Source organism: Saccostrea echinata, unplaced genomic scaffold (genome assembly GCF_033153115.1).
Source record: "Saccostrea echinata isolate AGI-Se365-2 ecotype Australia unplaced genomic scaffold, CSIRO_AGI_Sech_v1 ptg000009l, whole genome shotgun sequence".
Classification (NCBI taxonomy): Eukaryota; Metazoa; Mollusca; class Bivalvia; order Ostreida; family Ostreidae; genus Saccostrea; species Saccostrea echinata.
Window position 1 is genome coordinate 47,999,261 of NW_026889758.1, and position 60,477 is coordinate 48,059,737.

Below are 60,477 nucleotides of genomic sequence, written 5' to 3' on the forward strand. Positions count from 1 at the left end.
TGTGTATAATTTAAAAAATAAATAAATAATCAGGAGACATAAATTATAATTTTATGTTTATGATAGATGTATTGATGTACGTCTCCGTTAATAACTATTCCCCGCATTCCTTCATGGGATATGTTAATGTACTTCATGACTGTGTCGTTACGATTCAATACACTTTTGGTGCATGTTTAAGGATATACGCAACGTAGTTTTGAATTTTATTTATTTTTTTTAAATTTTCTGTAATTGAAAAGTTCCAATAAATATGCGACTCTTCTGATGCTGTACACCTCCTCTAAAACAAATTTTGAGAAAATGTCAGCAAAAAATATATATTTAGTTGTTTTTGTACATTTTAACCAAGAATTTTTATCATTTGAAATCTCTTCAAAACCCTGGTAATGTAAGCTTAATTCTTTTTTTTTTTGTTTTGTTTTGTTTTGTTTTGTTTTTTTTTTGTCCAAGAACATCTGATGGTATTTGAATATTATATCCTGAAAAATAACCGAAAGATTACGATGTTACCGGCACGTAGCCCCCCCCCCCCCTCTCTATCCAACAAACATATCTTTTACTGTTGAAAATGTTCATTGAAAGGCTGGTTGCCCCCCACCCCCACTTTTCAATAATACCGGATTTTTTTTTAAAGCACAAATGAGATAATGTGGGCGGATAAGCTGGAAAATTTCAATTACTTGTTGAATATTATATTAACTTTCAAACTACATGAACAAAGAATTCATTACGATTTAGAAGCCTCCTACTAAAGCAATAGCTTTGCTTACAATCAAATTTGAAATAAAATGAATTAAAATGAAAATTTTGGATCTAGTATTCAACGTAGTTCAAGTTCCTTGACCTGCTCACATTTTGTTCTATAAATTAAAACATTACAAATAGTTTCTTCACGCTTTGCCTTTATCATGTTTATATCATGCCAAGAAATCCCGTCCATTTTTCCACAGCGATGGAGTCAATAAAAGTGCAATTGATGCAAATCATCCATATTCCCCTAACGCTGGCGAGACAATTTACGGCAGCAGATTTGAGGGGGTGGATTCTAAGTTTTCCGTTTTCTTAGTAAAATAAAAATAAACTTCTACCCCAGGAAGTGGCATCCTATGCCCTGAAAAAAGTAGTTCCTGTCAAAAACCTTTATTTATTTACAAAATATGTAAAATGCACTAGACACAGGTACCAAAATTGTAAAAATAGATTGGAAGGAAATAAAAAAAAAATTCAAAAGAAAAAAAAATAATAATTTTAATAATATAATAATAATTTATATGTATGGAACTACAATTGAATAAGTTCATATTCATTGGTCAATTACCGGTATAATACTTTAATAAGGCGCGTGACTTCCACAACAACCAAGTTCATCGTGCCCGATGTTAATTTATACTAGGAAAAAAAATATTTTGATATGGAAACACTGAAAAATTTGAAAGGCGTCTAATTTTTACTGAACAATTAATTAGTTTACTATAATTTATTTCACTTTCTTCTATTTTACTTTTTTAACCGCATATGATTTGCATGGACCCCCCCCCCTCCAAAAACAAAAAAAAAAAAAAAAACAACAAACAAAAACAACAAACAAACAAAAAAACGGGAAAATAGGTGCAAAGGCTTCTGAATAATAAGTATTCTAGCTTTAATTTAAAACCAGTAAAACTTAGGATCCTTCCCTCAAAACTGCTGACATTAATTGCCTTGCGCACATCTCCCTCGGGAAAAATCACAGATTAACGCTAATTCCGCTGTTATTGAGTTTGCTCTGAAACTAGAATGCGTACTTTTTCTTGGCATGAAAACATACTTGGTCAATATTTATTATTTGGCAAAAGAGTGGGGGAAAAATATAAACTTTCGTGTTTGACTAATGTGTGAATATTTTGAGACTCAAACAAAGCGCCGAAGGACTTAAGAACAATCAAAGACGCTTTACAATACTGCTCAGCAATACTTGTTTAGTGAGATAAGCTCACACTAGATCCTTTACACAAGCGGCATTACCGTTATTTACTCTGACTTTAATACATGGTCACTTGTGAATGTCTCTCTAACCTCTTATATATAGTATACAAGCCTGTTATTCGTTAGCATTGCTTAAACATTTACATAATATAAAGCGGAAAGCAAAGATCGTTTTGTCTACGTTGTTCAAAGGGACATAATTTGAGTTATCGAACTTTGTAACAAAACTTATATTATGCAAATTTCCAAATAAACATTCAATCACAAGGAAAAATTGTATATAAAAGCTGTCTTTGGAGGGTGGATGGTGGGGGAATATTTCTAATACATTGACAAGTAAAATGATTGTGCTTATTTAAATACAAGTAGAATTGCACCATACTGCACCATACTGCACTCTGCTGCAATACAATGCGACACATTGTGATGCCTGTCAAAGAGTCCAATCAAGATAAAACTGCACCATACTGCACTCTGCTGCAATACAATGCGACACATTGTGATGCCTGTCAAAGAGTCCAATCAAGATAAAACTTAGTCAATTTTTTTTATTAATTGAATTTTTAAAAAAAATGATTGAATGCACACTTTTTTCATTTTATGTTTTGAAAAAAAATTTACAGACTAGAGAGCATTTCTTTTATTCTCATATTCTTAAATATTTGTTCTCTTTAATATGAATCAAAAATTAACAATCAGTAATTAAATCGAAGGGCTTTCTTAAAGTTACGTGTTGCTGTTTTTTTTTTTTTTTTTTTTTTTTTTGAAATCGAATAACTAGTTTTTGTATGCGCGAAACATCCAGAAGAAATGAACACTCCTTTTTGACTAATGAGTGGATTTTTTTGTTTGCAAGAGAAGTTATACTGTTTACCATTATAATAATTTAACTGCATTTTATTGCACTGCACTACAATGCAATGTCAATCAATGATTTGTTACATGATGTTATTGAAAATAAGGTTGAAATTAAAGTATTTTCTAATACAGTTTTCATTTTAAAAACGTTTTGAAAAACAGACTGGATGGAATATTTTCATTCACATTTTCTTATATGGTTATTCTCTTTCTTCTGAATCTAAATTATCAATGCAGTAATAATGTCGAAGGATTTTTCGACAAATTTCTTCATTGCTGAATATTTTTTTTATCAAACGGCTAGTTTGGGTATATGAAAGATTGAAAAACAGAAAAATCTCGTGTTTGACTGATAAGTGTAAATTTTGAGAGTGATGCAGATAAGCACCAGGAAGGATAAACGGAATTTATTCTGATAATAGTAGTTAGAGCTGAGTTCTCATCAAAGAACAGTTACTTTTGCTGATTTTTTTTTTTTATCGAAAGACTGATTTAGATATATGCGAAACATCCCGAGGAAAATTTGAGTGTCGAGTGAAGTTTAATTTATTTCATTTTTGTGATCGATGGTTTTGTTATTTGTTTCATGACTTTTTCTGTAATGTTTAACCTGTTTGAATATTTTTTTCCATAGGGTCATACCCTTTTGATTAAATTTCACTTTCTCTCCCCCCTCCAACTCCCCAATCCGCTAGCGAATATGGTGGTTTTTATCATATTATTCAAAACATCACAAGTCTACGTATCAAATTTTTACCTTACACATTATGCATTATGTTTAAGGAAATGTTTATCATGCCAAATGAGTGGTTCCGGAAAAAATACTGCACCCGTAAACCATCTCTAGTTGGTGTGTTTCGTGGCCACTTCGTATTTCCTGTATGAAAAAGTAAAGGAGAAAAATGTCAACATCCAGCTGTTCGTGTAACACTTGAGCCAGTAATTAAAATACAGGTTTGGAAAACAAATAATGTTAAGTTTTTAGCTTTATTTAGCTACTTCAGGTAGCTTAATTTAGCTATTTCAACGCAACTTTTCACAATTTTGCTTTTTATTTAAAGAAGAGAAAAAGTCGCAAGTAAATGTCTATACTAATATTTATATTAGGGATTATCTTAAAAAAAAACAATCCAAAGTAGAGATAGTTTAAATATTGCTGCATTTGAACACTTTTAAGCAAAAGATGTATTTCTATTGTTTGAGTAACTGTCCATCACCTTGTGTGCGGTGAGGCATGGATAAGTATGATAACTTCACATTGTGCTGAATAGTTACCAATCTATTATCATGTTAACCAAAACTGGTCTTCTTTGTTATTCCATTCAAGAAGTAACTGTTTGCTCACAAATTAATTGTTGTGTATAGCCCCAAAACCTTTAGAACTTTGACTGCAATTGCGCAGAAAAAGACATATTTTCAAGAGTGATTTTTTCATGAATTGTTTCGAGTTTTAAGCTGAAAATGCTCACTGCATTAAAGTGTTCTTTTCTGCATATCCCAAGAAAAATGCTTATTTAAGAAATAAGTTTGATTTGGTAGCTAAATAAAGCTACTTTAGGTAGGTAAATAAAGCTATATAGGTAATTCAAGCTACGTAGCAAAATCTAGTGATTGTACCAGACCTGGTGACAGCTGACAGAAGTACAAAATTGAAAACAATTTGGAGCCTTGTTTTCATTTAAATAGACGGCTTTCATATTTACAAAAGTTATTTCCCTATGCCAGGTCAATCTGGAATCAATCGGCACAAACCACTGTTTTTCCTTTATAATGACACCAACTTGATGGGGCAGTGTCTAACAAATTGAATTTGTATGCACATGTTCATTATGTTTTCTTTCATGCCCCATAACATGGCAATAAAGGAACAGTTCAAAATATTCTTTAAGTGTTTGAAGGTTTTTAAATATTAACAGATAAATTACAAAGGATATAGCGAGAAAAATGAGCATTACACTGACAAAGAGAAATAACTCTTAAGAATGTGAAAGTCATCTATTAACGATTAAAAATAGTTTCAATACAAAAGACTGAAATTTGAAATCAGTGCAACTGTTTTTTTAAGAAGTTTATTGAGCGACTTGAAGCATCACTTGCACTGCAAGCTCTTAAAGAAACACCTGTGTGAAGAGAAAATTCGGACTATGCACATTGATCTCAATAAATTTTTTTCTGTAGTATTAAATTTTAGTTTCCACAAATGTGGTGATCCTCCATAAACTGCATATGGTTCCCCAATTTAAGCTAACAATTGTTCACAATCAAAAAAGAAATTCAACCTTAGTTTACTGGAAATTACAGATAGATAATAGATTTAAATGCTTTTGAAAATTTGTACTTTTTACACCCTGTTATGAAAATGCAACTAACATACAAATGATATGAAATCACAGTCTAGACTGAGTGAGTCGACCAATTGTCTCCTTCCAAACTTTGAAGATGTGGATCTAATTTAAAAGTACAGATAAAGGTTTCTGATGATATTCACTAATAAATAAACAACTGCACTTGGCCCAGTGGTTACACAGTCAAACATTATAAACTATCTTCACCATCCAAATCTTTGGTTGATGAACAATTTTAAAAATGAAAAAGGGTCTGCTTCAACAGAAGTTAAAAAATGTCTTATCATATGATAAATCAATCTTATAAAATACAGTTTGTAACTGATTTGATTCTGAATGAAAGAAGAAAAGATAATACATTATGGTTGAAAATTAAGTGCCAAAAAATGAAAAGTAGGAAACAATTTTTTTTTTTTGAAAAAGGAGAGAGAAGACATATGTACCTAGGTAAAAAGAACTACTGAAAATAGGCAATAAAGACTTTAAGAGAATTTTTTAATATTAAAACATATCAAAAAATTCTAGCAATATTCTTTAACCTTTAATGGATTTATTCTAATTAACAAGCATTGTCATGGATTGTAACGTTAACTTTGTTGTGAGTCATAATACTTTACGTTTCTATAGATAATAACAAGTCTCAAATAAACCACTATATGATTAAGACGTCTTTCATTTCATTCCACAACATTTTGGTGCCGTGACCGACGGAATTCTACATAGTACATACAATGGAAGGAAGACTAAAAGCTACGAGCCGGCAACAGATCAGCAGTTACAAAGCTATTTGGACGGTTTTTGGACTTGAAGGAAAATTCAGCCAGTGAAGAAATTACCGAGAAAATCAACATAATTAGAAAGTCTCTCGCGCTGAAAAGGCAGACCCTACAAGAATTGAACGACCGCATATTGGATACCCTATCTGAAGAGGACATCGAAACAGAAATCGCAAATACAGATGAGTACATGTATGAATTAGACTGTAAAATTAGGCAAACTGAAAAATTTACAGAAAAAATTCCATGTAAAACTTTGAATGCCAATGCTGAGTATTTTACACCCGCCACAGAAATTTATGATAATAACGTTAACACGTCAGCTACAATTAACTCAAGTGAAACGGCTTGTGAGAATATTTTGAACAATGTTCCTGCCTCTGATCTCAATGCACAAAGTAGCCAGGAAAATGTTTTGTCATTAACATCCCAACACGCCACGAATAATCACCGATTACCAAAGTTAGATCTTCCACATTTTTACGGAGATGTATTAGAATGGAATACATTTTGGGATTCTTACGAATCAACGATTCATTGCAATCATACTTTAACGCCAATTCAAAAGTTTAGCTATCTCAAAGCTCAATTACGCGACACAGCAGCACAAACAATAGCAGGATTTGCGCTTACAAATGCTAATTACGAAACGGCAATAGACTTGCTCAAAGAACGATTTGGTCAGCCACAGAAAATTATTAACGCTCATATGAGAGCACTCATCGAACTTCCTGCCCCCAGAAATGATGCCATTAGTTTAAGAAATTATGGAGATTTCTTGGAATCTCATGTCAGGAGCTTAGAGTGTCTAGGACAAAGACAAGAGATGTTTGGAGCATTACTTATTCCAGTCATAATCAACAAGCTACCTACTGAAATTAGGAAAAACATTGCACTTGAGTACGATGGTAACAACATTTCACTACAAAATCTTCGTAAAGCTATCAGCAAAGAAGTCAAAATCCTTGAATCAGGCCAGATTGAAAACAGCGATGGATTTCACGCAACAGCAGTGTTTTTTACCAGTGCTTCACAGAAACAACACAACGTTTGTTATTCACATAACCAGAAAACGAGAGAATCAACTCCTCATGTTGAAACAACAGAGATGAAGAGCCGCCCATGCATTTATTGTTGCACAGAGAATCATTTTCCAGGGGATTGTAAGAAAGTTACAGTCTTAAGTGCAAGATTCGACATCTTAAAACGGAAGAAATTATGTTTCAACTGCTTGGGAAACCACCGCGCCTCAGATTGTAAATCCCGCAACAGGTGTAAAAAGTGTCAGAAAAAACACCAAACAAGTATATGCGACATGAAACTAACGAGGGACAGAAACGAGCCCACCAAATCAACAAGTGTCAATATCGTAGAAACGAGTAAGAAGCCAGAAACCACAGTACTAAACTTTGAACATCGACCTACAAGTGTTTTACTGAATACAGCTAGGCCTATCGCTCCGATAAGTCGGACTCCATGCAAGAAGAACGTAACAAGCTGACTAACGAGATACAGCTACTTAAATCAGAGCCGAAGACACAGACACAAAGGAGGAACGCGTTGGAGCATGAGAATGCCACCCTGCTAGAGAAAGTGTCACAATTCGACCAACAAAGGGATTTTCAGACGACTCGTGTAGAGAATGTGATGAAGGAGATGATGGAACAGAAAAATAAACTGGCGTACGAAAACGGACATCTGCATAAGGAGATTCAGGAATTAAGGGGCCAAGTTGACATACTCAAAACCGCCACCTCTGACTTGGAGCATCTCAAGGCTAAAAACAAGTCTTCAGTCAGGATGTGATTACACTCGAAGGGAAATAAGTGATCTAAAGATCAACGTACAGAGATTGGAAAATCAGTGCAAACTTTACAGGACTCCGTAGATAGCAGGGAGAGAGATTATAGGTTCACCGTAAAGACTCGTGATGAGGAACTAAGGGAGAAAACTCAGCTGATAGAAAAACTTAAAGAGACCGAGGAGAAGGAAAAAGATAAGTCACAGAAAAAGAATCTCAGGGACATGATAGAGATAAAGAAACAAAACAACAACCTACAGACTCGGAACATGGAGCTGGAGAAAGCTAACACAGAAATACGTCACAAAGACTCGGAAACTGAGACTCTGATACAAAACCTGAAATATAAAGTGTCTGAAGAGAAGATGATCGAGTATCAAAACCAAAAGCCAAAGAAAGAATCCATGAATGGACCTCTTAATTTAATGATTATGAACTTGCTTTTTATTTCAATGGAACTGTTAATTTAATATGAGCTTTTTAAAATTTTACTATTCATTTTGGTGCCCGGAGTGTCATGGATTGTAACGTTAACTTTGTTGTGACGTCATAATACTTTATGTTTCTATAGATAATAACAAGTCTCAAATAAACCACTATACGATTAAGACGTCTTTCATTTCATTCCACAACAAGCATCATAGTTTGGTTTTTTTTTCCTAAAGATTTATAATTATCTAATGAAGTGTCTGTCTAAATGAGTGTTTTATTTGTTAAATCTATTGCTATCTGTTGATAGAATATATAGTTTCGTGATATCAATATTAATTACACTGTGTATCATCCTCATTCAAGTGATGAAAAGGGATAATTTTAGGTGGAAAATGTTAGAGTGTTTAGACCATAGCTCTGAGACCATATTCTTTTCTCTTTTTTAGTCCCCTACCAGTGAAACCGGAGGGGACTATAGGTTTCCTCTGAGTCTGTCCGTCCGTCTGTCCGTCCGTCTGTCCGTCCGTCTGTCTGTCTGTCCGTCTGTCTGTCTGTCCCTCTGTCTGTCTGTCAGTCTGTCCCACTTGGTTTTCCGCACTTTTTTCCTAAACGCTTGCAGATATTGAGCTGATTTTTGGTAGGTGAGTGTATCTTGATGAGTTACAGATCAAGTTTGCATTTCGTTCCGCTTCACTGATTTTTGACGGAATTACGGCCTTTTCAATTTTTACGGGTTTTCCGCAATTTTCTTCTAAACGCTTGTAGATATTGAGCTGATTTTTGGTATGTGGCTTTACCTTGATTAGTTATAGATCAAGTTTGCATTTCGTCCCGCTTCATTAATTTTTGACGGAATTATGGCATTTTCAATTCTTAACGGGAACGGAACCAGATTACACTTGCCGGTAGGGGACTAGTATTGCTAACGCAATACTCTCAGAATGCTTGTTGTTTTTGTTTTTGTTTTTTTTTTTGTCTTTTTTTTTAGTCCCCTACCGGTGAAACCGGAGGGGACTATAGGTTTCCTCTGAGTGTGTCTGTCTGTCTGTCTGTCTGTCCGTCTGTCCCTCTGTCTGTCTGTCAGTCTGTCCCACTTGGTTTTCCGCACTTTTATCTTAAACGCTTGCAGATATTGAGCTGATTTTTGGTATGTGAGTGTATCTTAATGAGTTACAGATCAAGTTTGCATTTCGTTCCGCTTCATTGATTTTTGACGGAATTACGGCCTTTTCAACTTTTAGGTGTTTTCCGCAATTTTCTTCTAAACGCTTGCAGATATTGAGCTGATTTTTGGCATGTGACTTAACCTTGATGAGTTATAGATCAAGTTTGCATTTCGCCCCGCTTCAATGATTTTTGACTGAATTATGGCATTTTCAATTTTTGACGGGAACCAGATTACACTTGCCGGTAGGGGACTAGTATTGCTAATGCAATACTCTCAGAATGCTTGTTTGTTTTGTTTTTGCCTTTTTGTGTGTGTGTGAGTGTAAGGGAGGGTGTGTGTGTGTGTGTGTGTTTGTTTGTTTGGGTTTTTTTTTAAATTTTTTTGTTGTTGTTTCCAAATAGGGAGCTCCATATTTTTATGTTTTTATCTAAGGAATAATAAAATGGTTGCAATTAAATTTTGCTAACAGATTGCAAAATTATTATAAATTTTCATGTTGCTATTGTAAGGAAATCTAGTGCATATCTAAGGCTGTAAGGTAGATTGTTGAGCATGGTCCTTGTACCTTTTCTATAAGTGTATATTTATCTATTATAAAAAAAACCAATACCAACAATTTTGCACGATTGAAAATGCTTTTTCACATGTGTGTGCTTGAATTTGATAACAAGATATTTTTGTAAGAATGTATAAGTAAATTCCACTTACCCTTCTCTTTTATTGTAGGGCAATGTCACTTCTACGCTGCTGCTATTGTAGGGCCAGACTTCTCTGTGCAAGACAGTTTTCAGCATCTTCCACAAGGTATGCTATTAGAATCCAAATAATTTGGGGGGGGGGGGGCAAATTTTATTTAGAAGAAGCACATGTGTATCATATGTCTCTATCTGGGTAAAGAAGAAAATTAATTTTCATTGCAAGAATCTTCATCAATCCAACATTTCATTATTCTGAAAACTGAAAAAGTATCAGACAAATAAAAGTGGAAAGTTATGATTTTTTTTTTTCACAGGCTTAGAAGGGTCAAAACATACCATGAAATACTTGGAGTACCAAAGGATTCCACAAAAGAACAGATTAAAGAAGCATTTATTGAAAAATCAAAACTGGTATGTAAAAAGTAATTTTTTTTATAAACCTTTTTTCTATCTAGCTAAGATTTCTGAGCTTGGAAGTGAACTGCTTCAGGATGTCACAGTTTCAAGCCAACAATCATGCTGGATAAATTTTGGAACTCATAACAAAATGTGAATAACATGTATAACTTTTGAAAGTCAGAGGAAAAAAAGGAATATGTTATTTATAAACTGGCTAAATGAGAATAAAAATAGGTACCCTTTGTGAGCAACAAGAGGTCTTCCCTCAGATTGACCATCCTTAAATATAATATTGTATGCATGTAGAGTTACATTTATAGTAAGTAAGTAAGCTAGTAATAAACATGAGTCTTCAAAAAAAACAAACAAAAACAAAAAAACAACAACAACAGGATTTTAAAGAATTTTAAAAATGAAAATGTGAGAATAGTGCAGAATTCAAACAACAAAAATCTAAGCTAAAATAGGTGAGAAGAAAAATTCGGATATTGTGGGGATTGAAATCTGCATGAAAATCCAACACGTTAACCACTACACCAGAGGGACCAGCCATCATCATAGAATTTTTTTTTAATCATACCACAATATGTATTACATGTACTCTTGTACAATCCCCATAACTCTTCAGTTCTTGCATACATAAAATATTTTAAAAAAAAAGATTAATAATTTGTAATGTTTACAATTAAATGTAGGCCAAACATTTTTGGCAATAAATTCAAATTTCAATAAAAAACATAGAAATAACACAAAATTTGAACAGTAAAATTTACTAGACATCATATCACAGATCATCTAGCTTCCCAAGTCAAGGGTTTCTGATCTAATCTGCTCCACATAAACCCTTGACCAAATAGACTAAGTTTGAAGGGGTTAAAAATGTGCTCTCTGATTGGCCTCATACAAGTTTGCATGAGCCAATCGAAACAGTTGTATTATTAGTCCCCTACCGGTGAAACCGGAGGGGACTATAGGTTTCCTCTGAGTCTGTCTGTCTGTCTGTCTGTCCCACTTGGTTTTCTGCACTTTTTTCCTAAACGCTTGCAGATATTGAGCTGATTTTTGGTATGTGAGTGTATCTTGATGAGTTACAGATCAAGTTTGCATTTCATTCCGCTTCATTGATTTTTGACGGAATTACGGCCTTTTCAATTTTTACGGGTTTTCCGCAATTTTCTTCAAAACGCTTGTAGATATTGAGCTGATTCTTGGTATGTGGCTTTACCTTGATTAGTTATAGATCAAGTTTGCATTTCGTCCCGCTTCATTAATTTTTGACGGAATTATGGCATTTTCAATTCTTAACAGAAACCAGATTACACTTGCTGGTAGGGGACTAGTATTGCTAATGCAATACTCTCAGAATGCTTGTTTAACCTGAATCAAGATCGTAAATAGAAAACATGCCAGTTTTAGTCCCAACGAAAACATCATTACCATTAAATAACCCAATTAAAGGCTTGTCTCAACTTTTTAGTTGAATTTATTATCAACTTCCAATATTGTCTCGCATCATTTATTAGTCCCCTACCGGTGAAACCGGAGGGGACAATAGGTTTCCTCTGAGTCTGTCCGTCCGTCTGTCTGTCTGTCCCTCTGTCTGTCTGTCAGTCTGTCCCACTTGGTTTTCCGCACTTTTTTCCTAAACGCTTGCAGATATTGAGCTGATTTTTGGTATGTGAGTGTATCTTGATGAGTTACAGACCAAGTTTGCATTTCTTTCCGCTTCATTGATTTATGACGGAATTACGGCCTTTTCAATTTTTAAGGGTTTTCCACAATTTTCTTCTGAATGCTTTCAGATATTGAGCTGATTTTTGGTATGTGACTTAACCTTGATTAGTTATAGATCAAGTTTGCATTTCACCCCGCTTCATTGATTTTTGACGGAATTATGGCATTTTCAATTCTTAACGGGAACCAGATTACACTTGGCGGTAGGGGACTAGTATTGCTAATGCAATACTCTCAGAATGCTTGTTAAAATATGTTTACACAGGGGCAGACTATTGTTCTTATTATATGATTGAATGATTCCTAGCTCTCTGATTGGCTGAAATTCAACATTCTAGAAGTCATAAAAGTTATATTTACCTGTAAGAGACCTTCTAGGTGAATACAGTTGAATGTCATCATCTGCATCTGGAACTTAGATATCTCGAATACCATGTTTATGTCCCAGCTTCTCTTTCTTTATGTATATTAACCTTGATATCTCAAATCATCAGATACCTCAAACTTTTTTTTCTCAGCCCCATTGAATCCAAGATAAAGAGGTTTGACTGTATATAACTTCATTTGACTTAAAATAGATTGGGAACTTCCAAATTGATGTGATTCGGTATGTTTATTTTTGTCATCCAATGAAATCCTTCATCCCTCATTACATTTGGCTAGAACTTCAGCAGATGTAAACAACCAAGAAAGATGGCTAGGTTTGCTTAACGAATTTGTATCATTTAATCATTGAATTATATAATAAAACAATTACCGTCTGTTTTTTATGATCAATACAATGATTTAGCAGCCCGCAAAGTACAATATTAACTGCACCTTTTGGACTTGGTGAATATTGTATTACTAAGGTTGTTAAATCATCATATTGACCTCAAAACAGAAAATTTTTAAGATTCAATTTTGTTTTGGATGTAAGGAAACTGGGCAGAGGGAGGTGGCACCAAGATTTAGCAGAGTAGTATTTTACCTCTGCATTCTTTAAAAAACTGAATTTTCTTCTATACAGCTTCACCCAGACACCAATACTGGAGATGTAGAACAGTTTCAAGAGCTAAAGACTGCATATGAACATTGCATGAGCTTCACCAAACAACCTTTTGAAATGACATATGATGAAATCCAAGCAAAGGAGAGAGAGTGAGTTCTTTACTTAAAAAATATCCACAAATAATCTTGGGTTACAAAGATTAATGATTTTGCTTTTTTACTACCCAATATTGTGAATAATTAGCAAAAATCAGCTTACTTTTTTAGAATTTAGAGAAGGAACTTACTGACTCCCTTTGAAAACCTAAAGTTTTGATGATGGAAATATTGTAGCTTCAAGTGTAGCTATGAATATGATGTACATCATTTACAGTACTTGCAATATTACAATATTTTAATAACATTATGCAGGGTTTATTCTAAACTGAGTTAACAATTTTTTTTCTGTAATTTAAGTAAAATGATTAAAAAAAATATCTGTAAGAAACTATTTCTAGCTGTTAATTGGTAAGCAAATGAATTTACTCTAAAATTACTTTGTAATTGACTAAATTATGAAATTTTAACAAAAATGATAAGATATGGATACTTGGGTGGATGTACCTTGTATCAACATGTGTATCATAACACCTTATATCCAATAAATATATCATAACATGTCAAGGCTTGAGGATAGAAAACACACAACTCGTATAAAAATCATATCCAACCACAAACCATGGAAGAAACTATGTATATCACAATAAATGCATCATAAACATCTTATATCACAATAAATGTACATGTATCATAACAGCTTAGATCACAATAAAACAAAATTTAGGTTTCAGTCCTAAAAAAAACCCACCCATCTTTAACAAGAAAATAACAGGAAAAGCATGTTGATATTAATAAATATAGTCTTAAAAACTCTGATTAATATACTGATTTCAATTCAAACACAGATTCATGCAGGGGAAAAAACCCAGTTTACTCTGTGTTTAGTAAGTGAAGTTTTGGCTTTCCTACAATTGAAAACACCTTCGTTGCTTTTTCTTACCTTTGAGAGTTATGAAGAAAAATTCCCACATAATTTTATTGTTTTATTCAGACAACTTTAACTGTAAAAAAAGTATAAATTATAAACTTTACAATTAAAACAAGAGAAGTCTTTAGGGGAGTAAATTAAAATTTTATTCATTCCCGGTGATGTTGAACTGTTCTATACTTTCCTTGGCCATTTCTCAAAAGTTTGTCTGAATATTATACTTCTCAATCATTTCCTTCGAAAGGAATAATTTCCCATTTAGATTGATTTCCAGGGAAATGGATTTAAAATTATTATTGCTTCTCTTTATTTAGATGTTAACAATCATATGATTCTATAGATTCCATACCACAGTTACATATATACTGTTAATTTATTTATTTTTTTTATTTTTTTACTCATAACCATCTGTTGTGTTTGCAGGGAATTGTTGAATACTCCAAGAAATGTGCACAGTCCTTTTATTTTGGAAAACTTTATTGAGTACACAATCATTTTGGCCATATGCATAGTGATCTCTCACTTTGTGGCAGATGGCCTGTACAAATTCCATCCGTAAGTATATTTATAATTTTTGTTGTTGTTGCAACTTCAAAGCATTTGATAATGCACACTTTGCTGAGTAGATTAAGTGTTATTTTCAAAAGTACTATGTTTACTTCTTTTAACTAGAATTTTTAATTGTTTTGTGGCCTTTGGTTCAATTATATTGAACTAGTTCATAAATACATGTACCACAAAAATATGATTGCAGTACTTCGTGATTGCACCAGAATAATACTGTAAACATGGAAATTTATGCATGGGGGTTATGCCAAATATTGCAATAAGAAAGATTTTGCATGAATACCCCCCCCCCCCTCCCCCAAATCATTTATACATGTTTAATTCAGATTTAACAATACACAATTCTGGTAAAAAAGAAATAACTCCCACATGTAATTTACAACACATGTAAATATCTACATTTACAACATGAATTATTAGTCCCCATTTTTTGCTAAATATGTGTGTATGTTAAAAAAAAAGATACCTGTAGAGTAATCTTATTGATACAACTTATAAACACTTGAAACATGAGATAATGTAGGGAATGCAGAGAGAAAATGAAATAAAATGAATAAAAAAATAAAAAATAAGTGGTAGAAATTTGAGAAATCTGACCTTCAGTGAGTCTTGTGTGTAATTTAGATTGTGTCTTACTAGTAATGTCGCCCATATAGCAAAAGGAAGGGGATTGTGCCTTGTCCTCTGTTTCTTGAGTCTTTCATTCTTGTTTTTCAGATGATATATCCTCCCTCCCCCCCCCCCCCCACAAAAAAAAAAATTATTTCATTATTTATTCCTGCATAAGAGAGTGTGAAAAATGATTTTTGAGAACTACAGGTCAAGCATCAAGGTGACAATGACAAAATTTCTCAAAATAATTTCCAGACTACATATATCTTTCCTCTCAGAAAAAAAATTTCAAACTTCTAAAATTGAATTTTGATATCTCGATCATTGATATCTCAAATATCTTGGATATGTTGAAGTGAGTTGGAAATCCTAACAACTTTTTCTTAATGTATTTTACCCTTGATATCTTGAATTCTCCGATATCTCTAAGTTTTTCTTAGTCCCATCGAGTTCGAGATAACAAGGTTGACTGCATTTATAATTCCAGAAGTTGGTTCATGTAACAAATTTTAATTTTCTGGTCACATGTCATAGTCCCAAATGCAAAATTTATTTATTTTTTGAATATCTCTTCATAGGATAGGGTCTGAAATCCATACATCACACAATAGGTGCTGATCTATAAATAAAACATTGGGGGAAAGGGGGGGCTCATTAGTAAGCAGATTTGCCTAATTTGTTGTCAAGTGGAGGTAGAAATTATTGGCAAATTTTTTAATTGTAGTGTAGTCTCTTTTTTCAACTACATGTACAACATTCAATTTTTTAAAAAAGTTACCTATATAACGAAGTATGTTTTGTATTGTTGAAGTTGTTCCTCTTTATATGATGTGCCAGCCTCTAAGCTTCTGGAGATTAGGAAATTAAGATTAGAACACAGAACTTCTTGTTTCATATTTAAATACAGCTTACTTCTCCAACAGTCTTTTATTTGAGTGCAAGATACCATGAATGCAAAATATAGTATTTGCTAAACTACATTGCTGCAATGGAATCAATGGTAAACCAAAGAACTTATTTTAGCAGGAATTCCATGACACTTTCATTTAAGATGAAACGTCCCTCTGATAAGATAGATAACTTTCCAAGGAAATTATTCCAAGCAATCCAATGAATTGTCTGCCCAAAGTTAAATAATGAGGACCATTATATAATCAATTCAATCAAACCTGAATTATGTTACAAATATTGATTTCTATTTTCTTTTGCCAATATTTTTGATAGTTATTACTTTTAATAGTTTACCTAAAACATTTGCAATCAGTTCCTTTAAACTGTTGTAATTGAGATACTTCTATCTCTTAATATACAATCTTTTAAATTGTTACAGGAATTTATCATGTATCAGATGCAGAATTTTCATAATTAATTAATAAATTAATTTTTTCTCTTAAAAAATATTTTGAAGAAAGATAACTCCTGCAGATGGAAAGATAACTTTTGTAGATGGATGCATTTTTAGCTCACCTTGATGAAGTCAAGATGAGCTAATGCTATACCCCCAGCGTCAGCGTCCCGGTTAAAGTTTTAGGAGAAAGTCCATTCCCAAGTAACTAGAAGCCCTAGCTGGACCAAATTTAAATGGATGATGCATCTAGGGATGGACACTACCACAATTGCTTCAGATGCTGGATCTGACCTAGATTTTCCAGATGAGTGACCAGGTTAAAGTTTTTGGAGCAGGTCCATTCCCAAATAACTATAAGCCCTACCTGGACTAAACTTGCATGGATGATGCATCTTGGGATGGACACTAAAACACTTGCTTCAGATGCTGGATCTGACCTAGATTTTCCAGATGAGTGACCAGGATAAAGTTTTTGGAGCAGGTACCTAACCATAAGCCCTACCTGGACCAAACTCGCATGGATGATGCATCTAGGGATGGACATTACCACACTTGCTTCGGATGCAGGATCTGACCTAGATTTTCCAGATGAGTGACCAGGTTAAAGTTTTTGGAGCAGGTCCATTTCCAAGGAACTATAAGACCTACCTAGACCAAACTTACAAGGATGATTCATCTAGGGATGGACACTACCACACTTGCTTCGGATGCTGGATCTGACCTAGATTTTCCAGATGAGTGACCAGATTAAAGTTGTTGGAGCAGGTCCATTCCCAAATAACTATAAGCCCTACCTGGACCAAACTCACATGGATGATGCATCTAGGGATGGACACTACCACACTTGCTTCGGATGCTGGATCTGACCTAGATTTTCCAGATGAGTGACCAGGTTAAAGTTTTTGGAGCTGGTCCATTCCCAAGTAACTATAAGCCTGGCCTGGACCAAACTTGCATGTTGTTGCACCAGGGATGGACACTACCACACTTGCTTCGGATGCTGGATCTGACCTAGATTTCCCAGTTGAGTTATCAGATTAAATTTTTTGGAGCAGATCCATTTCCAAGTAACTGTAAGCCCTACGTCAACCAAACTTGCATGGAAGATGCATCTAGGGATGTACACTAACCAACCTGCTTTGGATGCTGGATTCTGAATCTGACCTACATTTTCCAGATGAATGACCAGGGTAATGTTTTTGGAGTAGCTGTACAAAATTTTGGCCTGTTATAATTAAACTTGAACAGATGGTGCATCTAAGGATGAAAACTTCCAGACTTGCTTTGGATGTTGGAACTGACCAAAATTTTCTTGATTAGTAAACAGGTTGAAAGTTTTTTGAGCAGGTCTATTTCCAAGTAACTATAAGTCCTACTTAAACCAAACTTGCATAGATATTGATCTTGGGATGTACACTAACTAGAAAAAAAAATATGATGTGAGATTTGCCTTACTTATAGATAACATTCGTCGAGGTGAGCTTCGTAATCTTTGATTACCTTTGATTTTTTTACAAGCACAGAAAACAATGTGATATTCTGATTTAAAAAGCAATGCTTCATTATGTTTTCTAATATGAGTTTGATAGGTATGACAGTAAATATTTTTTTCATATATACCTCATATTTTTAATTTTATGTTGAGATAAAAATTATTGATCTTTCTCTTCACTATCTCAAATTTTCTTCATATCATGAATAGACATAATATTCATTTCTGGAAAAGTAAGCAATGCTTCATACCTCAAACTATTTTCCATTTGAATCCAATGTTATTGTTGTTGATGAAAATCAGGCGCGGATCCAGGAATTGAAGTTAGAGGGGGCGCCAAAAGTAGGCAGGGGGTCTGGGGGCCGCCTTGAGGCCCCCAGTGGGTCCAGGGGGCGAAGCCCTTAGAAGCTCCTGGATTCTAGAGATTTTTTAGGGTAAAAATGAGGTCTACCGAGTAGACATTTTTACATTTTCTCGACGAAACTATGATTTACGCTAACTTTGACAATTTTAGGGGGGGCGCACGCCAGGTGCGCCCCCCCCCCCCCCCCCCCCCTTAAATCCGCCACTGCTCATGTTGTGAATTTTAAAAAAAAAATTGGCAAAATTTAGAGCAAAGAGATATTTCACCTGAAGTGTGAAGGTTTAAAAATAGTTATGATAACAATAGTACCTCACCCCATATTTTGATGATTTCCTTGCCTGTCTGTCTGTCCTTCTATTTGTCACATCAAACTGCTCAAATACATTTTTAGCTCACCTCAACGAAGTTAGGGGAGCTTATGTAATACCCTCGGCGTTTGGCATAGGCGTCAGTGTCGGCATCCCAGGTTTAAGTTTTTGAGCAGATTTCTTTTCAAGTACTTCTATGCCCTGTATTAATCAGAGATGCATGGAGGATGCTTCTAGTGTGTTTCATTGTACCAGTCAAGGTTTCAGATGCACTGCAATTTCAGCTAAAGAATGACCAGGTTAATGTTTTTGGAACAGGTTAAAGATTTTGAAGCAGATCTCATTTCCAAGTAACTGTTAGCTCTCTGTTGACCAAACTTGCATGGATGATACTCCTAAGGATGCACACTACTGGACTTGCTTCGGATGCTGGATATGACCTACATTGTCCGGATGAGTGACCAGGTTAAAGTGTTTTAATTTGAAGCAGATTCTATTCAAAGTAATTAGGAGTCATGCGTTGACCATTGTGAATTGAGATATCAATGAGGTTTTTGGCAGATATTTAGACACTATCTAAAGACATGTGCTGAGACATAGAAATTTATTTCCATTGCCTGTACTGTTAGTGCAGGTTGATAAATATGTGTTTGGTCATTTTTTTTAATTCACCCATGTGCATTTGGAGGGAAGTGGTGGCCTTATGTATTTTATTGATATAAGAAATTATAGTGTCACTACTACTATTCATAGGATATGGATTGGAAATACAAAACTAAAATCAAAAATCACTCATCCGGGATTTCCTCGAAAAGCAGGATGTTTTCATGGGATGAATTGTAGCTTGAAAAGGAGGTGGTTGAGCCAATATCTCTTGTTGTTCAGTGGTATGTACAGACATTGGTCTGCATTTTGTGTGGTAGCGTACGGTATTAGCACAGGCCTGGGAGCTGTTGGGGATCTGTTGAAATAATGAAAATAGGCTAAATTTTCATGAAATTTTGAGATTGTCCCTGTGCCATCATTTGGGCTCAGTGTGTTAAGTTGTACATGCTTTATTCCTAAAAACTTAAAATTCCTCAATGGACTAGACCATGCTATTGTTACATGTAGAGAGAATTTAAAATTTTGCAATGCTCATTTTACAAGCAGCTCAATATTAAAGAAAACGTCAGCCAAAGGTTTTGATTGCCAAAGAAACTGTCCTCTGCCACCATACTTTCAAGGAAGCATTTCATTGACACGATTCTGGGTCCTGAAAATGTTTTATAGGAAGAAAAGTGCATTTAATAGTGGAACCAAACCATGATAACATTCCAGAAAATGTCCGATAAAATTCTTACTCGCCATGTGGTCGATAATATCCTCAAGAGTTGGTCACCTTCAGGCAAAATTACTCGCATTTGTGAGTGGGCGAGTGGTTATTTGCAACCCTGCATCAATTTAAAAATAATCTTGTGTTAATGGAAACACTGATAATTAACACTAATCCTTTATATTATGTAACATAGCCATCAGCAACTTTGGTGTGTATTTCCTTATTTTTGAAATCAGACGAGTGAGGCTCCTGATTGGTTAAACTACATGAACATTCACAAAAAAATCTGTAGAAAAAAAAAATAAATTAAATTTTTCACTTTGAAGAATCACAAGGATACAAACTGTCAAAATAAATGAAAGCATCCTAATGTAGTGTTAATTCAGATTTATTGAAATTATACCACCTCCGCTTTCCAAGTTTTCACTGTAACAATCTTTTCAATCAAAGCAGTGCCACAGTAAATCATATTGATATGCAAAATTCCTAAGCTGTGTAGATTCATTGGGGGGGGGGGGGGGGGGGGGGGAGGCTCAAGTGAGCTTTTCTTATTACACAATTCTTCTGTCCATCTATTTGTCTGTAAAATTTTCGACTTCTTCTCGAGAACCACTGGGCCAATTCTAACCAAGTTTCCTGGGTAAAGGGGATTCTAATTTGTTCAAATGAAATTTGAAAAGGGGAAATAATCAAGGAAAGGCAAAAATAGGGTGGGGTCATTAAAAAATCTTTTCAAGAACCACTGAGCCAGAAAAAGTGAAACCTGGTGGAAGCTTCCTTAGGTAGTGTAAATTCTAAATTGTTCAAATCATGGCCCCCAGGGGTACATAAGTTACATAAGAAAAATCTTTAAAATTCTTCTTCTAAAGAACCACTGGACTAGAAACAATGAAACTTAAAGCATCCTGAGGTATTGTACACTCTAAATTGCTCAAGTTATGGACCTCAGGAGTAGGGTTGGACCATAATAGGGGATCAAAGTTTTACACTGAAGATACAAGAAAAAAATTCATTTTTTAGGTCACCTGAGTCACTCAGGTGACCTATTGCTATCCGTTTTCGTCCGTCGTTGTGCGTTAACATTTGAACATTTTTAGCTTCTTCTCTAAAACCGCTAAACCAAATTCAAGCAAATTTGGCATATAGCATCTGTGGGTGAAGGGGAACAAAATTTGTGAATTTCATGGTCCCTGCCCCCCCCCCCCCCCCCTGGGGCCTGAGGGTGGGGCTAAAACCACCAAAAATAATGCAATCTTTAAAAATCTTCTTCTTTACTCCTGGACATCAAGCAGTCAAACTGTTGGCATGATTGTAATAAGCATTGAGCCCTCTACCAAAATTTTGAAATTCATGGCCCCAGGGTCAGGGGTTCTGGTGCTAGGATGGGGCTATATAGATCATATAGTGAAAGTGCATTATTTCTTTGAAAATCTTCTTCTCTGCTCCTGGGTATTAAATAAACTAACTAAGTACATAGATATGATGAGCAAGAGTGCCTCTTCCAAAATTGTGAATTTTATGGCCCCTGGGTCAAGGGTTCTGGTGTTAGGGTGGGGCTCTATTGATTATATAGTGAAAATGCATTAATTCTTTGACAATTTTCTTCTCTGCTCCTGGGTATTAAATAAACTAACTAAGTACATAGTTATGATGAGCAAGAGTGCCTCTTCCAAACTTATGAATTTCATGGCCCCTGGGTCAGGGGTTCAGGTGTTAGGGTGGGGCTCTATTGATTATATAGGGAAAATGCATAAATTCTTTCAAAATTTTCTTCTCTGCTCCTGGGTATTTTTCAAACAAAGGAAGTGCATGGTTATGATAAGGAAGAATGCCTCTTCCAAAATTGTGAAATTCATGGCCCCAGGGTCAGGGGTTCTGGTGAAGGGGGGGTGGGGGGGGGGTGGGGGGTGGCTCTATTGATTATATAGTGAAATTGCATAATTTCTTTCAAAATATTTTTTTCTACTACTGGTTATAAAGCAAAGAAACAAGTGTATAGTTATGATGAGCAAGGGTGCTTATTCTAGAATTGTGTGTTCATGGCCCCTGGCTCAGATGTTCTGGTGTAAGGATGGGGCTTTATTTATTTAATAATATAGTGAAAATGCATTTCTTTGAACATCTTCTATGCTTCTTGGCATATTCGAGGCAAACAGAGAAAAGTTTTAATATGCAAGGGTATTTTTACCAGAATTTTGAACACCTGGACCATTTAGTCAAGTGTTCTGGTCCTGGCCAGTGCTCTTTTAACTTGTATTCTGCTGAGCAAATTTATTACCCTTTGCCATTCACCTTTAATAAGAAATCACGGTAAATAATGTATTTGAATGCTTAATAGAATAAGAGAACTATGCAAGAATATTTATTGTATCATACAAAAAGTACTTTCATAGTTTTAATGATCAGGTAGACTTGGAAATAATAGGATGAATAAAATTGAGACAAAAATAACTTATCTTTTTTAATTGTTCTTCAAAGGCCAAGAGAGGCCAATGTAAAAAGTAATAAGATGGGGTTAAAAAATAGACAGTTTGTTAATAGTCTGCATGGTAATAGTGATAAATGGGGGACAGATAGATACTAGACCAAATATTTTGTTGATGCTATTCATACTATTTTTCTTGGTTTTGGGCAACAAAGCTTCATTTATCAGTTTATGGATCCTCTAAATTGTATTGTACTCAGGTGACCGTTAAGGCCCTTGGGCCTCTTTTTTTTTTTTTTTTTTTTTTGGAAATTATGGATGCCAGGTTAGAGTTGGCTAAAATCTGGATCATAGTTTTACATTATGCATGTATACAGGAAAAGAATTTTCTTCTCCATAACTGCAAGGCCATGTTACAGTTGATAGAGTAGATAATTTATATTTCAAGAATCAATTTGAGGAAAACTTTTTAATTCTGACAGCTTATGAATTTTCTATGTGACATTTGCTTTATTATTAAAATGTCACAAAACAAGAAGCCATATGAGACGTTAGTTCAAATAATCTTATGTTAATGGAAACAGTGATAATTAACACTATCCTTTATTAAGTAACATAGCAGTCATCAGCTTTGGTGTGTATGTCCTTATTTTTATACCCTCCGCAAATGAAGTTTGAGGGGGGTATATAGGAATCACCTTTTCCGTCTGTTTGCCCATCTGTGCAATCTTGTCCAGGAATGTGCAGGAAGCTCTTGGTACAGTGATTGCTGAGTTAGTTTTTTTTTTAAAATCAATTATGAATGTAATTAAACAAAATAAAATCATGTTTGATATGCCCAAACTGGTTTTTCTGTAACTAGATTTGAATAACAATATAATTTTTATTCCAATCTTTTCAAAATAAAAATATGTCCAAAAAAGGGGGGTTAAGGTAACATAAGTGGGATTATTAACGTATTATCATTTTCATATGACAGAGGGTGGACTAGTGAAATGCGTTATGGACTAGTGAAAATTAAGTCATTAGTCCATACTGACTAAGTGCTTATAAAAGTTAATGTTGAACCCTGTGGAAGCTCATACTTGGTACAAAAATTGCAAATGTCCTTCCGGTTTGTCATGACCTTGACCCAAGGTCATTCTGGCAAGTTCAAGGTCACTGGCAGAAAAGTATAAAATTCTTATCCAGGCTTTAAAGGCAGAGATTTTTTATCGGGTGGTAAATTCCAGGTGAGGGAGGAGCTTATATTGTACAGATGTGAATGCCTGAGCCAGGTTTGAGTGCTAGCAGTCTACCTGTGGTCGTTTGTCTCCTAATCCATATACACAGGAATTGAATTAATACACAATAAAATACCCAAGAAGTCAGTCGAACCACAGGCACCAAACTCGCTTGAATTTTTGACCCCCTAGTATATTATATACGAGGGGGTCAAAAATTCAAGCGAGTTTGGTGCCTGTGAGTCGAACTTTGCCTGTGTTGGGGATTTCGAGACAATTTTGAATTAGAAGTAAAAAATTTGTAAATAAAATTCATCTCAATAAGAACTACAAATGATAGTATTGTTCTCCCACCTACCTCCAAGTCAATTTTCAAAAGTTAACACATTTGAATGATTTTTTCATAATTATATAGATATTTATATGAATTTTCATAAAACATTGCTTCTTGAGGAAAACAAAGAGAGATAACTCTATAATTTTGGTAAAACTTGTGTTTTTCACTATAGAAATCAACGGAAAATGGAAAATATTTTTAAAACATCTCCCCCCCCCCCCCCCCATGAAACAAAAATTCCTTTTTACAGGTAATATGGACTGTCATTTCACAAATTCATACCAAAGCTTTTTGTGTTTCACGGGGGGGGACATATGACTACAGACTAAAAACTACAAAAATGCTTATTTTTTTCACCAATTTCAAAGGGGTTTACAATTAAAACATTGTATTTTATTGATGATATATGCTTAATTTTATATGCATAAAACATAAGAAAAGATTTAAAGAACATTTATTCATATGCAAGTATTTTAAAATGTGCTTTTGCTTTAAAGCCCGATTTCAATGGAAAATATCGTCTACCCCCCTCAATTAAAGAACTGGAATTAGGGATAATTAACTATTTAGCACTGGTATTAAAATTATCAGTCAATTACCAATGAACTGTTCTTTGCATTCAACAAAGATTTTATAGCCAAATTGCCATTAGTATTGAATTAAATGGGTTTAAAATGTAGGCAGGAATAGAGATTTAGGTGCGTAGTTCTTTATACTGATTTGTGTTTGAATTTGTGTCAAAAAGTCCCCATCTATTTAAAAAAATATTATTATTGAAAGTATTTGTTGAGCTTCGATTACGGCCATATTTAGAGAACTTACTTCCCGTTTGTATGAAAAATTGTGTGACCCTATCAATAGCATACAGCGAAAAATTCGGAAAGTTTAGACACCTTTTTATTTGCTTCCAAAGCATTGAAAATATAATAATTTAAAAAATCTGATACTATTAATTCACATATTAAAACTAAGAGTGTTTTAGATGTGAATATATGTGTTAATTTAAAAAAAAAAAAACACTCTGGACAGTTACTTGCCCCATGTAGCGAGAAATGCTGTGTAGAAAAAAAAAACCTCAATAATGTGTACAGGCAAAATAGGTACCGAATCAGACTTTATAAATACATTCATCTCCGAGATCCCATTTTTTATATGGAAATAGAACCATTAGCTGCAATTAAAAAAAAATACTCATTAGGTTTATCCTAACTTTGTCACCATGTCTAAGTTTACATGCTTAAAAAAGTATTGCTTATAAATTCTTATCCGAATTATGAAGCAAAATATCAGTGACCTATGTAATCATGATTAGAAACATTTATAAACATTTTTAAATTCAATTACATGACATTTCATGTGTAGCGTGTTAAAATTAATATGTACGTCTAAATTCAAGTATGAATACTGAATCAATTATACTGTAAATCGAAATTTACTTTGAAAAAAAAAGTTATTATACCAAAGTTTGATATATAATATCATGAAGAATATTATAATCATATCAAATACCAAAGGTATATAAAATTATGTATTTATTTATTAAGCTTAAATTTTTCCTAGTATTAAATACAGCTTCTTTATGTACCATGTGTGGTAAATATCAAATGATCAAAATTTAATTTGAAGGCTGCCACAAGTGCCAAACAAGTGTACAGGGTATACATGTTGTGCAGGGACTAGTAAGTAAATGTCAATCAAGTTCTAGCACCCAATGATGGACCTTAATGCACTTGATTGACAGGGGTACTCTGACTAGGTAATTTTGAAGGAGGTGCCTTTTGCTGCCTTTAACTTTGTAATAGAGAATCATTGGAAGCTCATACTTAGTACAGAGATTGTTTATGACCTGAGAATGTGTCACGACCTTGATAATATTCATATCAGGTTTATAGTTTTCTAATGGAGAAACATTGCATGTCCATATTTCACTGAAAGATTACTAATGATCAGAGGATGTGCCATTTTTTTAACCAAGGTCTTTTTTGGCAAGTTCAACATCACATTTACAAAATTTTAATGGGCACTTTAAAAAATTGCAGTGGGGGGATTAGTTTGTGAGCTCACAGTACCTCTAGTTGAAATCAGACTCCTGATTGCTAAAACTAAATTTTTCTTTGAAGGATCACTAGGATACAAATTGTCAAATGACAAAACTTTATTTTTCAAATCCATATATGTACTCCAATTTTTTTTTTTTTGAAAAGGTCAAGGTCATGTAAATGATAAATGAAGAATACCATTCCATACCTTTGCAGCCTCAGGTGTGAAGGACTTAATTCTTACTCTTGGTGTTGGGTTATTGCTTTAACTTATATCCTAAAGGGCAAAAACATTGTCACTTTTTGAGCAAAAAATTTTTTCCAAGCTTAAAACTTTTATGCCACTAAAGTGATTTATTTTAAATCTCACACAGAAGTCATTTTTAGTGATGTGGTTTGTTAGCATTGTTTATTTGCTTTTTATCCTTTTGAGAAATTTTCATTCATATTGGGATGCCACCAATTGCTGGTGGAAGACTGCAAATTTAGACCTGTGCTTGGCACTTACTTTCCATCTACTGCAACACAGGACCTCAATTTATACAGTCTCATCCAAAGGATGGTCTCCATGTCCCACAGTATGATGCTAGCATTGATTCAAGATATTATTGTAAAATGTAGACATTAAAACATTTTTCTTTGAAGCCAGAAAAGAGAACAATTTGATAAATGTAATTTCAAACAATAGATTTTCTTGCATAGGTGGTTTGTCATGAGTCCTGGCTTTGATTCAAATCCACAAGTCAAGGTAGCCATTGTGCCAAACATTTTTGTTGGTTAATGCAACAAGTCATAAAAGGCTGTTGTATACACATGTTCATTCTGTAAAAAATACAGTAACACATAGTTACAGGGAATACACTTATAATAAATTCATGCTTACAGCAAAATGTTTTTTATTCCCTGTCAAATTAATAAGCATTATGAGCTTATGGTATTTAACAGGTTAAGTTTATAACATCAAAATTGTTCATCCCTGTCATTTCACTATAAATGAGTTTTACTGTATACATGTATTTTCTGCTTTTGATTTGGATCAATGTCATTATACTTCAAATGGATAGAGAAAGGTATTCTTCAGCAGTCATTTGATGGCAACCGTTAGAATCTCTAGGTGGAAAATTGAGACCTGGTCACATAGTAGCAGGTGTTGAACACCCTAGCTAATCAACACTACCTAACATATGATGTCTTATCAATGCCTTGTCTTCACTTTGAGGGAAACTGAACTATCTAATGTACCAGATAAATGATATACCCTGAAAAACCATTGTAACAACCCATTAACTTCAATACATCAGTCAACATTTGCAAATGATTTGATTTCAAAGCAAAGAGTCTGGACCAATTTTTGTCAGAGAAAATGCAACAGGAACAGGCTTGCCAGCTTTAATTAAGTACCAGGACTGTATTCTTTATTTATTCTCAGGTTATCAGATGGTCTTGCATCCCTGGATTTGTCAATGGATGGAGAGGAGAAAAGGACTGAATTGAAAAAGCAGATAGGAAGACTGGAGGGTGAACAGCAGGAATGGCAGATCAAGCAAAAGATGAATAAAAGCTAACAGAATATGGACAAATTCATATGGGAGACTATAAATGTATGATAGATATTCAATTAAAGATTGCTGGCAAAGGACAGGGAACTCTAGTCTGTTTTTTAGGATGTAGAAATCATGAATGAGAAATTTAAGAGTTGTTTTTTATATTGATTTATTTCAATAAATATTTGTAAGAAATTGAAGATTTTATCTCTTCTTTCATGAAAAAAACAAACATATAAGTTACACAATGTTAACTGTCAGTTTTTACATCATATATATTTATATAAACATATGGAAGTGAGTAACACAGGTACATATGCACTGATTTATTTAATGATATCAAAAGCACATTTTTGATTCAAGGTCACTTGTGAAGCATAAAATGTAAACACACACAGCAACAAGTTTCCATAACTTTAGGACAGTGCACCTCAGCTGACATGTTTAAAATTATATTTCAAACAATATTCTTGGAAAACATTTCAATCTTCTTGTCATAAATGTCTGTCATGCAATACTTTGAGTATTTACATTACACCAATAAGAGTAAAAACTGTTACAGAGTTTGATAGAGATGTCAGAAACATGAATTTCTGGGGGGAATTCATGTTTTATACTCTTCAACAACTTGAATATATTGATAATGCAGCAATAAAAGTATCTTCTTTTTGTACATTATTGCTTAAAATTCTCTTTCTATATCTATTCCACCATGATTTTTAAGACACCCTTCAGCGACATCAAACCTGAAGGTTTATTAACTGTTGTAACAAATGTATATTATGTTCAACAACAAAAAAATCTAGTCAACAAGTATTTTCCAGTGTGGGTATGTATCAAATAGAATTTTTGACTTTCAGGTGATATTCCTTTATTCCATACTTCATGTGTTTACACAGATAGAAGTACACTTTTTTCCATGCTGCCGCTACCTCTTTCGTGTATGTGTCCTTTAACACCTGCTTCAGGCCATAATTCAGGGAGGGCCACAGAAGCTGAAAGAACATGATTATAAATTGAAAAGTATCAAAAAAATTTATAATAGATACTTTGGGGAAGGAAATAAATGTTTTATTTACCTCAAGCATCTTGGGTTTAATTTTTCGCTGCCCATGAGACTTTCCTATGTTTTCCACAATGCCATTGAAGAACTCGGAGTGATCCAAACTTTCCACAGCCGCCCCAAGACTGTGCATGACGTTTGAAGCATGACGACTCAATACCTCCATATCCATGTCAAGTTCAAGTTCGTTCGAATCGTTTATTTTGACGATTTTTGGAAAAACTTTTTTCACACTTGGTTCAGTTTCAAAGAATCTGGAAAATGTAAAATCGATTGAAAAAATAGAATTTTTTACTATTCCTTATCTATTTTATAGGCGTTACTTGTTTCAATTTTTTTTCCCGATGTGCACAAGGGCCATATCACATTTCTGCTAAATGTGTCAAAATTCAAATGCATATTATGTACATTCAGCGCAAAACAAAACAAAACAAGATGTGTGTGTGAAACACTGATGCCCCCGTATGGCAGCTTATGGCGAAGGGTAAAGTTTCTTCAAATGCAAGTCAAAATCCAGGCCAAAAGATAAAAAAAATGTTGATACCCAAAGAAAGGTCTTGTCTCGAGGAATACACCTGTGAAATTTGAAAGACCTAGCTACAACTGTTCAAAAGTTATGGCGAAGGTTAAAGTTTTTTAAATAAAAGTCAAACGTCAAGGTCAAGGTCAAAGTGGTTGGTATCCAAAGGAAGATCTTGTCACAAGGATTACACCTGTGAAGTATGAAAGCCCTAGCACCAACCATTCAGAAGTTATGGCCAAGGTTAAAGTTTTTCAAAAGTAGGTCAAACTCCTAGGTCAAGGTCAAAGGGTCAAAGTGGTTGGTATCCAAAGGAAGGTCTTGTCACAAGGATTACATATGTGAAGTATGAAAGCCCTAGCATTAACCATTCAAAAATGGCCAAGGTTAAAGTTTTTCAAAAGTAGGTCAAACTCCTAGGTCAAGGTCAAAAGGTCAAAGTGGTGGTTGGTATCCAAAGGAAGGTCTTGTCGCAAGGATTACATATGTGAAGTATGAAAGCCCTAGCTGCAACCATTCAAAAGTTATGGCCAAGGTTAAAGTTTTTCAAAAGTAGGTCAAACTCCTAGGTCAAGGTCAAAGGGTAAAAGTGGTTGATATCCAGAGGAAGGTCTTGTCACAAGGAATACACATGTGAAGTTTGAAACCCTAAGCACCAACTGTTCAAAAGTTATGGCCAAGGTTAAAGTTTTTCAAAAGTAGGTCAAACTCCAAGGTCAAGGTCAAAAGGTCAAAGTGGTTGGTATCCAAAGGAAGGCCTTGTCACAAAGAATACACATGTGAAGTTTGAAACCCCAAGCTCCAACTGTTCAGAAGTTATGGCCAAGGTTAAAGTCTCATAAAATTTTGCAAAAGTAGGTCAAACTCCAAGGTCAAGGTCAAAAGGTCAAATATGATGGTACCCAAAGAAAGGTCTTGTCACAAGGAATACACATGTGAAATATGAAAGTCATAGCTCCAACCAATCAAAAGTTATGGGCAAGGTTAAAGTTGACAACAGACAGACAGACAAACAGACAAACGGACAAACAGACAGACAGGACAAAAACAATATACTCCCGGGATCTTTCGATCCGGGGGCATAAAAATACTGCAGAGGTAATAAAACATGCTTAATCATTTTTTCCCTTTTTCATGGAACTTGAAAATAAAACAAATTGGTCGGGTTAGTAGGTCTCATTCCGGTAAGAATGAGAGTTCATCGCTTATCTGCGTGTGCGAGTGTAACTGATACAAAAACATAAATTCTGTAATTAATTGCAGGGGCATCTTAGCGGAGGAGTTAACGTATTTTTGTTTTTTTTTTTTAAGGGGAAAATCAATATTTGCTAAACACCACGCAAGATTCTGTGGAAAGCAGGTTTTTCTGGCTAATTTCCTTTTAAACCTGTAACATTTGGCAGGATGAATGAGGAAACAGTACTCCGTTGTCAACAAATGAAACCATTATCTGTCACAAACTATTTTCTTAATAAAAACTTCAGGAATTTGCAGAGAAAGGTGAAAGCAGAAAATATGTTTAAGTAGATTTTCCCCTAAAAATATATAATTTGAACAAGAGGCCCAGGGGCCTTAACGGTCACCTGTGTATAATACAACCCTGAGAAGGAAGATTTTCAAAATATTAATGGAAGTTCACCGCGATCAATAGAGCCCCGCCCTAACACCAAAACCTCTGACCAAGGTGCCAGGAATTTCACGATATTGACAATGGCGCCCTTGATCATCATAATTATACGCTTAGTTTATCTGCTTAATATCCAGAAACAGAGAAGATTTTCAAAGAATTAATGTATATGCACTATATAAATCAATAGAGACCCACTCTAACACCAGAACACCTGACCAGTGACCCAGGAATTTCCCAATTTTGGATGAAGAACCCTTGCTCATAATAACCATGCACTTAGTTTGCTTAATACCCAAGGGCTGAGGAGATTTTCAGAAAAATAATCCATTTCAACAACATGTATATTATGAATAGAGCCCCGCCCTAACAACAGAACCCCTGACCCAGGGGCCATAAATTTCATAAATTTTGAAAGGGGCATCCTTGCGCATCATAACCACGCAATTAGTTTTTCTGCCAAATATACACGAGGAGAGAAGATTTTTAAAGAATCTATGCCTTTCACTTTCTAATCAATAGAGCCCCGTCCTACCATCAGAACCTCTAAGGGACCAGGAATTTCCCAATTTTTTAAGAGGATAATTCTTGCTCATTATAACCATGGACTTGGTTTACTTGCTTACCGGGTATTATCAAAGAGTAGAGAAAAAGATTTTCAAAAGAATTATAATACTTGTCACTATATATCGGCAAATAATAGAGCCCCGCTCAAAACCACAACCCTAACCCAGCGGCCACGAAATTCATAATTTTGGAAGATGCACCCTTGTTCTTCATAATCATACACTTTGATTGCCTTATACCCAGAAGCAGAGAAGATTTTCAATGAAATAATGCATTTACACAACATAATGAATAGAGCCCCACCCTAACACCAGAGCCCCTGACCCAGGGGCCATGAAATTTCAAACTTTTAGAAGAGACCCCCTTGCTCATCATAATCATGCAAATAGTTTGTATGCTGAATGCCCAGTGACAGAAAGGATTTTTAAAGAATTTATGCATTTTCACTATATGATCAATTAGAACCCCACCTTAACACCGGAACCCCTTACCCAGTGGTCATGTAATTCACAATTTTGGAAGAGGCTCCTTTGCTTATCATAACCAAGCACTTAGTATATTTGTAATTACATACCTAGGAGTAGAGAAGAAGATTTTCAAAGAAATAATGCATTTTCACTATATAATGAATAGCGCCCCGTCCAAACAACAGAACCCCTGACCCTGGGGCCATGAGTTTCACAATTTTGAAAGAAGGACCCTTGCTCATCATAACCATGCACTTTTGTCTGCTGAATATACTGAAGCAGAGAAGAAGATTTTTCAAGAATTTATGCATTTTGACTATGTGATCAACAGAGCTCGCTCTAACACCAGAACCCCTGACCCAGGGGCCATGAATTTTAAATTCTGGAAGAGGCCCTTGTTTATAATAACCAGAACTTAATTTGTCTGCTGAAAATACAAGAAAGAGAAGCTTTTGAAAGAAATTATGCATTTTCCCTTTATGATCAATGGAGCCCCACCCAGCTCCAAAACCCTTGATCCAGGGGCCATGAATTTCACAATTTTGGTAGAGGGCTTAGTGCTTATTACAATCATGCCAACAGTTTGAATGTTTGATATCCAGGAGTAAACAAGAAGTTTTTTTAAATTTGCATTATTTTTCATGATTTTAACCCCACCCCTCAGGTCTCCCCCGGGGGGTGGGTGGGTGCAGGGGCCATTCAATTCACAAATTTTGTTTTCCTTTACCCATAGATGCTGTATGCCAAAATTGATTGAAATTGATTCAGCGGTTTTAGAGAAGAAGTTGGAAATGTTCAAATGTTTACACACGACACACTACGCACGATGAACGATGACGGACGAAAACAGATAGCAGTAGGTCACCTGAGTGACTCAGGTGACTAAAAATGACACTTTGCTGCTTTAAGACATTGGATTTAATTCAATTTGAAAAGGAGCATGTGCAAGGTTTATAAATTATAAAATACATTTCTCATTCACCACAGTATTTTTTTCTTTAATAAAAAATACGTATTAGAATGTCTCAACAGACCGAACACTCTCTACAAAAGCGACATATGATCCACCCTACAAATGTGTTCGGAACCTTTAAACGATGGGTGTTCAGCGAATTGTAATACTCGAGGAGTTCGAAGTGGTTCTAACGAGATTTACTGAGACTACAGCGAGATTGTTAATGAATCAGGTAAATTATTCACGGAAGTGGGGCTAGGAAGTGACAAGCACGTAGAGACATGGTAAACAGAAAAGTTTATTACATGTCAGTTCCCACCACTGTATAATAACTGTTAAAATGTACCTTAATCTTTCTATGTATTATGCAAATGCAAAAAAAAAAAATAATAATAATTAGGAAGAACTGTGTAAATGACCATGCAGACTCTTCCATTTAAGATTTTCAATTATATTCTTATCATCATAAAAATTTGTCTCGATCTTTTTCTTAATATTTATTTTGTTTAATAATTTAATTTATATATTTATTTACTTATGAATTTATTTTAATTGTTTTATTTTTCGCGCGCAGATTTTTTTTTATTGTCGTCACTTATTTTTCCTCAAATATCTGGATCCGCGATCATTTACCGATCACAAAACAAATGCTACTTATTTTCCTTGAACATCTATAGATTACAGTAAGATGTTAATAAACATTTGCAAAGAACCGTCCAATGATAACAAACATGGCGTCATGATCACCTGCAGACAAGTAATTTGACTGTTCTTGAGAAAGACCTACGTCTCCTTACATGCCGATTGAAAGTAGGATTCAAAGCTGCGCAGGTTCATAATCACAATCAAACGATAAGGATTTTTAGAATTTTATATTCTATTATGGAAACGTGCATATTACGCAAAATGATCATGCTCCTTCCTTAAACCCCATATCAAGTAAATTTTGAATTTAATGAGTGGAGGTAATTAGGTATCATGAAATTTTTTTCATAAAAACATGATACATCATTCTTAATTAATATTTAATATCATTGGCTTTGGTACCACCAATTAAAAAAAAAAATTGGAGACGCACTTCATAGGGCGAAAACTTTTAACAGTAATACAGATAATCTCTTAATATTTTTATTCAAAGAAAAAGAATCTTTTATAATACGATAATATGCCCAAATTCACACTTTTACCATTGCCTAGACTGATTCAAAGACAGAGCTCTAATAAAATGTATTAATTTGTTTCTTTTTGATACAGAGTTTTGCTCTTTTATCATTTCAAAACGCTTTCCTTATGCCACAGATCATAATAAAAATGTAAATAGATCTTTATAAGCACACCCACTCGTCTCAAAAGACAGCATTAAATCTAGGTATCTGTTCTACTGCGTCAACCACGTTATGTGGATGAGAGAAGTCAGATGGCCAGATCTTATGCCGTTTGTTTGAAAATACGATGATAGTTCTATTCTTTGACTCCGCAGATGTCTGTTATATTAAATGTTTTCCTCCGCTTCATTAGTAATAAACAGTGCCGAGCGGGATCGACCTTCTCTCGCGAAATCAGATGCTTCAAATTATGTCACAGTAATTACACAAAACCTTTTGATTTGGAATTCTTCAGAAGTCTATCCAGGAATTATAAAAAATAATTCATTAAGATATCACTAATGTGAATAACATTCACTTGGCCTAATTACGACCACCAACAAAATAAACATAACTCGTGTGTATGTTTGGCCACTTAGATTTTTGGATTTTAGCTCGCCTGTCTGTTATCGAGCTCAGGTGAGCGCATGCTTGATACAACTGTTATCTTCGTATTTTGACATTCAGAGCTGGCTTTCTTAAGCTAAGCTAATTATGCCGCTGGATCGAAAGATCCCGGGGGTATATTGTTTTTGTCCTGTCTGTCTGTTTGTCTGTCTGTCTGTTGTCAACTTTAACCTTGCCCATAACTTTTGATTGGATGGAGCTATGACTTTCATATTTCACATGTGTATTCCTTGTGACAAGACCTTTCTTAGGGTACCATCATATTTGACCTTTTGACCTTGACCTTGGAGTTTGACCCACTTTTGCAAAATTTTATGAGACTTTAACCTTGGCCATAACTTCTGAACAGTTGGTGCTTGGGGTTTCAAACTTCACATGTGTATTCTTTGTGACAAGGCCTTCCTTTGGATACCAACAACTTTGACCTTGACCTACTTTTGAAAAACCTTAACCTTGGCCATAACTTTTGAATGGTTGATGCTAGGGTTTTCGTACTTCACTTATGTAATCCTTGTGACATCACCTTCCTTTGGATACCAACCACTTTGACCCTTTGACCTTAACATAGGAGTTTGGCCTACTTTCGAAAAACTTTAACCTTGGCCATAACTTTTGAATGGTTGGTGCTAGGGCTTTCATCCTTCACATTGTAATCCTTGTGACAAGACCTTCCTTTGGATATCAACCACTTTGACCCTCTGGCCTTGATATAGGAGTTTGACCTACTTTCGGAGAACTTTAACCTTGGTCATAACTTTTGAATGGTTGGTGCTAGGGCTTTCATACTTCACATATGTAATCCTTGTGAAAGACCTTCCTTTGGATACCAACCACTTTGACCTTGACCTTGACGTTTTACTTACTTATAAAAACTTTAACCTTCGCCATAACTTTTGAACAGTTGCAGCTAGGGCTTTCAAATTTCACAGGTATATTCCTCGAGAGAAGACCTTTCTTTGGGTATCAACATTTTTTTTATCTTTTGGCCTGGATTTTGACTTGCATTTGAGAAACTTTAACCTTCGCCATAAGCTGCCATACGGGGGCATCAGTGTTTCACAAACACATCTTGTTTTTAGCTTCTTCTAAGCTACAAACAAGAGTAAACATTCTACTTTTTTATTTTAACGCATTCTTCATAATAAAGCTCCAATTTTATTCAAATCAGGATTTTTATTGGGGAAAGTGGGGAGGGGCGTAGAAAGAGTTCAAAGTTCACATTGATATCAAGTATACCTTCATATAGCGTAGATCCAAGTTTGTACATATCCATGCCCCTCGGGGGTAGGGTAGGGCAACAATAGAGGATCAAAGTTTTACATAGAATATATATAGGGAAAAATCTTTGATCAAATCATCGCTCCCGGGATGAATTTTTTATATAGGAATATGTAGGGGAAAATCTTTAAAAATCTTCTTTTGAAGAATGATTAGTGATATTAATTATGAATAATGTGTTAACATCCTCAGGTAGTGCAGATTTAATTTTGTCAAAATCATTGGGAATATGTAGGAAATCAATAAAAAAAAATCTAGGTAGCAGAGCTACACTTATAACAATCTTAATATGCAAACATTCTAAAGTTGAGTGGCTTCAAGTTTTTTTTCCTCAATTTATCGACCCTTAGTTTTGGGCTAAAATCGGGGATCAAATACAGTCATGATGCATATATACAGGGGGAAAATCTTTCAAATATCTTCCTTCTCAGAACAGCAAGGACATGTTAGTCATATTGTTTAAAGCATCCTCATGAATGATTCGGATATGTCATGAGGCTAGGGTGGGTCACGATATCAATTCAGAATTTTTCATGTGAATGAAGTGGGAAAAGAGTTAAGAAGAAAAGCAGGGCCAAATTTACTCACGTGAGCGTTGTGGCCATGCGCCTCTTGCTATCCGAAGTATGAGTTTATACTTTCATATATATGTATAGAAATGTAGAACGAGAAACAATCGATACATGTATACTGAACAGAAGTAGTATTCTTTTGGACAACAATTTAATGACAATAACATTTCGTATTTTTCTTGTTATCTATATTTAAATACTGCATGTTGAAAATTTTCACCCCAAGAAAACCATTGTCAACCGAGGCTCAGCCGAGGTTAACAATGGTTTTCGATGGGTGAAAATTTTTAGTGTTACCCTCAACTACATGCAGTGATTATTATATCATTCTGAATGTTTTATATAAATACAAAGAAAGGTGAAGTGCGCTCCCATAGTGCGCTCCCACTATTTTTTTTTTTTTTTTTTTTGGAATATCAACCGTCATCTTGCTATGATGACTGTTGCCAAGTTCTATCGCGCTGGAGGGGTGGTTTCATTATTCAGAGGGTAACATTGTTTTTAAACAAATGTTTGTCGACGAATCAAATTCAAGTAATTTACATGAAAGTATAATATCAAGGAATATTGACCTTTGCACGGTAGTTGGTATCATAAGTTATTGTAAAATAATTTTTAAAAATAATTCGTGGCGACCAATTTTAAAATCGACTTCAAGTATTCTGAGAACTTTGAAAACAGACTCAGGTATTGATCCCCCCAAACAGTACACTTCTGCACTATTTAATCAATTTTTGCAACTTGAACACATATATTTATAAATACTATTTATTAAATAGAATTCAATGATTCTGTTTTTCTAAACATGTTTACAGAAATAATTGTTCAAATCTCGAGCGGTATCGTTGCCGCCTGGAGGTGAGAAAATATAGATATAGGCTATGTCATTCGAATGAAAGTAAAACACCAAAAAATTACAGTAACTTATAATTCTATGAACTGAACACCCCCCCCCCTCTCTAATTTATTGGTGAGTCAATAGGCATACTACATGTAGTAATTTAGTGATTCTCATATTAGAAAAAAAAGTTGTAATAGAATGTGTTCCACACCCATCAAGGTAGAAAAAACATGAAATGGTTTTAGCGGAGATAAGATCACAGATTGAGGAAATGAAGTCTGCAAGTTTCGTATTAATAAGAATTTTAATTAAACTTAATTACAGAGCCGTCTTGAAAGAGCAAAATCACATCTTACTGTCAAAGACCTAATACCACATACAGTGTTAATATTAGAGGCATGATAAAACTGCAGCAGTAGTTAAAAATAAGCATAGCGTATTAAAAAGCTACATTTACCGGATATATGAAACGAGAGATTATGTGCCATTCAGTATCTTTTTGTGATGGATGAAATGTATTGACCAGCTGTGAAGCAGTGTCATATACTCCCAGTTACGCAATAATTATTTCTGTAACTGAATTGTGTAGGGTTTGACAGTTTTTATGATAACAGTTAACATGCTGGGCGTTGATTCTTTAAAGTGTTTATGTTATCAAGATATTGCTGATTTCAAGACAATACAGATGTAAATTACAATTAAATGTGGTATTCTATTTGTCTACTTGCTTTTCTACAAGCTTTTATAAATAGCCATTTCTGCAACTATGCGCTCTGGAAATGTGTACTGTTTGGTGTGTCTTGGCAGTAAATTTATACAAAAATTACAATGTTACTTCTGAATTAAAATTACAACGGTTCCTGTCTTATCGCAGTTTTATTGTAATTCGTATTATACACTTTTATTTTAAATAAGAAAATATTGAACCACAGAAAAGGTACTGCTATCCACATTTCAAGTACTATTCTATATTTAAAAAGAATGGCACCACAGAAGAGGAAAAACAAACAAGCAAAAACATCCTTTGTCGTTATACAAAACCACTCGAAATGAGATGAAAATCTCAATTGATTATTCAATGTTCATTGAGACTTCTTGTAAAATTCGAATCATCAATCATTTCTGTCTCCATGATACATAATGAAATCTCTTCAATGAATTGTAAATAAATCGGAAAACTAGAGCAAGGTTTGGGAAAAAATATCATAATATGAATATTGCAATGATTTAGTAAATATGAAATACACTATACCCCGAATTATTTCCGTTACAATATTGTGACAATAATCTCGCGATCTTATGTAGCATAATAGGAAAGAATAACAAAACAGATATTTTTTAAAGTAACCGTTCGAATATTTATTTTCAACACTGTCCGTTCTTGAACATTTTCATTGACATCTCTCTCTCTCTCTCTCTCTCTCTCTCTCTCTCTCTCTCTCTCTCTCTCTGAGATACTGAGTATTTTAATGCATTTCTGTTCAATTGGAACAATATAGCCCTTTCTTTTTCCACGGCTGGAGCCATTGTGTTTAAAACAAAGCAATCAAGTTTACAAATATTTGAGGGAAATTGATTGTAACCAAGTCAAAATAATGACATCTGCTAATATTGAAATATTACGTAAGAATTACTTAATCATTCCCTTTCCATCAACAACGAAGAAAAGCATTATGATTTTCGAAACTGACGTATCTTGGGTGCTGAAAAATGAGATATTAGGTTGCTATATTATTATGCAATAAGCTAGCTATAGGTTAAATCAAGTTTTGATAATTTAAACAAATCACCCCACAGCATTTTAATGCCTCACGGCACAGTACAGTCGCAAGTCAAAGACTAGAAAAAGACAGAAAAAAAGAAAGAAAAACAAGTCGAAGACAGTGAAAAATTACAATATTAATCTAATTTTTCCTCCAATGTTGACCACTATAATACCATCAAAATATTTAGGAACTTGTTTCCTTTCTTGTCAACATTAGTCAAATTACTATCAATTTTGCTCGGCTATTCCAAGTTTTTTCTTTCCTTATACTGGTTTGCTGTGTGTCGGGGGGGGGGGGGGGTTGAAGGTGTGATTTTCCTTTTTTGTTTGTTTTCGTTCTTTTTTTCGGGTGGGGGGGGGGGGTGTCTTTGCTTTTTAAAAGACTACCTAAGATAAAGTTTAAAAACATTTGGGTCAATGTCCGTAAAAATGTATATTTTGCTTTCTCCCTTTTTTCACTACAATAGACTCTTCGCTCAATTTGTCGAATATCAGGAATTGGTAAAATATCCTCATTGTTCTGTCTGTCTTACTGTTATAAATGTTACAGTGTCCTAAAAATCTGTATTTGTCTGCTGTGATTAAAATCGATGCAAAATGTTTATTACGGACTGATTTGAATTAAGCTTACGTATTGATTTTTTTTAATTTCAATGAACGCATTGCTGCAGCATTTTTATTATCTTTTTTTTTTCTTTACAAGGTTCCTTGAATAAAACCTAGTACTAAAGTAAAGACTTTATGGGAAAAAAAAAGATTCTCTGAACTGATGTCCCATCTCAATGAAAATGCTATGAAGAAAAATAAACTAAACTACAACTTAATTCTTTTTCAGTGGTTAGTGCAGTGCTTGCATAATAACGTGCTAGACAATTTTAAAATATATATATCTATCTATCTATATACATATATAAATATATATATATATATATATATATATATATATATATATATATATATATATATATATATATATATATATATATATATATATAAAACTGGTAGCAGAACTTGGGATCACAATGAATGAATACTTCGACTGCCAATTTTCGAATAAACTTCGGAATAAACTATTTGCACAAAAGCATTTTTTTTAAAATCGTTTACATGAATATTTTCAGATTTTTTTTAATGAATGTCATATTCACGAGATGACAATGCCTTTTCTGACCCCCTACGACTGTAATTTAAAATAAAATTCTTTACGTGAAGTCCATCATATCATTTGCTTAAATTTTAGCTTTGTTATTCTTTGATTCTTTGAATAAAAATAAATCACAAAAATACCCCCCCCCTTCCCCCCCAAAAAGGTAGAATCCTACTGAAACATTTAGAAAATGGATGGGCAAAGTAACCGTAAACCATTGGAATGTGGGCCTTCTTTTTGTTTTAGTTTGTCAGACTGTGTAGACAACTGCACACCGGATACTCATTTCGGTATTGAATTCACTAACCCAGTGAATGATTTTACGATGGGGATCTGTGTTGCTCCAACTGCTTCCCAGGGGTTGTTGTGGATCTTGCTTTCATTTCCAACATTTGGAATGAACATTTTGAAAAACCTTAAAAAATTAGACTGGATACAATGATAAAATCACTAAGGACACAAGTAAATACTGAACGCATTGTTCACTGCAGTTTTACATCATAATCAATAGCTTAGAGTCGTGAAATACAGTTTTACCTAAAAATGGGCATTTCCAATACAAAGTCAATAAACGTTGTGTCAAGGAACTTAATTTCTTATACATTTAGCAAGGTTTAAGGTCAAGATCTAGTAAATGAGTTCAATCTGTCTTTAGGTGCTAGATCCATTATGACGTCATAATTGATTTAATCTTATTTTTTCCCGTATTTTACGGCTATAACAGAATTAAGTAGAAAATAACACATTTTCATGGAATTCAATTTGAAATCATTTCAAAAGGAATCCCGATACCTATAAACAATTTAATATCATTTTAAAGAAGAGGTCAAAAAGATACGAAAAACCATCTACTGAGAGACTGTAGGCAATATTGATACATTTTGTTTGTCTGAGATAGAGAAAACTCCCATTTTTATACCTGATTTTCTTCATTTTTCATTGAAAAGGGCAGTTTAAAATATGTTTTTACGTTGAGTTTATCTAAAAGTTATGCCCCGATACACCTCAATTTATTTAGCTATAATTTTAGTAGATTATTAAAGGAATTTGTTTCTCAAATTTGAGAAATCTGTAGGCACTCTTCATTTACTAGATCTTGACCTTAACATTTTGATTTTTTTAAATAATTTGTTATCTTATAAAGTCGCAATATAGCTTAGAGTCGTAAACTTTAGTTGATTCGTTAATTGCTATTTGCTAACCATAATTTCCAAGTCTTGAAACTATATTTATCAATAAATCATATTTTGCACTTGTAAATGACATTTTTCACTGCGTGTTACATATTGCATGTATTATATGGGATACAATGAAAATAAATCAATGTTTTAAATATCTATAATTTAAGCCCCGTAATTGATAAATGCAAAACTATATTTCGCTTATTTTGGCGAATTTGGTGTTATGTGGCATACAAATGCATTAGGATATGAGAGAACTTATATACTTGTTGAATTCATCGTCGGAAACAAACGGTCAATCTAGCAAACGCTTTACTGAAAAACGTATGCAAGATTGACCGTGGATTTCCCACGATGGCTTGAATTGTATGGTGTTCTGAACAGCTAGTTCAAAATTTAGTGGCTCATGATTCTTTCTATACTACATCGGTATAACCTTACGAAAGCCCATTGAGCTCATTTTCGTAGGTAAAAAAATATATTTTTCGCGTTATAACGCGAAACTTTCGCGAATAAACGCGTAACTTTCGCGTTATAACGCGAAACTTTCGCGAATAAACGCGAAACTTTCGCGTTATACCGCGAAACTTTCGCGAATAAACGCGTAACTTTCGCGAATAAACGCGAAACTTTCGCGTTATAACGCGAAACTTTCCCTGTAAAACAGAGACATTTGCATAAGTCTCCAGTTTGTTTTACTTTTTAATGATCTAGTTTATTCATTACAGTGAAAAACGAAAGACTATTTTGAACTTGGATTATCACGAGCTGAAATTTTATGTTTTCTCGCCATTTCTAAATCTTTTTTGCCGTCACATATTGTCTTTCTCAATGCTGTTCAATACAAGTGTTGAAGCGTATGGTAGAGGAGCGAAAATACATGTCTAATGTTAATTAGGTTGAACACTCTGTATAGAATTTGAAATAAAAGATCTCAGAAAATTGACAACAATGAGGTAAATTTGTATATTTCACGGAACAATTGTGTCACATCACATGAGTAACCTAATGTGAAAATTGGATGACAAATATTCGTATCAAATATTTCACCTCCGATAGACTCACTGTAGAAATACAACATTGTATTTTAAGGTTGCACCACTTGGTCATACCATTACTTACGAAAACATTGACAATTTATTCAAAGAAAGCAACGAGTGGAGATCTTCCTGAGAAAAAAAAAATTAGTCTACAGAATTTCTTTGATTAAACAAGTGAAAAACAAGAAAATCTTTAAAGGAATATTCATTTAATTAATTAGTAGGGTTTTGAGATTAAATGCAAAATCAACACTAATCTATCCATTTCTCGCATCACTTCTCTTTTACATCTTCTGAAGAAATGTCATTTATAAATTCATAGACGCCCCCCTCTGCGTTCATGTTTTTTATCTGTCAGTCAAGATCACAGGTTCCTGAGTAACATGACTATATATGTATAATTTCGCGTTATAACGCGAAAATTTCGCGTTTATTTGCGTAAGTTACGCGTTTATTCGCGAAAGTTGCGCGTTTATTCGCGAAAGTTTCGCGTTATAACGCGAAAAATATTTTTTTTTACCTACGAAAATGATCTCAATGGGCTTTCGTATAACCTAAATTTTAGACTCTACCTGGTGAAGTGTGAGTCCATTTATCCCGTACTTTACTAATGCTTAGAGAAGATACAAAAATGAGTCCATATATTTTCCATTCCTAGTTTAACACCACACCACCCCACCTTACTTTACGAAGAACAAGCCAGACAAGTTCACTTCCACTCAATTATCATCTTCACAATCACAATCTCAAGGTTTTGTGACATCGTTCCATTTTACAAATCTTTGATAAATGTCGGTATTTAAAGTGACGTTATGATTAATTATAAACCAAACAATGAGAATATCTCTTTCAAATCCGTGATTATCAAGTGGCTCAAAGCCATAGCACATCTTTTGTGATTATACGGAGAAGGATCTTCCAAAAATTAATCTCCGATATTTTATTTGAGGTAACTAGTCACAAATCCTACAATATTGGCACTATCCATTTTAAAGACAAGTCATATTTGTTTACAAAACTTACCTATCACAAAGGCTGTTTTTGATTGGTTCCCAGTACTTTAGCGGGTACAAATGAAATGGTAGCTTTCTAGCCCGACTTTTAAATAGCGACTTTTGTCAAACCTTGACATTGTGGAGATGTCATTATGTGTAATCAGAAATAGTCCAATTATTATGAAAAAGAAATCAAAAGAGTATAAAGAACGACAAAAGACAGACTGATGACAAACAAACAAACAAACAAAAATGCAAACTCTTGCTCGATCCTTGCGATTCAGGCGAGCTAGAGATGTGAACTTTCCGCACAGTTCAATTTCGTTAAGGTGACCATGGGTTGTGGTTGATTTGCATATATGCTTTAAAGACAATATCGGTCATTTAAGCAACAGTTTAAGATAGGGTCAAAGCAAGGATATTATTGTCATAACCGTTATTCGATTCTCGAATATGCCTCCCACAAGATCGCATTAAGGATGTGCTAACTCTTCCATTTCATCGCAGACGACAACATTGTCTCCAGTGATGTATTCCAGAATCACGTGCGGGGGACAAAATCTTTCTCCACAAGTATTTTGTTCTGGGATAAATATTGCGTGTGTTTTGATTTTATTCTATTGATCAACTCTGACATTGTTTTCCGTCAAATTTATTTTAAAGCTTTGATGGGTTGCTCATGTTTTCCTTCGAATTTCAATCATTTTTTATATAAATTACATGGATGATCGAAACGCAGGCGATAAAAGTTTGTCATTCCTCCGTTTTAAATCAACTTCTACAATTGTATAAGGTTTTTCCAATGATGCTCATGCAAGAGATCAGCACAAGTTTTAGACGAGAATGCTTTGCGTTATTTTTAGCTCATCTGAGCCAGGAGCTATAGGTTCACCTTTTCTGATCAATGTCTCTCGTCTGTTTTTGTTAACATTTTACATTCAACTTTTGTTATAGTGGCCCGAGTCTAATAACACCAAAAACAACGGTCAATTTCATCTGCCGAAAAAATGACTTCAGAGCAAGGAATTCACTTAATGGGCATGCCTTGAACTGTAACCCAGGGGCGTAGCTTCTATTGTGACAATGAGGCAACTGTCTCCCTAGATATTTCACCACCACCCACTACCATATTCAACAATAAATGGCAGAAAATATTTTGTATTGAAAACTAATTGTATTGAAAACTTCGTCTAACATTTAAACGGATCTAAAAAAGATCTCTTTTTCTGCAATGAGACTCTTAAACACTGGGGAGATTTATGATGAGGACCGCCTGGTCGGCCTTGCCTTGCAGTTTATTCACCGACACCAGACGGTTTCAGATTCATATGTCCTCAGCAGATTTGCTGACTAGAAAACATTGCCGAATCGGGCAATTCAAGTTTTAATGAAATAAAAACAAAGTTATTAAACGTAATTTTCATTTTTAAATGTGTTTGAAGTTTTAGTAAACATATTTATTAACTCTTTTAAATACTTTTACAAAATGTAGTACATGTATTATATGCACACTGAAGTCTTTTATAATGAAACCGGTAAAGTTGACAAAAATTCTATTTAGAACAATAATTATTTTTGCATTCTAAACCCCAAAATTCATTTTTCATCGGAGGGCTTCACCACCACCACCCCTTCCACCCATCAAGACTCCACTTTGGACCTCTTGGGAACCTTAGGCAGTCCCCAGACCACCCCCCGCCACTATGATTTTGCCTCACTAGAATTTAGAGTCAAACTACGCCCTGCTTCTATAAAACTAAGATATTTCAGAAAAAGGGAACATTTATAAATCCTCTATCTTCACAAGTCTAGAAAAGTCAAAACTTCACTATATGTAAAACCTCGTGGGAATTTTCTGAGACGAATCTTTCACGATCATAACCACTTTTCTGAAATCAATGCTATACAGGCATCTCATCGTCGCACACCACGCCCAAAATGTACGATCCTCTCATTTTAGGACTCTGGACCGTGGCTTGAGATGATGACATCCTTTTAAAACATAATATTTCTTATGATCGACAAAAACTACGATTTCAAGTATTTAATATTAGTTTCAAGTTTGTGCAATTCATACCCCTCCCAAAGGAAGATCAGGGAAGGGATCAAAATTCCGAATATTGCAAAGATACTAATAGTTTATAATTTTTAAAACAAGCTAATAGTTGACTTAAAACATATAGTTAAGAATTTCTACTTATGTTTTAAAAAAATTAGGTTTAATCATTTAGAACATCTAATCTGCATGAGACACATCGCTGATGATTTCCTAGAACTGTTAGTGTGATGTATATATCAGATTCCTTCTTCCGTTCTTTATTAAGGAATACAGAGACTGGTCAACTTCGTGCATTTTTTAAATCATTCTCTGTTCTTCTAACATGTAAGGTCCAAGCACGCAATGTGTTAAATAAAAGTTCTTTTTTCAGAAGTTTTTTTTTTAAATCAGAATCGAATTTTCCATAAGAATTTATCATCTTTGAAACCGCATGTTGTATGAATCGATAATTGTGAAATTCTGTCCATCACTATGATCTACAGAAAAAACTTATGAGTTCCTAATTTCACATTCCTTGGATAAATTTCTTATAAGAAGCATAAATTTTGTAGTTCAACTAAGAATTGTTTTTGGGGGTTTTTTCTGCAAATAAGTGATTTTTTTCTCTCAGTAAATAGTATGCCAGCTAAATGTTGAAATATGTATTGAATTTGACAACAGTGTACAGTACTTAAACCAAAATCTAACGGATTTGTAAGAGGCAGGTGGGTCCATTCTTTGGGCTTGTACGTTTTCCATCCCTCCCTCATGAAATAGCGAAATCTTCATAATACGTGTACTTCTTAATACTATCATTACAAACAATGTTATGCTTTATGTCTGAGGGATATTTTTGTTTAATAGGCAAACAATTTGACGCACATTAATTAAACTACCGTATTTCTTATTGTAGCATTACAAACACTTATTTCAGTGAGTAAATTTTAGAGTTTTTAATTAAAGACCGTAAGATCATAAATCGCATGCATGTATTCAATTCCGGATCACCTTGTAAGAACGAGAGCGCTTTTGATTGACATTTGGCAAGAATCGGGGCGCACTTGAAAAGTGAAAACTTCATTGAATTGTAAAATTAAATTTTAACATTCTTTTGATATATCTATGAAATAGGAAAGGAAAACATTTTCCCAATAGTGTGTTTTGATTTCCTTAAAAATAACTTGAAACATGGTTAGATGCGTCATTTGGTACAAAATGTTACATTTTTAAACACGTTTTTCTAAAAATTTGTTATCTCTGGGTCATCTCTCCACGATTTTAAAAAGATATTTGTGTGCATTTGTATTCAAAGAAACGAACAAACATTTGTAAAAAATGGAGGGAAGACCCAGAGACTATAAAAATTAACTTTTCCCAAAAAATACCTATGTGAAAATGCGTTGGTTCTTTGTCATTTTAAAATTCCATGATGTTTGTGTAGCGATGATATCTCGGTAGTATGCATTACCAGTCCAGCGCACTAAGCAGTCGAGAAGTTTTTGGTTCGATCCTCGCATGGAGCAATGTATTTTTTTCTTTTTTTTATACAAACAATCAAGTGAATTTTATTTACTGATTTATAAGTTTTAAAAGAGATAATTTTTGGTTCAGTTGCACGGGAGCGAAAGCAATTTTTCAAACCTACTGAAACTTCATTTCATATATCATACCCTATTATCTTGTTAGGTGTTTATTATTTATGTGAAGTATTACTGTGTTATCGTGACTATCAAGATAAGTGAACTAAAATATTTCAAATTTGAAAGCTATTTCAATGTAAATCTAAACATTTTCCTATGTGCATATCTTGGTAAAGTCTGTCCACTTCTGGTCAGCCGATCAAATCGTGGACATTTAAACCATAAATGTTTCGTACACATGATTCCTGCAGATCGCACGCCAAGTACGCCCATCTTCTTTATATAAAATTCGCAATTTTATTTTGCATCATTTCTATTTCAATTGAGCCAAGATTCATGAAAAACTAAGTTGTTTCAAATGCCAGGAGCATTCTTGGGTTCTACATTTGTCTAAATTCGCAGATTTACAAACGCGATTTAAAACTTTATAAAAAGAAAACTGCCAAGGACTTGAAAGTTTGCTCTTTTCAGACTGGTTAAAGGTAAAACCGTTTACTTGAGTAATTTTTGACAATTCTGATATTAAAGAACTGGTCATGGATTTGTATGTATCTATAACAAGGATGCCCATGTTTTGTTATTGTGTTTCTACATACATAACTAAAATTTGTTTCCTTTTTAAAAAAAACTGATTATTCCAATTGATTTTCTTCAACGAATAAATCTTTTTTTTATTAAAAAATAATAACGGCTTAATCTGAATTGCGATATCTTGGGAATTCAAAGTTGTAACACGTGTTCAGGATTTCCGTAATACTTAACAGTTAATAATGCATCGAAAAGGTCGTCTGAACTGAACAGTGATAGATGAACGTTTTATCAAAATCTCCAACTTCTTTGAATCAATCAAAATTATATCTGCAGGTTTGAAAAAAAATACCCACACATAGGTAGGCAACACATTGCACATAAAGCTTTACAGCACGAGATAGTGAAATATTGTTTTGGGAAAATAGAAATCTAATCCATTTATACATGTATAATATTTCTACAGGTATGTAACATATTGCTTATATAAAACTTGTGAGCACTGAAATAGTCTCCATAAATTGAATCCATTTTAAATATGGATTTTTCTTTAGTTCTGATGTATCGTGCATATAAAATTTCTCTGCAGGATGAGTTTCGAACATAATGCACAAGATTTTTGCGGTTATTAACCTTCGTAAATCATATATCGGCGTTAACCGGTACTAGTGTTATCGTACAACCAATCGGATGTGGAGCATGGACAACAAAAGCCGAAAGAATACCCCAATACAAAGATATCGAAAATCTTGTTAATGGAATGGTCGAATTTGTAAGGCATGTGAAGGTGTTTGATTGTGGTTCAAACGCCTAGAGTTACATATAAAATCCATCAAAAGCAATTATTCACTATTTCTACAGATGCAATATACACCGGCGAGACAGACGTTATAGAAGTTCAATCTAAGGTTGAAAAAACAATAGCAGCATAATGATATACATTTTGGTCCGAATTTAATTATCATATTAAGGCTGTGTTCATTTATTTATATTTACTTTAATTGTTCTTCATTTGAAAATGCAAAGTTTGCTTTTAGTTTCGTCTCTTCGTACAAGACCAGAAACAAAGTTTGTAAAAAGCTTGATTATAACAACTAGGAAGTTTGACTTGGGTTTTACGTGGTGTGCAATAACTGAGCTCCCGATTTAATTTTTCTCTTTGTCCAAAAAGAAAATTGCATAGTCTTAGAATAAAGATATCATGACTTCCAGATAATCTCTTTAATATTTTTAATCTCTCTGACCTTAAACATCACGATTTTATTTAACTCATATATATTGGATTTCTGACTATCTAGCATCTAACACCATTACATGTAATGGGATTTGGTTCACTCCATCAGGGAATTTATGGAAATCCTAAAGACCTCATTATAAACATCAAATCATGTTTTTTCGTCAGTTCAAGAAATGATTCAGAAAAAAAAATCTTATTTATTGTATAAATGCTCTATTTCTATACCACATTTAACAATCATAATTATTATAAGTATCCAAAACAGGTTTGTTAGGGCAAGAAGTGCAAAGTTATTACCTGAACATTTTCTATAGGACTAAGTAGTATACACATCACACTGTGTACTTACCTTCTGAATACAATGACTCCCAGCTCTGACAGTTCATCTTTCATGAGTTCTAGTGTATCTTGGACAAGTAATCTCTGTCTTGTACTCAGGTGCGAGGCCAATGTGTCTTTCTTCGGGTCTGAAACAGATTTTGAATTACCCATCTCAGACTTCAGAAGCACAAAGTCCAGTCAGAAGTCCACCATCGAACCGCAAGTTACATGTTCAGGTATTTGTCCAGATACCTGATGAATATATTAATGTGGGGCTAACTTCGAAATATTTCATCACCGGCAGAGAGGGTAATTGCAAACGACGTCATGGTTTGGCACCCGTACGTTTACAGTCGTCTGTTTTCCGTATTCAAGGTATCTACAGTGACATGTGGTCAGTGGAAGGCGCGTGCGCCGCTTTGTGTTGATAATGCAACCTGCTGGCTCCTGGCTCCAATGCTTTATCTTGTTGTCACAGTGGCTACTCTTCACAAAGCACCAAAAGCCCGTGCATTAAGTCATTCCCCAATGTAATAATCAATGCTTTTATCATATTTGATGACTGCTTATAGTTTACATCCGGAGCACATTGAAGATACAGAGGAACTCACTTAGATTTGTTCCTACCGTCACTTAGTGAAAAACGCGACATGTAAAATTTTTACTGGCGGGTTTTCTAATAACTTACGGCCAATCAGCCTTTCTTAAAACAATTGCAGTAGAGGGGAAAAAAATCTATTTCTGTCGATACGAAAATCGTCTTTGAATTGCCCAATTTCACAGCGCCCAAGCTATTTCACTTAACCTTCTTTTTTTCTCTCTCTCTAAAACAAAATCATTGCTCGGGATTAAATGTCACGTTCGTAAAATAAACATTACGTGAATATTACAAAAAGCAGCAACAGTCGAAACACGTCGTCAGCTTCCTTCGTAGTGTAAGACTGCTAATGAAAGAGAGCTGTCAATTATATATATATATATATATACCAGATAAATATCAATGAAGACATGACATATACTTAAAGCATTTGAAAATCCAATTAACATCGATATGAAATGCAAAATTCGTGAATTAATGGGTAATAAATAAAGATGATAAATATATTTAACATTCCAGTGCGTAAAATACATTCTGACACGCATGCTCTTTTAAATTACTACACGTAGCTGATTTTAAGACCATTATCAGTGGCATATCTTTCATTGAGGCAGTGAAGTAACTTATACTTACCTCACTAAAGATTTGATCTCCAAAAAAAAGTCTCAGGCTATAAAACATATTTAAGGAAGTAAACATCACCAAAAATATATTTACTGGATCCATAAAACATCTCAATCGAAATGTCATTCCAGAATTGAAAGACGAAAATAAGCTCATAACTTTTTTTTAGATTAATTTGTGGGGGGGGGGGGGGGTATTTATTTTTTCAAAGAAAATGTAAAATTGTTTTGGTAGTGAGATAACGAGCTTAAAATTTTCTGTTAATTAATGCATTATATAAAAATGTTAATAAAGTTAATAAACTTTTGGTGCGTTTTTCCTTGTTAACTGAGTCTGAAATAAATCTTCAGCATAATTATTTATGTGGTAGATAATTTCATTATGTAGAACCGGCCGAATATCATCTCGATTCACTTGGGATACCTACATATAGTAAATGTATGATTTGTGGCTTTTTTGAGTTTGCTTCATTTACATAACAATTCCGGTGAAAACCTCATAAATAAGTAATGTCTAGTCAGGCACAGCTAAAAAAAAAAAAAAAAAAAAATTAAAAATGACCCCTCCGCCAACTGACTCCGGTTACACAACATATTTCATATTATCTGTTTTAGAAACAATGTAATTAGTATTTAGAAGTTCTCGATATTTCTTTTAAATAATTCTTGATCTGGTTTATGACTATGTGTAGATTTATACAAATTTTATCGATGACAGATCAATTCTAGACTGCTCCGCCGTGTCTACTGATTAACGCAAGGAAAGAAAAGCCAAGAAACAGCGTCTAAATGCGGAAAAAATATTCGTTCTCTAGATTTTATACGAAAAATATATTGATGAATGAGTTTTCTGACATTGAATTAAGATTTGATATTCAAGTCTGAAAACTAAAAGTTTTATCTTGTTAATGCTTTAGTTGTTGCGGTGTGGTTCAATATTTCTTATATAGAGTCGCTTATAAACTTTTGATGAAGATTATGCCGTCCTATCTATCAAATTGTTCGTGCACGATTAATTGACCTGGCATGACCAGTTGATCTTTTGATTGATAAATATGGTTCCAAAATTTAGGGGTAGCGCTCGTGTAATTTTTTTTTTAATTCTTTGTGAATCTGAAAGATAAGGTTCACGTGGTCAGGTTTTGATCTTTCAGGAAAACTGGCCTGGGTAGCTTTGTAATGTCAACGATTATCCTGCCTGGACAACTTCCCGAGCGCGGACATTTTTGTCATTTTTTCTATTAAAAAAATATTCTGAAAATTGTTTTGTTCTATATGACCCCCCCCCCCCCCCCCAAAGCCACAAAAATCAGGAGGCAAGCCGCGCCACTGATTACAAAGATAACAACCGATTTGTCTTTTGAATACATGTATTAACAACAAATTTAAAAACACAAAAAATTGTATTTAAAAATACAAACAAAACAAAACAAAACAAAAAAAGATTTTTTTTTTTTTATATTTCATCTTTTATCATTGATTTTTTTCACGTATATCCCACAGCTGTTCGGGCATTGGGAGTGACATATCCCCCAATTTATAGGTTTTATTCACTTGACATTGACATGGTTCTATACAAATCCTGATAATACAAGTCTCTAGAACACGTTGCTAACGCTTATCAAAAAAGCAAAGGGAAGTGAAATTTATGAAGTAAACAATACTTTAGATATCGTATCTTAAGTTCGCAGCCTAAAATTTTTTCATAAAGTAGGATTGAAAGGAAACGTTGCTATCAAGTTTATATTTTTTGTCGTTTACAGATGTTCGAGGGATGATGTTTTGATGCATTAGAACTCGTGACCACGAACGCTTATAAAAAATGCTGATTAAAACAAGCCCAACAGACATGCAGGCAGTCACCACCTACCAACCAATTCCGAAGAAAATCTAGAGGAATAAAATTTGCGAAGTCATTCAAAATATAGATATCGTACCACAACATGTAACATATTTTAAAACAAACTACATTGTAGATGAAAAGAAAATATTGTCACCAAGTGGTTCCAATGGGGGGGGGGGGGGTATTGTTTTGAATGTATTACAATTTTCGTCTGTGAAAACCAAAGTTCTTAATTTTGGCACAAATATGACTCGTGTGTTGACATTGATTACTTTCACATATACATGACATGATATATGATGTTAGTGTGTCTCTTTACTCTCTAATGATTACATTCTATGCTTTGATGATCCATTTAGCCAAACAAGCAATTAATTTCTACGAAGTACCACTCATTAGAAGGACTTTAACTCTTTAATAAGAGCCGTGGCACGCAAAATCACAGAATTTCTTCAAGCTCTCTTTGATACCATAAGAATGGGTTGATATGTGTCATGGTTACTATGACAGTTTGGAAAATAGAATTTTTGAACATGTTCGAGTCCAATTGCTAGAAAAACAGATCTTGCGTCCGGAAGTTGAAAATTTCAAGACAATAATTACTATTTTTAAAATAGGTATAGAAAAGTTATATTCTTTATATATAATTCGTTGCTATGACAATAAAACCTTTTAAAAATTATTTGTTTATTTATTCCATGTATATTTTCATTTGTCTCCACCCTTTTATATAGCACATTTCTACAGAATAAGATGTGGTCCAATTTTTTAATTTTCAAAAAAGTTGAAAACCTATTAGAAACTATTTAAGTACGGTTATTGTAGAGATCAAAGAAATGTCGCGGCCATTTTTTCTCCAATAAATCACAAACATCATCAACAAATTATCAGAAAATTTGAATCGTTTTACTCTAATTTTGACTGCTCTCACTAGGAAAAGAATCGAGGCATCTTTTGGTTGTAACGCAACAGTTAACCTGTCGGAAAATATCGCACTTTTTCTAATGTATGAAGTGCAAATGAACGAGGAGCAGCATTCAATTCTGTGACGCCATTAGATACCGAAATTGAAGATTTCCCCTTTCTCTACATTCGCCGTAGCAGAATAGAAAAAATTGCCTTGTCGTCGGAATTGTTGGAGAATCTACCCTTCAGTCTCGAAAATTCATTGGAAAATATCTGGGTATATTCTCCAACAATTCCGAAGGCAAGGGACTTTTTTTAAATATACAGCATTGCTGTGGAAATTACAGAAGCCCATTAGTGCCAACCTTTATATATAAAGGAAAAGCAATATATAAAAGCAAACCTCGATATATAAAGGAAATGCGAAATATAAAAACAAAACCTCGATATATATATAAAGGAAACGCGAAATATATAAACAGGACCTCGATATATATAAAGGAAATGCGAAATATATAAACAAAACCTCGATATATATATATATAAAGAGAAATGCGAAATATATAAACAAAACATCGATGAATATAAAGAGAAAAATTTCCATCGCCTGACCTTTAACATGTTTAATGACTTTCATTACAACAGGAACTTCGCCAACATATGATAAGTGGCTCCTGATATAATGTTTCGAGTGCAATCAGTTGATGTGGCACAGCTTCAGGATGGTATTAGTATATTATGTTTTCTTCTTTTTTTGTGTGTATCTTAATAATTATGATGATTAAAACTAAAGCTAAGAAGCATTCTGAGAGTATTGCATTAAAAATCATTGAAGCAGAACTTAATGCAAACTTGATCTGTAATTCATCAATATACGCTTACATACCAAAAATCAGTTCAATATCTGCAAGCGTTTAGAAAAAAGTGTGGAAAACCAAGTAGGACAGACTGACAGACAGACGGACGGACAGACTCAAATGAAACCTATTATCCCCTCCGGTTTCACCGGTAGGGAACAAATAAACTACTGTTCTTCTTACAGTTCAAACGTGTGGGGCAGAATTACACCAAAGAGACTTTTTTGCTCAATATGTTTATTCCATAGCACTAAATGTTGGGGGTCTTTTCAATCGCAATATAATTCAGTGCAAAAATACAAGTGTGTGTTATCATTTTTATAAGTTCATTAACGTTTTACTATGTTTTTACTTGATGCATGGAGAATTTAAAATCGATTTAATTAACAACGTGGAACAATAATCCGCACTATAATTATTAAGCGTGCACTAACTCGTTTCTTTTCATTAATTCCCTAATACTTGATATTTTTTTCACACCAAATACCCTAAAATTATTACAGTGATTGTACCTGTCGCCTTCTATTCTCAAATTCCGACCTTCCCTCACACTCAAATGGAGAGGGGGGAGGTGGACGAGCACCTTCATTGATCTCTCCCCTCTCTCCCATTCCGATTTTGATTCCTTTTTACAATCAATGGGCATACTAGTATATTATTTTTATAATATGAATTATGACATAAAAAAACCGAACTTGTTAAGACTCCATGTTGATCATTATTTTCATAAATTCTCGGTTGTGAAACCAAAGGTAGTACGGCTAAGTTTTTGTAAAACAGTAAACGTAGGTTGTAAAAACGAAATTGATCAAAATACATGCAAAGTCAATAGATACATAGAAAATACGATACACATAATACTTATTTCATGAATATATATAATAAAATGCTCATCTACTCAATTAAGTGCATTATATTGAGTAATGTTACAATTACAGTTCATTGATATATGCATGCATGTATAAATAAATAAACACTATTAAATAGCACCATTTTGCTGATTCTGGGAAAGTAATATATGAGTACTGTATAACTGATTTTCCCCTGCCAGGAGTTAATCTGTATATAATCTTGATGGACAGCTGAGTGATACATGTTACGCAGTGGAAAATTTTCTCTTTATATATATCGCATTTCTCTTTATATATATACAGGTTTTGTTTATATATATCGCATTTCCTTTATATATATATATATCGAGGTTTTGTTTATATAATTCGCATTTCCTTTATATATATCGAGGTTTTGTTTATATAATTCGCATTTCCTTTATATATATCAGGGTTTTGTTTATATATTTCGCATTTCCTTTACATATATCGAGTTTTGTTTTTATATATTGCTTTTCCTTTATATATACAGGTTGGCACTAATGGGCTTCCGTAGGAAATTATTATATGAGAAAAGTATAAAAGATCTGAAATATACTTAGTTTCCTTGGACACATACCCTTATATGTAAATTCTCAAAACATTTTGACTGATATTTATTAACAAATAATGTGACTGATATAATATTCATTAACAATTAAATCTGATTCAATTCTGGTTACCATTCTATCACCAACTGGATGCAAGAAACTACCATATGAGGTTCAGTATTGTTCGTACAAAATTAAGAAAGTGAACATTCTCCTATGGGGTGTAAAACGTTGCATTATTATATCGTACTTTTTTGTTATTCTTATTCAAAGAATTTATTATTCTCATTCTAAAACATATCATTTCAATTCTAAAAAATGTGATTTCTATTCGATAATTAGTCATTTCTAATCGATAAATTGTTACTAGTATTCCTATTGGAAGAAATATAATTACTATTCCAAAGTATATCATTCATATTCGAAAACATTTGTTTCCTTTTCGATAACATGTCATTCGTGTTCGAAACATGTGGTTCCTATTCGATAATTTTGTCATTCCTGTTCGATAGTTTATTTGAAAATTGTGTGATTTATATGCAAAAAACTTGTTATTCCTATTCGAAAACATATCATTCCTATTCGAAAACATATCATTCATATTCGATAATCTTGTTATGAATTGTATGTTTCGAATACGAATGATTTGTTTTTCAATAGGAATAACATGTTTATCGAATATAAATCATTTAATTATCGAATAAGAATGTCAAAATTATCGAACAGGAATGACAAAATGAACGAGTAGGAATCACATGTTTTCGAATAGGAATAACAAATTATCGAATAGGAATCACATGTTTTCGAAAAGGAAGAACAACTTATAGAAAAGGAATGATAAATTATCGAATAGAAATCACATTTTTTTTTCCGCATACTTGAATAACAACTCATTGAATAGGAATAAACATTTTATCGAATAGGAATGATATTTTTTGAATAAGAATAACAAAATTTTTGAATAGGAATAACAAAAAAGTATAATAATGCAACGTTTTACACGCCATCTTCTCCCTTCTTGGTAATCATTACAATATTCTTTTCTTCATGAAATCTTATCAATATACAACATCCAACAAGTTCTATCAGATTAGTTGAGGAATCACTGTCAATTTTTTTTTTCGATGTGATCAAACAGTTTGCTCCCTTGAAATTTTGCATAAACGAAGAAGGCGTTTATGCATACAATTATCACGTGAGCAAACTGTTTGATCGTAATTATAAAATCAAAAACACTAGACAGTTATTCCTTATATTTACATTTTTACCTGATCCATGATTCAATAAAAAGAGGAGATATTTACGTTATTTTAATTTAATAATTAGAAATCGAAGTCTGCAGGACCCTCCCATTGTAAATCTAAGCCACGCATAAGGTTTGACGCTGACACATAATGAGAATGGCTTTATGAAGATATAAAGCTATTTCCTTATTTGTAGTTTTATCTCGGACAAGAGATTTGACAATGTAAATATAAAATTTTAAGATGATCTTAATAATACATATCTTGAATAAAAAGTAAATAATTCACAAAGCAACAAGAATTTGAACAACTGCTATGTTACGTCCATTTTTTGAATCCAACTTTTGAATTTTCTTTATGATACCTGTATTACATGTTACATTAAAGTTTTTTTTAATTGAAGAAATTCGAAACGATCAATAACATTTTTTACTCTTTCTCCAGAACCACCAGACCAATTTCAACCTAACTTAGCATAAAGCATTCTTGGGTGAAGGAGGTTAGAGTTTATTTAGATGAAGTGATACGTCCATTTCCAAGGGGAAAATAATATAAACAAGATGTGTTTGTGAAACACTGATACCCCCGTATGGCAACTTAAAGCAAAGATTAAACTTTCTCAAATGCAAATCAAAAATGTTGGTACCCAAAGTGAGGTCTTGTCCCGAGAAACATACATGTGAAATATGAAAGCCCTAGCAGCAACCATTGAAAAGATATGGAAAATGTTAAAGTTTTTAAAAAGTAAGTCAAACATCAAGGTCAAGGTCAAATGGTCAAAATTAATGGTGTCCAAGGAAAGGCCTTCTCACAAGAAATACACATGTGAAATATGAAAGCCCTAACTCCAACCGTTCAAAAGATATGGCATGAAGGGTTAAAGTTTTCCAAAAGCAGGTCAAACTCTAAGATCAAGGTCAAAGGGTCAAAGTTGGTGGTATCCAAAGGAAGGCCTTGCCACAAGGATTACATATGTGAAGTAAGAAAGCCCTAGCACCAACCGTTCAAAAGTTATGACCACGGTTAAAGTTTTTCAAAAGTAGGTCAAACTCGTACGTCAAGGTCAAAGAGTCAAAGTTGTTGGTATCCAAAGGAAGGTCTTGTCACAATGATTACATATGTGAAGTATGAAAGCCCTAGCACCAACCGTTCAAAAGTTATGGCCAAAGTTAAAGTTTTTTCAAAAGTAGGTCAAACTCTAAGGTCAAGGTCAAAGGGTCAAAGTTGGTGGTATCCAAAGGAAGGCCTTGTCAAAAGGATTACATATGTGAAGTATGAAAGCCCTAGCACCAACCGTTCAAAAGTCTGGCCAAGGTTAAAGTTTTTCAAAAGTAAGACAAACTGTAAGATCAAGGTCAAAGGGTCAAAGTTGTTGGTCTCCAGAGGAAGGTCTTGTCATAAGGATTACACATGTGAAGTATGAAAGCCCTAGCACCAACTGTTCAAAAGTTATGGCCAAGGTTAAAGTGCGGTAAAACTTTGCAAAACTGGGTCAAACTCCAAGGTCAAAATTCAAATATGATGGTACCCAAAGAAAGGTCTTGTCACAAGGAATACAGATGTGAAATATGAAAGCCATAGCTCTAACCAATCAAAAGTTATGAGCAATGTTAAAGTTTTTGCGGACAAACAGAAAAACAGACAGACAGACGGACGGACAGGGCAAAAACTATATACCCCCGAAATCTTCGTTACGGGGGCATAAAAATAGTTTGGGATCATTTGAAATTCTTCTTCTCAAGAATCATTTTTTCAGAGAAAGAATTTTTTATGAAAGCTTCATGACATAATGTTATAGAAAATTCATTTTTTTACAGACTATGGCACGAGGGGCAGGGTGGAACCACAATAAGAGAGCAAAGTTCTCCATCGGAATATGTATGAAAAAATCTACTTCTCAAAAGTTAGACCATGTTAAGTAACATCAATCTGCAATCCTCAGATTGTGCAGTTTCAAATTTGTTCAAATAATGGCTGGAAGGGGAGAGTAGCAATCTGATTTTGGAACAGTTTTCTACTCGCAATTCAAAAGTGAACTGCATTCTAGATCGCAGTTCGCAATTCAAAATTTTAATGCATGCATCCCTGCCACGGGGTCTAAAATATTCAGGTTGGGGTACTGTTGGTCAGTTACCACTTTCTTTGGAAAAAAGGTTATGGTACTATCTCTAGTTTCCGGGATCTGCATCTCATTTTAAACATTGAGCCCGGAAACATCGAAGTCACCACCTGCTCCGGGGTCTGAAATTTCCAGGGTGGGGACTGGTGATGTTACCACATCTGTGAAAAAAGTTTCTGAGTCCTGTAATATAAGCAGTAAAAACTTGATGGACGGATCTCTGAAACTAAATATCGTACCATCATCTTTTTTTCACAGAAGTGGTAACTGACCACCAGTACCCCAGCATGTAAATTCAGACCAAATATGGGGCAGGGATGCATACATTTAAAAATTTTGAATTGCGAACTGAGTACTTGTTCAAATGCAGTTCACTTTCGAATTGCTAATAGGGAGCCTGACACCCCCCCCTCTCCCCCCCCCCCCTCCCCGGTAAGGAATTGGGTCGAACCACAGTTTTAAATAGGAGTATATAGGAAAATATGTTTAAAGTGTTCTTCTGAAGAACAGCAATATCACGATTAATCATATCTTGTATATACAAGTATTCTCATGACGTAGTGCACAAATCATGCCCCCCCCCCCCCCCCCCCCATTATCAAGGTATCCAAGCTTTACATGTTAAAATGCATTGGGAAAATCTTTAAAAATCTTTTCAAGAACAGCAGAACCAAATAATTATATAAGTATTCCCAGACGGTGCAGATTCAACAAAAAGTGATGAATTAAATATCCACATTGGGATACTTATAGGCATATTTGTTCAATTTGTGGCCCCTGGGGCTAGAGTGGGGTAGAATATGTTTTTATTTGAAAATACAGGAAATTAAAAAAAATCTAGAGTAGCAGGGCAACACGAAATAATGATTTACAAACATTTCAATATCCTGGAGACTGGGGTAGAGGTGAGGTTAAGATCAAATATCAAATCTTATATAATACATGTAATGGAAAAAGCTTTCAAAAAAACAAACAAACAGTATACTATCACATTGATATTGTTATCCGGAAGGATTCAAGTTTGGTTAAGTCATGACCCCTTGAGGCTAGGGTGCTTTGGGGTCAAATTTTTTCACGGAGTAGAGAAGAAAACAATCTTTAAAATGTTCTGAAGACGAGCAGGATCTCTTGTTTTTATGTTGTAACTATTTCTCCCACATTGTATAAGTTTTACAAAACTTGATTTCACGTGTATTCAGAAAATATCAACTTGCAAGTTGATATTAGTACAACGAGGGCATTTATCGGGTCAATCCTATTTACACCTAACACCGACTTAATTTTATAACCATTATTCGTTTATTGAAAATGACGTAAATCTTGTAGCAGGAAGATAAAATCAAGAACGGAAACAAAATTGAAAAAAAACAATGCATATAACAAATCGCGGAATATTAAAAAATATGTATATTTGAAAATTGCATAACATAAATGTTATCAACGCATCATATATTAACACATTTTACTAATTTCACATACTTTATGACACTAAAGCTTTTAATGATTTTTTTTTACCAATTCACAATTTATTTATTTATTT

General features: G+C 33.9%; 2 protein-coding genes across 2 annotated transcripts; one reads left to right on the forward strand and one right to left on the reverse strand.

Moving 5' to 3' along the window:
* The first annotated feature begins 3,726 nt into the window (after positions 1-3,726).
* LOC133182950 (uncharacterized) lies at positions 3,727-27,973 on the forward strand. Its single transcript, XM_061317845.1, has 6 exons — positions 3,727-3,780; positions 10,075-10,152; positions 10,361-10,457; positions 13,189-13,319; positions 14,620-14,751; positions 27,659-27,973. Exons 2-6 carry the CDS (start codon positions 10,079-10,081, stop codon positions 27,792-27,794), a joined length of 570 nt encoding a protein of 189 aa, XP_061173829.1. The 5' UTR covers positions 3,727-3,780; positions 10,075-10,078; the 3' UTR covers positions 27,795-27,973.
* Positions 27,974-28,052: 79 nt separating this feature from the next.
* LOC133182951 (cytoglobin-1-like) lies at positions 28,053-50,116 on the reverse strand. Its single transcript, XM_061317846.1, has 3 exons — positions 49,356-50,116; positions 28,853-29,090; positions 28,053-28,768 (listed from the first exon to the last, which is right to left on the reverse strand). Exons 1-3 carry the CDS (start codon positions 49,496-49,498, stop codon positions 28,610-28,612), a joined length of 540 nt encoding a protein of 179 aa, XP_061173830.1. The 5' UTR covers positions 49,499-50,116; the 3' UTR covers positions 28,053-28,609.
* Positions 50,117-60,477: the final 10,361 nt, after the last annotated feature.

What these genes read in the sequence shown, in the direction of transcription:
- LOC133182950 (XM_061317845.1), top strand. Translation starts at nt 10,079, where the DNA reads ATGTCACTTCTACGCTGCTGCTATTGTAGGGCCAGACTTCTCTGTGCA. An exon ending in ATCCAAGCAAAGGAGAGAGA is followed by an intron (nt 13,320 to 14,619) that starts GTGAGTTCTTTA and finishes TTGTGTTTGCAG; the next exon opens with GGAATTGTTGAATACTCCAA. An exon ending in GGCCTGTACAAATTCCATCC is followed by an intron (nt 14,752 to 27,658) that starts GTAAGTATATTT and finishes ATTTATTCTCAG; the next exon opens with GTTATCAGATGGTCTTGCAT.
- LOC133182951 (XM_061317846.1), bottom strand. Translation starts at nt 49,498, where the DNA reads ATGGGTAATTCAAAATCTGTTTCAGACCCGAAGAAAGACACATTGGCC. An exon ending in GGAGTCATTGTATTCAGAAG is followed by an intron (nt 29,091 to 49,355) that starts GTAAGTACACAG and finishes TACATTTTCCAG; the next exon opens with ATTCTTTGAAACTGAACCAA. An exon ending in TTAAACCCAAGATGCTTGAG is followed by an intron (nt 28,769 to 28,852) that starts GTAAATAAAACA and finishes ATGTTCTTTCAG; the next exon opens with CTTCTGTGGCCCTCCCTGAA.